Genomic DNA, 72089 nt, shown 5'->3' on the forward strand with positions numbered 1-72089 from the left:
AGAACAAATTAGATCTCTGTAAAACTCTCAAAGAATATAGTAATCGATTTTATGGTCAAAAGGATTTTAATCGAATAGAGATTCGATTAGAATAGACTTGGGTCTAAGGATTTTTTACCAAGGACAAAGTAATAGAATTGACTTTTAAATGGAATCCTAATCGAATTCAGAATCTGTTTTAATCGAACTGCGATTCGATTATACTAGTCTCTGATTCGATTATACTAGAATCATAAATTCGATTAGATTAGATAAAACTTAAAAGAAATTTTTAGTGAATTTGATTCTAATCTAATCAATTCATAAATCATTCTAATCGAATAGACATTCAGTTAGATTAGTTTATGATTCGATTAGAATGAACTCAAATCCGATTAGATTGATTGTTACTCAAAAGATTTCTAATATTTCTGATCCTAGTCTAATCCACTTGTAAACCTTTTAATTGAATCATCATTCGATTAGATCAGTCTACTACTAGATTAGATTACTCTCAGACTCGATTAGGATAGTTCATACTTAACAATTATGGAATATTCTAATTGAATATCCATTTGATTATATTAGTTGGGACTAGAAACTAAAATTTAATTTAAGGCTATTCGATTATATTACTTGAACTTGGCATATTCTTGCCATCTTCAAACAAGTTTGTAAAAATTTTTATGTAAAATTTTTAAGTTTTATTTTTTTTTTCTTTATTTCTATTTTTGTTTTATTTCTATTTCTATTTTCTTTTCCTTTATTTTGTTAATATGTATATTATTTAATCTTATATTTTCTTAAACTAAATGATCAATACTTATGTATCTTTTGTTTCTTATTTACAGCATCATAACATGTTTTGTTCCCTAGAACTTCCAAAGAAGAGGATATACAAGGTGTTTACCTCCATGATCAAGGATTAAAACATGTCCACTAATGTATGCAAATATACCAACTGGAGATTCAGGACCCACAGGTAGAACATTTTTGGAAGAATGCCAGAAGAAAGGGACTGTTATTACATCAAAGGTGGCAGACCAAAGTGTAGTAGTGAATGGAGGTTATTAGAAGAGCCTTGGAGATCAAAGACGGTGCTGGTGATCCGTCTACTAAGTGTTCGAAAGAAGAGATTGTTGGGTATCTTCGGGAGATGGGGTATGGCATAGAGTGGAGCACGTGTGAGAAGAGGCATCTTCCTTCATACTGGAAACTTTTATTTCACGTTGTTGCCAACTTCCTTTTGTCACACCCCAACCTACGGCGGAACATGCCGGCAAATGATGTTCTTGACATAGAGTCAGGTTAATTCGCTTACAGATGCCTTTTCACGGAACGATATGAAATGAGCTGACTTGGTCAATTACCCAAATACTATCATTGAGGCTTTGAGTATTGGTGAGTTTAGTAACGGAGATCGGTGGCTGCTCGAGCAATCCAAACGACTTTTGATGCTCGGCTTTAACCTTGGAACAAGTGAGACATTTAGATAGATACACCGCGATATCTTTCTTCATTCCCGGCCACCAAAACGAAGATCGGCATACATTTTATCTGTACCGGGATGGATAGAGTATTGTGACTTATGAGCTTCATCGAGGATGAATAAGCGAAGATCGTCACGATCAAGAACCTATAAACTGTTCGAGTAATAGAGTAAACCGTTACGTTTGGTTTCAAGTTGAAGTTCGGCGCCACACGACATCTCGTCGTATAAGTTACCTTCGGTAACGGAGACGTGTTGTGCGTTGCGGTATTGAAGGTCGGATTGGATGGTGACACAATTTGAGCAAAATGGGTTTAATGTGACTTTTACGACTAGTCCCGAAATTAAGGAATACTATATCTACACCGTAAAAGAATTCTTTTTATTTATTTATTTATTTATTATTATTATTTTTTTACTTATGATTTAAAATAATTTAGAACTAATCGTAATACGGAAGGAAAAACTTTAAAATCTAATATTTATCATATCCCGGAACTTAAAGTAATAGAAATAACGCTACCAATGACAATCCGATAAGAACACTTATATATAAGATGTACCAGCGGCGTATCCACCATGTTCTCATCATCTTAACATTGTACTGTTATCCCAAACTACCATCGGTTCTAGGATTATGACACACGATTGTACGTAGTATGATTTCCATGTGAGGACTAGGATTATGACACACTATTGTGCGTAGTATGACACACGATTGTACATTGGATGGTCCGCATAATTCTCTCCATCGTGTGGGTTACCAAGCATTGGAAAACATTATTTTGTGAAGGAACATAAATTTTAAAATGTTTATTTATAAACTAGGAAAAAGTACAGAAGTTTCTAAGACATTATTTAAATATAAGTCCTTAAAGTTGAAAAGGAATAACTTATTAGTAGTCCAGATTAATAAAAAGGGTTGTGATGATTGAGGATGATAAAATAAGGCAAACGCAGGCTTTAATAAGCAATATACTTAAATAAAAGGAACTTTATTTATAAGATACGCGAAGGTTCATTAGTCATAAACAGGCAGTTTTAATTCATAACTGAGAAAAGACCAAAATGACTAAGATCGACTAAGCGACACAACACAAGTCTTCGGATTTGTTGAGTAGCTTAGCTGATGTGACGTGAAGCATCATGAGAAATTGAATTCATAAAAGTTTGAGCAGTCGGGGTGGGTTATCTCGGAATAGCTTAAGTAGGTTGGAATCGAAGGGGTTGTGCAATTTGGGTCTCCAATAGAGTATAATCGGTGAACTTGAGCTTGTGGGTATGGAATTTGGTAGGGGTGGGTTAGGTAATGAGGATCTTGATTGACTAAAGAAACTTGAAAGATGTGGGGTAGATACGTTTGAACTTAATGAGCAAGAGCAAGTTGGGGACACATATTACAGAGTTGATTTGGGTCTCCACAATGGTAACAAGTGCGGGTGTCAAGAACACCGGTTTGAGTATGAGTGGTAAGCTGTTGTGGGATGGCTCGTGCACTAGGCGGGGTACGTAAAAAGCTAGCAAAGTGGCCATAGCTATTGAAATTTGTGCATAGCTGGCACAGGGATTGAGCAGGGTGATGACGGGTGAGTACCGATTTATGGTTTCCTTTTTGAATGCGATTTGGTTGTTGTCAAGGTTGAGGGTTGGTTTGATTAACAACATGATTTTGGCGACTGACTTTATGCTTGTTGTTATGGTTGTTGTGAATTGAAGCAGATTTTGGTTCAGCTTTAGCGTCAGCGGATGAGTCGGTTTTGGTCTTTTCGGGAACAAATGTTTTAGCAGCACAATTAGAGTTGAGGCTCTGAACTCGTGTCATGATTTCTTGTATAGTAGCTGCAAGCTCTTTGGTGATCATAGCAGCCATAAGGGGGTCGCGCGAATCTGATTAACGACGATGAAACGTTGGTTTTCTTAGTGAAGGTATCTTATAAGAACATAAGATGAAATGGGATGATGGTAGATACAACAGGAGAATATCGATGAATCTGACATAAAATCTTCTCGTTTAAGACACTAAGATTGGGGTGGGTTGTCGATGAATAGTATAGCTTAACGATGTTAGCCAATGTTGGTGGTGAGGATAAGTAGAGGGTAAATGAGTCAATATTTTCAAAAATTAGCTTAACGCACAAGATTGGGTTTGATTGCTTTCAACATTTTGAATTGAAGTTACTATGCGAGTGACCATAGAGGAACTGTTGATTATTTTTTGTACAAGGATTTCTTGCTTAAAACCTTTTATGATTAATAATGACACGATTTTTAAGAAATGAGTTGATGAGTTGGGTAAACCAGAAATGAACTATTAAGAAAAATTGAATTTTGAAATGTGTTGAGCTAGCGTTTACTCTTAACTTAAGGACAAGTTAGAGTCTATATTGAGAATTAATCGGATGATTTTTGGATGAATGAGTTTTATCCAAATTTGATAAATTGATAAGTTTTAACAAATTTAAAAAAAAAATCTCTGGTTGAATACTTGAAAATAGTTTATGTGTGTGATACCATGAGTATGAGGGAGCCATTCGATTATTAAATTATGCAATAATGTTGTTGATTTTTTAGTAATGTGATAAAATAAATAGATGTAAATCAACACAATAATAGAGTGTAAATTGTTTGGTTGACTCGTGATAGTCAAGTCTCAATAAATGCGGAATTTGTATCTAATTATGTGGATGAAAAATATTTCTAAGTGTAAGAATAGATCGAATCAATAAATCTTGATTCAAAAGTGATTCAGTAAATAAGTATTGGATGTAAATTGGTACTCGTGTATTATAATAGTAGTTTGAGGTTGGGATTGTGTTTGAGGTTAAGAATTTCCAACACCTGTGAATATTTGATTATAGAAGTGTTATCATTTTAAACATTGAGAAAACATAACATAAAATATAAATGGGTTCATTCGTTGGTTAGGGCTTCATGAATCACTATGGATCCTCCCAACAAAATGAAAAACATTGAAAACCTAAATAAAATCATTTAAAATCAAATTGAGGGGGTGTTGAGGTAGACGGTCGAAGTAATTCGGGAATCACCCCGTATTTACATACTTCATCCATCAGTTCAATAAAACACAATACGGGAAAAACCGAGTTTAGCCACGAATCACTGTGAATTCGGTTATAAATTTAAGAGTGTGATCGTCACAAGACCACATTTGATACAATGAGGGTAGTAGATTCGATTTCATTTGGTGTGATATGCTTTGGCTTAATAAGTTTCACACCCTTACCGAACACTCCAGGAAGGCAACCGGGTCTCGCGGTTGATTGAGATTTATACGCATTACACTTCCTTAGGCTCGCAAGCCTTGGTGTCAAGGGTTCGGTAAACAAGTGCGTCCCTCTTACAGTTACTACATATCCGTCCCACGAATCATCCTCAAGGAGAGGGGAGTGAAAAGGCGGGATTTCTTAAGGAATTTTCCATTTTTTAAAAAAAGTCATAAAGATTTGAAAACAATTTTGAGAGTGAGGTATAGCCTCGGATTAGGTGTGTGATTTTGTGTACAATTGTATATGGTGAACAATATAAATATTCTAAGCTATGTACAAAAATTTAAACAAGTAGGGTGCACGTATAGGAACATGTATAGGGACCCTAAGCATGCTACTAGGTCATTACGTCTAACCATCTATCTTATAGCCTTCGGCTGTGATACCAATCTGTCACACCCCAACCTACGGTGGAACATGCTGGGGCGCGACATTGATGGTATCATAGCTTAGAAGACACTAAGTAAAATACAAGTGTCAATATCTAAATTATTCACTCATATATATTAAGATTCAAAAGCAAAAACATTACCTCAAGAGAAATACAGTTACATTTAAATATTCAAAACATAAATAACTTAAAATAAAAGTGTTCTTCATTAATCAAGCAGCCTAAGGTCTCATCTAACTTCCAATACTTGATTCATCGATAAAGCTACCCGCGTCATACGTGAAAATATATATTTTTGTCAACATAAAGTTGAGCAAGTAAACCACAGTTTTTGAGTATATATAATAATAAAAAGGACAATTCCATGTAACAATCGTACATTACTACAACTAGTTAACAATAAATAAAAGTTGTCTTTTCAACCGAATCACATAGATAAGGGTTTACTTCGACGGCGTATGATCATACTAATGAGGATGAGGATGAGGTACCAACCAACATAAAATAAACACATAGTCATATTCGCACATAACAAATAATCGAGCAATTTCAATTATGCATATAGCGGAATTGCTAGTGAAAACAATAAGTTGATTTTGAATGCATAACGCCCCCAAAATTGTAAAGCGGTAAAAAGGGGGATGTGAATTTACTTACCTTAACAAGTGATTAAGTGAGGACGAGATAATAAAAGAAAAGGCTAGGATGGAAAACGATCAGGCTCCTCGAGATTTGCCGACAATTAATCCTAGTTGTTAACAATAAAATGAGTTAAATTTAGTCATAACGAAATATTAAGATTTATGGTTATGGTGGTTTACGATGTGGTTAAAAATATTGAAAGTTACATTATCGTTAAAGGTTATTATTATATGTGTAAATGTTCTTCTTCTTCTTATTATTATGTGTGTGTGTTATCACACACACACACGCACGCGCGCACGCACACACACACACACATATATATATGTGTGTATGTGTGTGTGCGTGATGACAACTCGTTTAATAAATTTTTCTGTTCATTATAAAGACTCCCTTTTCGTCTTAGCTTTTACAACTTCAATATCACTTTATAAAATACCTATTTTTATAAGGGAAGCAAAAATAAATAAATAATAATAATAATAATAATAATAACATTTACATATATAATAATAACCTTTAACGATAATGTAACTTTCAATATTTTTAACCACATCGGAACCCGCCATAAATCTTAATATTTCGTTATGACTAAATTTAACTCACTTTATCGTTAACAACTAGGATTAATTGTCGGCAAATCTCGAGGAGCTTGACCGTTTTCATCATAGCCTTTTCTTTTATTATCTCGTCCTCACTTAATCACTTGTTAAGGTAAGTAAATTCATATCCCCTTTTTTACCGCTTTACAATTTTGGGGGCGTTATGCATTCAAAATCAACTTATTGTTTTCACTAGCAATTCCTCTATATGCATAATTTAGATTGCTCGATTAGTTTTTATGTGCGAATATGACTATGTGTTTATTTTATGTTGGTTGGTACCTCATCCTCATCCTCATCCTCATTAGTATGACCATACGCCGTCGAAGTAAACCCTTATCTATGTGATTCGGTTGAAGAGACAACTTTTATTTATTGTTAACCAGTTGTAGTAATGTACGATTATTGCATGGAATTGTCCTTTTTATTATTATATATACTCAAAAACTGTGGTTTACTACTTTATGTTGACAAAAATATATATTTTCACGCATGACGCAGGTAGCTTTATCGGATGAATAAAGTATTGGAAGTTAGATGAGACCTTAGGTTGCTTGATGAATGAAGAATACTTTTATTTTAAGTTATCTATGTTTCGAATATTTAAATGTAATGGTATTTCTCTTGAGACAATGTTTTTGCTTTTGAATCTTAATATATATGAATGAATAATTTAGATATTGACACGTGTATTTTACTTAGTATCTTCTAAGCTATGATACAATCAATGTCGCGCCCCGGCATGTTCCGCCGTAGGTTGGGTGTGACACCTTTTATCACAAAAGGGATGGTTCGACAAGTTGAGTGTAGATTGGGTGGGTATTATGCTATGCTTGACACACCAAAGGAAGTAAAACTACTCTATGTTGTTCTTCAAGCACATGAAATCCAATGTGCTTGCCAAGAAGCCAAGGATGATGTATCCTCGCTTCATGCAACTGATTCTGGATGATCTATTACCCAGCAATCCAAGACCTGTATATCCAGAAGAAGGAGAAGTTTTTGAACCATCTGAGCCTCATCATGCAAAGATGGTAAGACAGACTGCATTCAAAGCTACGGTTGAACCGACGGGGGAGGAGTGTGTACAAATACAAGGGTCCGTATCCTGGGGTTAAGTTCAGTCAATTTTTTGAGATCTAACCTAAGAGTGACGAGACTGAGGTTGAGGAAGAAAAATATAGTGTGGATGATGACGACGATGATGGTCATGATATTGATAACGTTGAGGAGGAGGAAGAACATGAGGAACCTGAGGCTACTGAGGTAGAGCCTGACATTGAAGGTGAGCACCAGACGAAGAAGTTGCATGACAAAAGGAAACATAAGACCGGTGAATCATCAAAGACACACGCTGAGGAGCATGCTGCTGACGTAGAGGAGCCCGAGCGCCCTCTAAAACGTTTGAAGCGGGTGAAGGGCTCCAAGAAGTTAGCTCCTGCAAAGATGTCAATCGTAAAGGTAATATTTCCTTCTATTTCCTCTATGTTATCTGAATCCTTAGCTGCCACACAACCACCACCCATTACACTACCTATTACATCACCAACCACCACCTTAGCTGACCCTCACATTGCATCACCCACCAAACTAGCCCAAACATTAGAAAGACTTAAAGATAAACAAATTAAGTTCACCAAAGCCCAAACCAAATAACAACCACAATCTCAACCACAATCCCAACCCAAACCCAAATCTAAATCCAAATCAAAATCAAAGTCTACTAAACCTAGAAGCCTTAGAGACGAACCAGTTACACCACCGGAAACCTCACCTTCTAGGTTAGATGAACCCATGCCCTCCTTTCTAGAAAACCTTCCCACAACCACCCAAGCTTAAACGAACCTATCCAACAAACCCTATCACCACCTTGTATTACCTCACTTTTAACCTCACCCACATACAAATTCACCTCACCGATTAGGGGTTCATTCTTTTGGACTTCTACCTTTACATCATCCATTCACTCATAAACCACCACATAAACCTTAGAAACCACTACCAAACCTATAAGCCTACCCTTAGACATTAATACATCCGTTCCAACCCAAACCACAATCATACCCATCCAAACATCTCCACAATCAACCTTCTCAACTAAACCTCCCTCCACCATCAAAAGCCCAATCATAGCAGTCGTACCCCTGTCTAGCGACAAATTTCGGGATCCTATTCTCGATAGGATTAGAGCACTTGAGGAAGAAAATGAGAACCGTGCAAAATGAGAGCTTCTGTTGATCAAGTTCGTCAAATATCAACAAGCTATCAATGAGCATGTGACAAGACAGCAGGATGCTCTTTCTTTAAAAATGGTTTAATTGGAGGAGAACCGAGAGCTGGATAGAGCTTTGATTGTGTGCCAACGAGAGTGTAATGATACCTTACAGAAAAGAGTCACAAGTCAACAATAGTTAATCAATCAAAACTCATTGAGGAACGCTGAACAACACGATGAGATTGAGCGGCTCAATCAAGAGTTTATGGTCTAGAAACTTATCTACCTTCCTCCTCCAACTTTGCAAACAATCTGAGGAGGGAGTTAGACCCAGCTATTGACAAGGCGATGATCAAGTTTGAAGGCCTTAGTTCAAGAGTCAACTGTTTGAAGGGTGGGTCCATTTCTTCTAGGGACGTGGACACACTGATGGGTGAGAGTGTGAGGCTGTGTCCAATGATTGAGCAGCTAGGGGATTCCTACAACCATTACATTGTTATTTTGGAGGTAATGCGGTTGACTAATGAAGATGTTGAAAATCTGAGGACTCACCTGACGGACACTTATAGGGGATTCCTAAAAGGTAATAAGCAAATGACTGAGCCTAACATAAGAATAAGATCTGCTCTTGCCAGACTTGTTGCTGATGTCGAGAGGGTAAAAGCTCAAGGCAGATTTCATGGAATCATCCCAAGTGTTCTGATCAAGGAAGCTGGTAGAAGTGGTGCTGGTGTGAGTACGACTATGGGGGAGCCATTGGTTGTTGGAATACTCACAAGCACTGAAATTATTGCTACTACTGCCACTACTACTAGGCAGGTGAGTGCAATGACTTCTGCACTTGTTGCAACTACACCAGTTGCACAAGTGAGTGCTCCTGCTACTTCTGTGATTACTCCAGATGTACAACGACCTTTGATTCAAGAAGGTGATGGTGATGACGGGGATAATGAGGATGACGATGAGTCGGATGATGGTGACTCTGATGATGATGATGATGATGTGGAGGACAAGGATGATGACAATGATGATGAAGATCCATTTGATAGCTTCGATGAACCATGTGATGATAGCGGTAATGATGATGATGACAGTGGCGGTAATGATGCCGCTGGTAAAAGTAAGGCAAGTCAACAAGGACCGCCAGATGAGGCTCAACGAAAGAGGGACGCTGACGCTGCTGTTGAGGCTGAAATAGCCTCCATCTTTAATATTTCTTCTTTTGCAAATACCAGCCCACTTGTTCAAGAAGCTGTGGAATATTAAAATAATGATGACGGTGATGATGGAATCAACTATTTTCCGAACCCGAATACTATGGTTCGTGATGAATCTGCGGTGGCATCTTCTATTCAAACTCAAGCTTCAAGGCGTAAAAGGAAGAAACTGCACACTGTCGTTAACTGAGCTAGCGTGAGAAATCGACTGTATCCATACTTGGATGACTCACTGATCGTGTTCCGCAAATGGAATCCAAGCATAGCGACGTGGGTTGTCCGTCGAGCTAATGGAGATCTCACATATATGCATATCACAAACATGCATAAACTCTTTCATATCGACATGAATTTTTTCAGGAAGATTGTGGGCCATTATGTGACAGAGAAGCAGCTCAAGGGTTGGTTTAACAATGTAACACCCTGGCGAAAGAGGAATAAGCCCGGTGTGACGTACAGATTGCTCAAAACACATGTGACACTATTTCGTGACAAAAATATCATTAATTCATTCAAATCTCAAGTTCACAAGTTGTTCAATAAAGAAAATACAAAGGAAAGAAATAAACACATGTCTTCTTTGTTTGTTATTGAAGTAACCTAAATTCTAATATCTTCATCATTTCATCCTCTAATGAAGGTACCTGTAATATATATATATATATATAAAATAAAGTCAACTAATTGAATAGTTGGTGAGTTCACACAAGTTTGATACAAATACATAAAAACCATACAATTCCATGAGACTTAGTGTAGTAATAGCGCAAGCAATGTCTTTTCCATTTGGTAACAGCCAAATGTACTCGGATCGGGGGTCCCTATTCCACTTATAACATCGAGGTCCTGAGTGCATAGGGGGGCGTATGATCATACTTAACGAGGAAACCATGAGCACGTAATCCTTGAGCAAGTAAGCAAATAAACACATAAGTCCATGTAACGAATTATAGTTTGTAATAATGAATAAACGAAATTGTAAAGTTGATAGGATATATATGCTACTATGCTACCCCCAAAATAGTTAAAAAGGTAAAAATGGGGTGTGAGAAACTCAACTTTGAGGTTGGATGTTAACTTGGAAGTAATATAATAAGCGCGTTATATGAAACGAACGATCGAATCTCACAAGTTAAAATAATAAAAACAAGAGAATTACGAACTAGTTTTATGGAATAATATGTCAGTTTTAATGTTCATACGTTTTCTTATATATATATATATTGTTATTGTTACATATTTTAAAGTATATTAATACTTAATTTTAATGGATTTAAACGATTTATTATTATAATATTACTAATAAGATTAATGTTAATGTTTACGGGATTTGTCGTTACCGGTATTTATTATTTTAGTATAAGCGTTTGTCGGTTTAGAGTTTATGAAGTTACAACGACATTATATATATCATTTTATATAATTATTTAACGAGTTTTAACGAGCGGTTCGGGTTTGTAAAAGTTGATTCTTGAACGAAAACGCTAACGGAAAATAAAACAGCTTTTATTTAACTATAAACTAATTTTTATTTATTTTGTATGATTTATAAATATATATTTAATTTATTTATAACTAATAAAAATAGTTTTTAAAAAATAAAAAGTTGGATCCGCAGTGACCCGCGTTCGAACCCAGGTCTCCATGACCATACAAAGCATACACAATCACTGGACCAAACAACTTTTATAGTTTAAGATGGAAATCAATTAATTATAAACAGAAACCCAACTTCATCTTCTTCACCCTAACCCTAGGGTTTCAATTATCTTAATCCATTCCAGATTTGATTGATTTAGGTTAGGGTTTTATTAGACGGATCAAAACAATAGAAATCCATCAAACAATTACCTTGTACGATGTCGGGAAGTGGATGAACGGTGAGTTGTCCAGAACGTAATTTGGATGAACAATTAGTGATATTAGGTAGTTTGTGGTTACAATTCTATGTTTGTAGCACATTTAGAAAGAGATTAGGGTGTTATTTATAGTTGAAATTGGACCGTTTGAAGGTTAATTCGAGTTATTGATATTTTAATATGATCCCGCGGTTCCGGGTTGGAATCCGGCCGTTGGGGTGTTATTACGCGTAATTGGTCTTGATTAATCATTAAAGTTATGGTGCAACGGGTTTATATCATTAAAATTTGATTAAGGGTGGCGTTTTGGATGTTTTTAATGTTCGCCGGAAAAGTTTCTTCGTTGCCAGAGGGACCCGCCGGAAAATCGAGGAAGAGAAGGGGGTGGGGGCGGCTGGGATGGTTATAATTAATATTATATTATAATTTAAATCCAATTTACACTTTAAACCTTTCATCCTTGGATATTCTTATGTTTTATTTTTTTAAACTTTATTTGCATATTAAACCTTGAACTTTATAACTATATATAACTTAAACAAAACTTGGTATATTATATTATCTTGGGATTGTTTACGTTTTATACCTGTATAGTTTGGAGATTGTTTATTTAATAAACTTGTATAGCTCGGAGATTCGTTATTTAAACTACACAGATAGACAATAAACGAATAGTAACTATAAATCATCGTAATTAATATTAAATGATAAACGGCAAATATGAATTTATTGAAATGACACAACGGGTTGGTTTAACGAATACAAATACGAATACGAATACGAATAAGAATTGACAAATGTCACAAAGAGGTTTATGAGCAAGCAGTGGAAGAAGGATTACCCTAACTTCAAGCTCAACAAGGGTAAGGCCTTTTGTCATCCAACAAAGATCGATCCCGCCACCGGCAAGAAGAAAAGGATGTGACGGTACAAGACTCACAAGGAGGGGAGACCAATCTACCATGGCGAACAATTTCTCCCCAACTTGTTCAAGAACTTTATTTATTGGGAGTTTAGCAGTGAAACTAGCGAAGCGGTGATACACTGCAAGGAGATACACTATCTCCGATTCTTTGATGAGCATGAGCCCGTTGCTCTCAGCAAATAAGACTTGTTAAAGCTTACAACTCACCACTGTGAACTATTGATGACGTCCATCGCGACAACACAAATCACACAGTTGAGAAGTTCAACAAGTTCGTACGCTATCTTATTGACAATCAACTATACGACTGTCAAGAAGGCTTCGACTAAAGAAGAGAGCTAACGGAGTAAATACTAAAGACTATATGGAGATTGTAGGGTCCCGTTTTGTATATTAGTCTTTTGTATTTACTGATACTGTAAACGTATATATTAGTTAGCTTGTCGGTTTATTTCTTTTGTATGTTTGGGCCCGAGGCCATGTAAACAAAGCCCATTGGGCCGTTATAATGGTAGAATGGTGTGTGAGAATATACACTATAAATAGTGTATATCTCTCATGCAAACATAACCTTTTTGCAAGTATTATCTTATCCATCTACCAACTCTCTCCCTCTCCTACTCTTCCTTTCCCTTTCGGGTAAATAAACAACCAAACAAGATTTGAGATCTTGGTTCCTCACTAGTGATTTCCGTTAGCTAGTGTTGAGATTGATCCAAGTAGACTAGTTGTTGTTGTTGTTTGATCCGTCTATAGGACCTACATCATATTTTTTATACTACGTGATTAATCGGATTAAATTTATCATGGTATAGTTAGAATGTTTTTTAAAGAAACTGAAACAAGCATAGACTTATAATTTATATTTGGGGTATATATTCTTTTAAAGTTGACATCTTTCATAAGTTAGAAAATTGTATTCGATTCGCTTTTTTTTTGGTTCTCGTGATCATGTGGCATAAGTTAGACAATGTCAATCATGTGGCATATATTTAATCTATGAAATTAGGGGGTGTTTGGGTTTTAAGATTGAATTTGAGCATAATCTAATGTCGTAAAAGTAGGTCTACAAGGACGAGTATTCCCCAAATACTCACTACCAAGGTATGACGTTGAGACGAGTTTCTTTAGTGTTCTCTAGTTACTAAGAATCAATTAACTTGTGCTGATTTTAACTTATATAAGGTATAAAAAGTGTAAATAAGGAATCTCAAACATGCCCTTTGACAATGCCATATATTTAATCTTTCATAAGTTAGACAATGCCAATCATGTGGCATATATTTAATCTATGCCAGACGATTTTATATACTTATATTTTACTAAAATTGTCTTATGTTATATTTATCGTTTTTTAATTGGTTTCATTGTAATTATTAATTAACCTTCCTGGAAGTTTCCTTGTATTTCTTTCCACCCGACAAACAACCATGTGGCATATATTTTATCAATTTATCTCACAAATTCTATCAAAACATTTAGTAAACACGATGTAATTTGTACCTTGTGTCAAATCGCCATTTTTGTTCTCGTTGATTAAGACGAACCCAGAGCTTACACCGCCATGCCGGAGTATTTGAATTCGTAGATGCTTTGTTTGGTTTCGCTGGGAATATGACGCCATAGGCTAGTAAATTGTTGTAGTTAAAATCAGAGTATGTTTGTAGGAGTTGAAGATGGATTGAATTTTAATATTGAATTTGAACATGATGCGATGTCGTAAAAGTAGGTCTACAAGGCCGAGTACTCCCCGAATACTCGCTACAAGGTATGGCGTTGAGGCGACTTTCTTTAGCGTCCGCCTAGTTACTAAGAATCGATCAAAATTGATCAACCACAACAATAATAACATCTAGTCGGTCTTGGGCTGATTTTAACTTAAAAACAAAATATAATTCATAGTTCTATAATATTAAAAAAATAATATCACTTTTTTTAATTAATAATTAGAAAATTTTTGAATAATTTAGTATTTTAAAATATATTTCTCTTATTTATATGGATACTCACTTATTTTTAATAAATATTAGTAAAAATTATGATATTTAACATATATAATATCCAAAAATTAATTTCTTTATGTATATTTAGCATTTCCGAGTAATCCCTGAGTACATCCAACTTCTCAATTCAGCACTTAAGGTCCGCCTAACAACTTTTAAAACCTTGACATAAAGTGAAAAAATGAGTGTAGCACATGTTTAGACGGGGTGGTGTTTTCGACAGTTCCAAGACCAACACGGGGTGGTGTTCCCGGCGGTTCCAAGATCAACCTGAACCCACCCCGAAGGTACTCCACATACCCTTATCGAGGTTTGTTTTGGTTGGTGTTATAAGAAAACTGCGCTTGGGTTGGGGTGACATGGGAATACTAAATTAATCCTTTTAGAAGAAAATTATCATGAATATAGTCTTGATTTATTGTATTAATAATGAAGTTAAGTATAAAAAACCGAGAATCAGAAATGGTGAATCAAATAAAATAATAAAAGATAAAGATTAGATAATAAACTAGTATTTCGCCCCCCCCCCCCCGTTGCGAGGGTTGTGAAACCATAGATGCTATCAAGACCCAAGAGTCAAACGTATCAATTTTCATCATCATGGCTTTCTCAATCTGGAACATCATAGCTTTGAAAAATGAAAGCAGTTTAAAGTTAAACAGTGAAAAAGGAAGGCGAAGATCTTCGTTATGGTCGCAACACATGTTACCGTTGCAAATAACGGAGCGTCATAGCGAAACACAACGTACAAACATAAGCAAATAACGGAGCGTCATGGTGAAACACAATGTACAAACATAAGCAGACCAATTATAACCACTAAAGGACAACCAAGCTTCCAATTATAACCATTTGGGCTCCAAGAATGGAGCAGCAACGAACCACATCAAATGTGCTTAGATCGGTTTGAAACCACATAAACATCCGAAAACCGCCACAAAAAAAGTACAGTCTCATCATTTCAACACGTAATCAAAGCACCGCATCAAAGATGTAAAAACGATCAATCTATCTGAAGAGGTTCAGACCTCGACAATCATCATAACCTCAAACCCCACTGTTGCAAATCCGGATTTTTTTTATCATCATAGCACAAAGAAAAGTGAATCTAGACAACTTTGAAGGCTAGATGAAGCCAAGTTCATTAACCTAGCCTTTATAACAAACAATCGAAGTAAAAAAAGGGCAGAATTAAGGACACCAATGACCATCCCAATCAACCGCTTACCCGAGACCACTACCAACGTCATTTGGGCTCCCAAATGGAACCCGAAGACAGTAAAAAAAACCATCTTTGTTCCGCCACCTAGGCTTCCAAAATGGAAGCTTTTGGAAGCCGGCAACGACGACATCGAAAGAGATGAAGATAGAGATCGGAAGAGATGGAAGATGGAGAGAGAAACCCTTCAATTGCTGAAAGTAATAAATATACACAGAGAGGGGTTTGCCTGCATACGTGTGTGTCGGAAAGAATATGTGGCAGACCACGTGTGTAACATGCTGAAGACATACAAATTTAGTAGCAACCTGTACAGCTCTTTAAACTCCCTTTACAACCAAGAAAACAGAAAGTACAACCAACAATGCACGTTTTTGATTGACAATGTTCTCTTTTAATATATATATATATATATATAATTACGTTATTAATTTATTGTTAGGATATAATTATTAGAGTTAAGAGATTAAGTTTAATGTTTGACTATTGTTAATAATTAGAGCTGGAGTATGAAACGGTTTAAAGTTAGTATAAAGAGAGAGGTAAGGTTTATTCAATATGATGTTATTTTCGCTCTTAATAATATTGAAAATTTCGTGATAAACTAACACAAATTTATGTGTTTTTTTCGTGTTGTTCGATCCAATTAAGTCTAACAGATTAAAGTAGATATAATAAATGGGTATCACTTGCATATTTGTTTCTTTTTAATACACGTATTTGTTTCACTTGAAGGAAGTTCTATATTGCGACCAATCGATGTTCTTATTTTTGGGTGGGTAAAAGGGAAACATGCTTGTGTGGACTCACGGGGGTGCCCCCCTCTTGTTGGGCTTAGGGACACCGGGTTCGTGGCAGGTCAGGTTGTGGTGAGGGCGGCATCAGGTAAGGTTGCTAAACACGAGTAAACTTGTTTAGATAATCAACATGTGTTTATCCCTTTTGCTTTTAATACATTTGGTTTCTTAGCCCCAAAGGCCGTGGACTTTCTGAACATGGTTCAACGGGTTGTGCGTAGTAATTCTTCGCATCCTAAGAATCAAAACTTTGTTTTTAGTAAGATTAGGTTTGCTATATCCAAAAGAGGGTTGCAACGTAACTTGTTGCCCGTTTACTTGTCATTACATTGTAATCGTTTGAATGTTTTTTTATTACCGGAAAACAAGGATATGCTATTTAAAAAAAATAAAAATACACGTATTATTTGCTCATACAGAAACAACACATACAAAGAAGCTTATTGAACTTTCAGTCGCCATTGGAAGACGATAATCAGTAGTGAAAGACGTAAGCATTGAACTCAAAGGTTCCATCACCATTGCTAGCATTGTAGAAATGAGTCTTTACGAGTGCGTAACCACGTAACCACGCGCAAACCGGAAAAGCCCGGTCCCTCCCACGATTGGCATCTCTCACACCACCAAATTCCCTTGAAACCTCCCTAAGACACTCAAACTACTACCATTGTATTTACCGTCGGTAAAAATATAATTAAAGACCATTAAAAACCCTGAGACATTCAAGTCATCAGATGCAGCTATCCCTTGTTGTCTTCCCACGATTTTGGAGGTTAGCTCAGGGCCCGTTGTCAACGGGTCATCGACTATAGCCGTCGCTCCAAACGCGGTCTTGGAGGTGTTGGTCACAGCGGCCTGTGCCACTCGGACGACAGTAGGTTGACTGCTGCTCATTATGTCATGAAAGTAAAAGTGAAGGTGAGTTAGTTTTTCTTTCTTTAAACCCAATGATTTTGCTGAAAGCTTTTTTGAAAATTGATGGGATTGTGTTTGCACTACAAGTGTCAATAAGAAAATGGTAACAAAGGTATTCATTTGGGTCATGGTGGATATTAGAGAGAGAAGCGAGAGTTGACATCGAATGATCGATGATGGTGTTTCCTCTTTATAAGGTTTTCAAACGTGGTAGGTTCCTTGAAAGAACTGCATCAACAAATTACAAGTACTTAATTTAAAACAATTCCTCTAGATCATTGACTTTTTTCATATTATTCCAAAACTGGTGTTCATGTGAGCATTTCCCCATTTCACCAAGTCAAGCCTTTTAGAACGTGTGTTGTGTATGAGAGATTGATTGAATGATTAAGAGTATATTGTATTCACGATTTACAATAGCTTAAATAAGCCAAATTACAACAACCTTGACCGATGATTGAGAGAGTCAAGGCAAATAATACGGTGGTCAATAATCATCACAAATCCTATCTAAAAATACACATAATATAAGAAAGGAAACTGCTAATTTACATGCATATTATTTTCAATAATATTCTCTTTAATATGCCCTCGCAAGATGGAGGAGCCATCGGATACTCCAATCTTGGATCTTAAACGAAGAAACGGGCCACGACCTAGAGGTTTTGTTAGGACATCGGCTAGTTGATCTTCAGAGTGGATGTGTTGGACACGTAATGATCCATTTGCAATTTTCTCGCGAACAAAATGATAGTCTAGTGCCACATGTTTCATACGCGAATGGTAGACCGGATTTGCACACAAATATGTAGCCCCCGCATTGTCACAAAAAAGTGTAGGTGATTAGGCATAGAGAAACCAAGTTCCAACAGTAGGTTTTGGACCCAAGATAGTTCAGCCGCACCATTTGCTAATGCCTTATACTCGGCTTCGGTGGAGGAACGAGAGACAGACTTTTGGCGTGATGAACGCCATGAGATGATGTTTGACCCTAGATAGATGATGTATGCAGTAGTGGATCTCCCCCCATCTGCGATACCACCCCAATCAGAGTCGGTGAAGGCCTGAAGATCAAGCCGAGAGCCACGGTTCAGAAACAAGCCATGATGGATTGTACCTTTGAGATACCGAAGGACTCGTTTTAATGCTTGCCAATGAAGTTCGGTGGGAGCATGCATGTATTGTGATAGCCTGTTAACAGCGAAAGACACGTCGGGTCTTGTAAACGCAAGGTATTGAAGAGAACCTACAAGTTGTCGATATGGTGTAGGATCAATTTTTGACGAGCCGTCTACAAGAGCTAGTGTCTCGGTGGAGCTAAGTGGTGTGGCCACGGATTTCGCACCATTCATTCGGAACTTTGTTAGCAAATTCTGAATATGAGCATGTTGAGATAAAAAGAGGCCATTAACAGTGGGAATGACTTCTATCCCAAGAAAGTGATGCAACATACCAAGATCTTTGATGGAGAACTTGTTAGATAATGCACTAATGACTTGGGTGACAAAAGAATTTGTATTTCCAGTGATGACAATATCATCAACATAGACTAGGAAATAGCAAACAATGCCCCCGTGATTATAGATGAACAAGGATGGATCGGCCAAAGACTTTTTAAACCCAATTTGTAAAAGGAACTTAGTAAGTTCCAAATACCAAGCACGAGGTGCTTGTTTGAGACCATAAAGAGACTTTCTAAGACGACAAATATAGTTGGGAAATCCGGGTGGACATATCCGGGTGGTTGGGACATGTACACCTCTTCATCCAAAGTGCCATGTAAAAAGGCATTATTGACATCGAGTTGTCGTAAAGTCCAATTTTGGGATAATGCAATGGTAAGAACTGTACGAATTGTTACGGGTTTAGTCACCGGACTAAAAGTTTCAAAATAATCTCTACCATATTCTTGGAGAAATCCCTTAGCAACGAGACGAGCTTTATATTTGTCGATACATCCATCCGGGCGTCTCTTTACATGAAACACCCACTTGCATCCAATTGGACTGTGATGCGAAGGAGGAACAAGTTCCCACGTAGCGTTTTTAAGAAGAGCATTGAATTCAATGTCCATTGCTTTACGCCATTCAGGATCTTTCATGGCCTGGGTGTGGGTGGTGGGTTCAACTGATGGTGGAATCGAATGAAGTGTGGTGGTATTAACAAACTTGGAGTTAAAATATTTTGGGTTTGGTTTGCGTTGACGAGAACGACCTGAAGGGATGGTGTTTGAGTGATTTGGTGAGGGAGAAACAGACGAGGTGTTGGTTGATGATTGGTCCGTTGGGGGAGATGATGGAGTGGATGGCTGAGATGATTGAGGGGAAATAGGTGCGGCAGTAGGGTCGGTTTGTGAAATGGGAGTGTGTTGTGGACTGGAGGTTTGTGATAATGGGCTGGAGTAAGAGGAGGAGGATGGTGAAGGTGATTGGGCCATGGGAGGGTGAGTGGGAGGGTGAGTGGGTATGGCATCAAGTGAGCTAATGGGCTTAGATGTAGTAATGGGCTGGATAGGATGACGGGAATGGGGTCTTTGGTGTGGGAAAGTAGTATGGCAGAGAGTTGTGGGAGTAGATGTAGAGGAAGGGATGGTTAAAAACTGATCCACAGAAGGGAGATTGAAGTCTTGTTGGTTATGAAGTGGAAACTGGGTCTCCACAAACTCAACATGGCGTGAATGATATACACGGTGGGTTGTAGCATCATAACATTTGTAGGCCGATTTGGAGGGTGAGTAGCCCAAAAAAATGCATCGTTCGGAACGAGGGTGAAGTTTGGATTTTGCGTATGGCCGAAGCCATGGGTAGCATAGACATCCAAAAGGTTTGAGTTTGGTGTAAGTTGGATTTTTATGGTAAAGAAGAGTGTACGGAGTATTGAAATCAAGAATTGGGGTAGGTAAACGATTGATTAGGTAAACTGCGGTTTGGAACGCATGCGTCCAAAATGTAAGTGGAAGCCTTGCAAAGTGAAGTAGAGATAAGCCGGTCTCTACAATGTGTCGGTGACGGCGTTCGGCAACACCATTTTGTTCCGGTGTATGAGGTGGGGTGGTGAAGTGAGAAATTCGTTGGGATTGAAGATACTTGGTCAACCTAATATATTCGCCACCATTATCACTAAAAAGTGAGATCAAGGGTGTTCGAAAATATTTTTCAACAAGCACTTTGAATTGAGGAAATAAAATGGACACATCGGATTTATGCTTCATTAGATATAACCAAGTGTACTTAGTATGAAAATCGACAAAGATCACGTAATAAGTGAAACCATCAATGGATTTTTCCACCGGTCCCCAAACATCTGAATATATTAATTGCAATGGTTTGGTGGTGGTAAACGAATTCGAGCCAAATGGAGTTTTATGACTTTTATTGATGGAACACGAATTACAATGGAAGTTGAAAAAATTAAAGTTTAAACTAAGAATTTGGTTATTTTCTTGAAAATCCGAGTAGACGGGTGTCCAAGTTTGTGGTGCCAATCAAGAGGTGATTTGGTGGACACCGCATTTATTTGAGGCGATGAAGGAATATTTGCATAGTAGACGTCAAGGTGGTTCTCTCCCCGCATTAGGCGTGCCCCTATGCGAAGATCCTTGACAAAAAAATGGGTGGGAAAAAATTCCACCGAAACATGGTTAGTCTTACATAACTTAGCAACGGATATGAGTTTATTTTTGAAATGTGGAACACATAAAACGTCTTTTAACGAAAGGGAACCATTTGACATTGGAAGATAAGATTGACCAATGTGAGTGATGGTTAGAGTATTACCATTGCCAAGGACAATTTCATCGGGTCCGGCATATTCGGAGACGGAGTGGAAAGACGTTCGATCCGGATCAACATGATTTGAGGCACCGGTATCGAACATGTAAGATGAGGTTGCAACATTAGCAGTAGGTGAGGCCTTGTTCGGGTTCATGGAACTTCCTGTTTGAACTTGATTTTCGCGAAAAAAACTTAGCAAGCTTCCTACACTCTTTTGCCTCATGACATGAAAAATGGCAAAACTGACAATAAACATTAGTGCGAGTCTCGCGAGTACCACTATTAGAACTGTTGGACCACTGAAGCCGAGAGGTTTGTTGTGGAAGTTTCCTTGATTATTACGACGATCGGGTGTAGATCTGAAATTGGAACGGGATTGACGGTGAGTGTAGTTGGCAGTAGTGATGGTAGGCGGTTGTGGAACGAGTTCTCGTTCATAATCTACCAGCTTCTCAAACAATTCCGGGAAGGTAATTTTTGAGTGGAGTAGGCGAAGTGAGGTTGCCATGTTTTTAAATTCATCACCCAGTTGACATAAAATGTGGACCATTAGATCCTCATCCTTGACCGGTTCTTGCACCAAAGCGAGTTCATCGGCAATCGATTTCATGTCACGTAGATAGTCGGTGACATTGCGGTTTCCTTTCGGGTTCGAAGCTAGTTTGGATTTTAAGGAAATAACTTTGGATCGAGATGTATTTGCATAGCTCGTAAGGAGCAGTTCCCAAGCCTGTTGGGAGGTTTCAGCAGAAGCGATCATGGTCTGAATGGTCGGTGAGCAGCTGCCAAGTAGGGCGGCCAGATGGCCTGATCTTGTCGGAACCATGTATGAAAATCAGGGTTGGGCTTTTTTTGTTCTGTATCAAGAAACTTTGCAGGAGCCGGTATGTCTCTAGTAAGAAAGTGAACCAGATCTAGGCCGATGAGTGTGGAGAAGACATGTTTACGCCAAACTGAGAAGTTATCATTTGTGAGAGTAACATCGAAGTGGGTAGAGGCAGTGATTTGTACAACTGTGGATGGAACCATGGTAATTGGAAGAAAAGAAAAAAAAGATTGGAAGACAAGGATCGGGATTACTCTTTTGAGTGTTTAGGCTGTGATACCATATGAGAGATTGATTGAATGATTAAGAGTATATTGTATTCACAATTTACAATAGCTTAATAAGCCAAATTACAACAACCTTGAACGATGATTGAGAGAGTCAAGGCAAATAATACGGTGGTCAATAATCATCACAAATCCTATCTAAAAATACACATAATATAAGAAAGGAAACTGCTAATTTACATGCATATTATTTTCAATAATATTCTCTTTAATATTGTGATCGCCACGTCACCGCATATAGACCAGTGTGTTATGGATTAAGTTGGTTTAACTAATATTTAAATAAATGATAAAGAAATATAAAGGAAATACATGTGTGATTTGTGTTGCATATGATCGGTGAGTTTGAAGTGGGCCCTACCTGTCAAGAGGGGGGCATGGTGGAAGCTCGTCATGAGAATTGACGCCTGAGAGGAAAAGCACGTTGGCTACCGGAATGATATTTGGCATGTTGTGGTTTGGCATCCCTTTAATAGGCAAGTTGGTTAGATGATGCCTCCTATAGCTAACCAAAACAAAGTCATATAATTAAAAAGGAAAAAAAAAAGGTGTTCAATCATTAATTGTTATATAAAAAACTATAAAACAATTATGTAATCATTCGTTAATTTTCATAGTTACCACAGCCAGGATTTTTAATTGTCATTGTATGCGTCAAAGATAACCTTAGAAAAATATGTAATTGTCATTTTAATTTGAGTTATATATATTTTGTTATGTTGAACTCCTCCCTAAATTTAAAAATTTATTTGAATAGTAGGTGGTAACCCTAAGAACAGTCAACGTCTATTATTATAATTAAGACCCTTACATTACTAATCAGGTCCCTTTTTTAAGTTGGCAAATCATGTGACATAGTTCTAATCTAGGCATCGATTGAATTGAGATGTTATGTATACGTTTTTATGCGTAAACTCATAAGCATGTTTCATGTGGGACTTAAACTTAACCAAGACCTCAGCCAAATGCAACGCATAGGGGCGTCAGCCATTCCATGTCTGGATTTCCTTGGTTTGGTGTTTCATAAATGGGTTTGGTTCCGTCACCCAATACATATAATTTACCATGATGTAATTATAGTAAATTAAACATTATACATCACAATTTACTTTATAATAATATTCAAATTTTTGGCTTTATTATAAAAGTGGTTTGTGAAGTTGGTTGTCAGTTTGTTAATCTCGTATGGATCCAAGAACACAAGACCGCAGCTTTAAAGTAACCATCTATCAGTAACGGCTCCAGGATTTTTTTCATTGGGGGCAAAATATGATAAAATTAATCGCAACCTAAAACGATAAAGCTAACACACCCTAAACATATATATCAAGCAACTTAACTGAAACATATTAAAGAATGTTAAGAACTAACTCGGTTTGCTAACCTTTTAGACTCACATGACAAATCCTCAAAGACTCGGGTGGGTAATTGGAGATTTGTGATATAACACTCCAAAATGTCTAAATTAAATCTATCTTATGTCAATTTAGTAATACTAAACTAATAGACAACTCTCTTATATAAGCCATGAAGTAAAATAAACTATACACTCAAAAAGTTTCATCCTTAATTTGTACATTATTTGCGCGACATTTACAGTTTGATTCTTGAAATCTTCCGACAACAATTTATTAGTTTGACCTCTAGGTAGATAAATAACAGTTCTCTTTTATATTCAACAAGATGCAAATATCAAAATAAGTTTAACTGTTTCTTCAAGAATGTTTGGGCTTGAAATATACAGGGTTTATAAAAATATCCAGTGAATGCATATTAGTTCTTAACTCATATTTAGAAAAAAAAACAAATCCATTATAAATGAAAAATCAGTTATCCTCATGCTAACTAACAAGCCAGATTAACATACAAGACTACAAGACTTTTAAACCAACTTAATCCTATCGACTCCTTGAACTTTGTGTAAATCATATGTTAAACAAAACTTCACATATTATCTTTTATGTATTTATTTATGTATTCTCGTGAGACACTGTTAGAATGTATTATTATATAATTATTTGGTTGCATCTTTATATTAGTTAAGGTGATATAGGTTTACGATCATGATCACTTTCATGGTATATATCGAGCCTCATCTAATCCTAGCCACCATATTTTTCTTTTCTGTCATTTTTGTTTATCGCCACTGATTCGTCATGCCCGGCGACATCGAAGATACCCCACCAAAACCTGATCCCAAGACTCTTCAGCCTATTTATTCTGTTACAAATATACAACAAAAAATCCGGATCATGGATGACGAAGAAATCACTTAGTCACCATGCCAAGGGTTACAAAATCACAAATCACATCAATGAGACCCCGCCTCCGGCCCAAAACCGATGAGACTTACAAATTTTGGGCCGAGATCGATGCCATTATTCTACAATTAATGGATTTTCCGGAACATCTCTATGAAAATCTTGCTCCAGGTTCTTGAAGCCGATTCAATCGCTCAAAAGGCATGGAATAAATTCCCTAGGACATATTTCTCACCAATAGGGCAGGCCGGGCACAACTCCTTGAACACAAGTTCACCAATTTCACTCTCGACGTGTGTTCGTCATTGGAAGATTATTTCCAGCAGCTGAAAGATTTGGCTAAAACCACCCGTAGCGGTGGCGTGATGTGGGCGTTTTGGCCCATAACGCCCAGGGGCACCCCCCCCCCCCCCTCAAGGCATTTTGGGGTGTTTGATTTGGTTTAGCGTTTTGTGTACAACGCTAGAATGGATGAAATTTAAAAAAAAACCGTTGTTCCATGTAACGGTCATATATTCGTTGTTAACAAATTGTTTTATTTATAAACAACTTCATCCCCAATCAACACTAACCAAATTTATAAATCTTTCTTTCTACTCTATATTTACTCACACCAAATTCCCTATAAACCCTAAATGAATTCTCCTACTTCTATATATAATCAATTTTTCGGGGCCGACCGACAAGCCGAAGACGACACGGGGGAAGAGGCGGTTACGAGTGCAATTGTGCTTGCGGAAACTTATATGAATTCTATTAGCTCTCCTCCACACCCCCCCCCCCCCCCGTTTCAAAAAGAGCATATATCGAACGAGACCGTATCAAAGCCAACAACTGGTTGATGGCGGATTACTTCAATGACTCGCCGAGATACAAGAACTTGAAGTCTTTTAGGCGTCGCTTTCGGATGTCTAAAATTTATTAATGCGCATCACCAATGATTCGGAGCGTGAGCTTTATTACTTTAAGCAAAAACCGGACGATCGAGGGACTCTAGGATTCACGGCTATTTAGAAGGTTACGTCGGCCATACGCGTGCTCGCCTATGGAAACACAGCCGACATCAATGACGAGTATTTAAGATGACCGATAAAATAACTCGGGACACCTTGGAGAATTAGTAATTAGATGCTATCTGATGGCTCAGATATTTTATATTAAAATATGATAAAGAATTATGTTTTCTAAGGAAATGTATTTGAAATATCAAACAGGTATTTAAACCCGAGTTTTCAATTATAATAATATTATATTTAAGACTTCTGTTGAAAAGAATTTATTTTCTCAAAAATGTTTTGTAAACATTTAAAGGATATTTTAATCCAACATTTTATAAATGAATATTTTATATTAAAAGACTTCTGCTAAATCAAACCGCAACTCTGATATATTTACAAAACAGGTACCAACTATTGGTCATACGCCTATGCCCTAAGTCGGGGTGTGAGAAAGAACAACTACACCACGTGGTAGATTCAGATCAAAGTCGATTTCCCAACCCGTAACCTATGGTTTGGGCAATTCGTTGAGCAAGCATCTAGAGTTGATGTAGATGAAGTGCAGAATAGAGATGCGATTGCATATTTGTTGCAATCTATTCCCGAAGAACAAATCATCCAAGTATCCCTGTACGATACTGTTAAGGAAATTTGGAGAGCGCCAACACCCTTACACCCGTAATGTAGGAGTGGAGAGGGTTAAGGATGCTCTCCTACAAACCATGATTACCGAGTTTGAGGCTATTAAGATGGACACCAATTTGATTGATGATTTTTGTAGAGAGACAATCTGGTATAATCCCAAAGTTCGGCTCAGTTGGTGCGACAATCAAAGAATCCCGACAAGTGAAATTTTTTTTACTAACATGGCTAAGAGTTCTAAAAATATAGTTGTCTTTTTAGAAAGAGTTATTGACTTGAAAACCCTCAATTTCGAATAAGCCTTAGGAAGACTCAATGCCAACGAGGATCGTGTTAAACATGTTAATGACAAGTCGAATAATCACGGAAAACTCCTATTTGACAAAACAGTTATTTCAAATAATTCCAAAGGTGGAAAGTTCATAGGGAAAGGAAAGAGTGGAACGAATACTCAAGATCGTGAACAGATATGGTGATTCATGTAAAAAGAGACTATTTTCGAGTTCAATGTTTTCGGTGTGACAAGATGGGTCACTACACTTTGATATGTCTAGAGAAAAAAAAATGGCCGGACTATACTAAATCTTACCAAGGAGGATGAACTTGTACCTAATAAATTATTTTAAAAATATAAAAGAAAAGAGGCATTCAAAGTGGTATTGGAAGATGGCATGTGGTACCTCGAAAACGAGGCGAGAAATCACATCATATGACATATTTGAAATCTTATTTTGCTTAATTAGATGAAACTGTATGTCGTTGTAGAGCATGTTTTGTAACATTCCGTTGTTTTTCGTTCTTTTTTATTCTAATCGTGACCCAACTCGATCCACACCCGGGTTCGTATTCGAAAAATTTTCAATAAAAAATCGCATTTTGTTTGATATTTAATCTTTATTTATTTATGTATTTATTTAATTATCTTTTTAATTATATACAACTATTACTAATGTGCACAACAAGTCCATTAACTTAGCTTTAACCATTTTTGCACCCACATCCATAGAACAGGGACCTAATTGCAAAATTATTCAATCTTCCCTCCTCTCTTCCCTTCCCCGTTGACCCGCCACCGACACCCCTTCTTTCCTGAGTTGCAACCCCTAATTCTCGGATTAATTGACGAAATGATGTAACCAATCAATTCCTAACTAAAAAACGTGTTCACCGACACCCTAAACATGGTTAATGATTACCAATTGACAGCTAATCACAGCCTAATCAAGCTGCGGCCAAACCCTCTCTAAATCCCTATATATACATGTCTAGGATACAATTAAAACTGCACACACACTCACCTCAACCTCGCGAATCAAAACCCTAACCTAATTACAATATACAAGTTTGTTAATATCAATTTTGATATAAATCTTGAGCCTCGGAACCATCTCATCGTACACCCTCAATTCGTCATCTATTACGGTAATCAAACATTGTTATACTCATTTTTAAGCAACAATCCTTAACCCTAACTTAATTGGAATCAACAACAAACAATTGAATGGATTTGATTTCTAGCACTACAAGAAAATTGTCATTTAGTGGCACACACTTTTAATGACATTTTGCTTTTGTGTCACTAATTTAGTTTTTAATGGCACTTTTTGTATGCCATCTTTTCTATTAACACATTGTTTAGTGACAATTAGTTTTAATGCCACTAATCTATGATTTTAGTGGCACTTTGCATATGTCACTAAAAATCTAATGTCACTCGTTTTTAATAACATTTAGTTTTTGTGTCACTTATTTAGATTTTTAATGACACTTTGTGTATGCCATCTTTGGTTAACACAAGTTTTTAGTGGCACATAGTTTTAATGTCACTAATTTTGCTGAAACAAAAATAATAAAAAAAATCGTAAACATTACTTGTTGCTTTTATCTTTTTAATACATATAAAAAATAAAAAAGTATAGAAAAAGTTGATACACGCATATAGAAAAAATTAATCCTATGCATCATGTATTCATGTAGCCTTGGTTCATCCGTTTCACCCGGCACAAAAGTCTGGAAATCTCGTAATCTTGTTACAAATTAGTAATCGATAGGTCCAAATTGCATCACTGTTCGCCGTAGTAGCATGTGTTTTCCGGCCACTTCTGTTGCTGGAACTCTGCCACCTGACCACCACATCTCCGGCGACGGTAAATTTCGACTCAGTAATTGACTCATTTAATCGATTAGTTGCTTAATTTCATCGATTCTCGCCATTATACTATGTATTTGATGATTAATTACAATTATGAAACCCTAGGTTTGTGATTTTGGACTAGAAACCAAAATAGAACACAAAATTTCTCATAGTTGAACCTAATTTGCATGAATCACTGTTTGAATACATCAATTGAAGCATATGTCAATGTAGATAACTGATTCATGAATCATGATGTATACTCATGCAAAAAATGTTTCATTGCATCTATAACTAATTTTGTATGAACAAATTGAATTCCACACTAGTTGTTTTTAAATTTCATTGTTTCAAGCCTTTGATTGCCTCAAGTATTCGTCTAGGTAGTTGAAGAATTAGCTTTAAATAGAAATTGAAAACTATTTGTTATTTTGTTTAAACTGTTGTTTGGGTTGTTTGTGTTTAGGTAGTTGAAAGCTCAAGGCGCACATCTGGCCCAAGCCATTTTAGGGCGTTTTTGGCTGGTTTAGCAGGTTTGTGGCTTGTTTAAACTGATTTTTGGTCTTTGATTTATGTGAAAGTATAACATTTTGGCAGTCCGTAAGTTCAACTAATGTTTTCATCCTTTAGTTTTAATGTATGGATGTAATTAAGTGTGCTTCTGTTGACTTTGTTAATTTGCGATAGCGCGTGCAGACTGTTTTTGTAATCTGTGTTATTGATGGCTTCTATGATTGATTCTTCTTAGAGGTACTATTCTTGATTTGTTTAAGTTTGTTTGTTTACTTTCTTTAATATATAAATTTTAGTCCAGTTAGACGTAGGCGATATAAACTTCTGCTTGCCATTCAGTGTTAGGAATTTTCTCTATAAAAGCCCAGTTAGACGTAGTCGATATAAACTAGGACCATATTTTTTGTGTATTTGAGTTGTCTTGGTAGCACTTGACACCAATAGAACAATTACTATTCACTTTGTATTCCCTAGGTAAATACTATGTACACCCAAACTCTACATCCGAAAACAATAGTTATTGACTACGAATCCATAAGCATACAAACACCAGCACATGCCGCAACGTGCGGGTCCAAAACTAGCTATTATTAAAATTATTTCATTTAAAGCATTGTTGAGTTTACATATAATATCATTTAACTTTGGTTCTGGTGATGTTGTTTTGTCACAGGGCTGCAGATGCTGTAATGGGCCCTTGTTCTTTTTGGCAAGAAATTGTTCTTGCTGCTGTTCGAAACAACCAGCTCTTATTATGATGTGTGTGTGCTTCTTTATCTTCATTTTTAAATCAGAATATTAATAAACAGTTTTTATATTTGTTGTTGTAGCACATCCTTGTAGACAAAAAGAGCATTATGGAACTTGCAGGTCCCCTTGCTCTTGCTATGCCAGAAGCATAATGTAAATACTATAATCTTATGGATATGAAGAAGCTTAGCTGGTTAGTTATAAATTTATTGAAGGCTAGGGGTGCAAACGAGGCAAGCCCGAGCTCGACCCGTTTAACTTGCACAGAGCTCAAGCTCGAGCTTAGCTTGTGAATAGTTTTTCAAGCTCGAGCTCAGCTCATGCTTGGCTCGTTTACTGTTTATTAATTAATTTTTATATATTCATAACTATATTTATATTTTTTTTCAATTATAATTTTATATATAACATATTATTTAGTTATTATTTCACAACATTATATATATATATATATATATATATATTATAAAAATGCTAGGCCCGCTCATTTATTAAACGGGCTTACTTTTAGGATGGGGCTCAGGCTCGCCTCGATCGTGTTTTTTCACGAGCTGATCTCAAGTAGCTTGTGAGTGGTTCGGCTCAACTGTTTGCATACCTAAACAAGGCTAGTGTTGATATGGTTGATTTCAATAGGCTATTATTGGCTTTAGGTTAATAATTAAGTTGGTTACACAAGTTAGTGTCCTTTTTGTTTTCATATTGATAAGTCTTTTATTTTTCTTATTAGGTACCTCACATAAAGATTGATGATGGTGAAAGAGGTTAATGAGCAAGATGAAGTTTTTAGTTTTTATTCAAATATTTGTTACTTTCATTTTATATGTTTGATATTTTGACTTGATTTGAGAGTTATTAGACATTTGGTATGTGTTTGAATGTGATTGTTAACTTTAGTTGTGGGTAAGAAATTGTGTTTATGTATGTAAGAGTTTTATTTTTTAATTTATATATATATTGTTAAAAGGTATCACTAAGCCCTAAACCTTTGTAGTGGAAAAAAAAAGTGCCACTAAAAGTCTGAAAGTAGTGGCAGCACAAAAAGTGTCACTAATGTCAAAAGTTGTAGTGACAGAAGAAAAAGGGTCACTAAAGTCTAAAGGATTGTAGTGGCATATGAAAAAAGCGCCACTAAAGTCTAAATTTTTTTAATGGCAGATGAAAAAAATGCCACTAAAAGTCCAAAAGTTTGTAGTGGCAGACGAAAAAAGTGTCACTAAAAGTCTTTAGTGGTAGCGCTTCTAGTGACACTTTTTTGTGTGCCACTCATTCCATTATGGTTCTTTAGTGGCACTTCTTTAGTTTATTGTGGCACTTTTTGTGTGCCATTAAATGGCTTTTTATTTGTAGTGTAGGGTTTCAAAGTGAATTTGGAAAGAACAAGAACATATGTGTGTATAAATTTCGTTTTCATTTATCATGCAAGTCAAGGCGCTGGCCTGATGGCCAGCGCGTGTTACTTAGAGCTTGAGAACCGGCCTGGGGCGCGGGTTCGAATCCACCATGCCCGGTTTTGTGTTTTATTTTTTAAAACTTCATTTTTAAAAGGTTTTACTATTATTATACGTACATAACATCTAAATAAATATTGTTTTGATAAACCGAACCTCGAAACAACTCTTTCCTTTACGTATTCATGTTATATATAAATATATAACTTTATGTATTATACGCATACACTTATTAACGAAGACAAAAAGAAGATGTATAATAGTCCTTTTACGACTCTCGTTAACGAACCAAATTATGTTAGATATTCAAAATATTTCATTTAACTTTTTCAATAATATATGCATATATTATTTATGTCTACCTTATTTATGTAAAAATTAAACATAATAATAATAATAATAATAATAACATTAACAGTAATAGTTTAAATCCTAAATGACTCCAAAATCCTTTTAAACCAATTTGTAACCGTTATATCGTGTCATTTTATTTTATTGGTATACCCTCTAATTTATATTATTTACAAATTTAATAACAACTTTTGTTTTTATTAAATAATGTACTTAAACCATATCGATTCCCAAATCCGTCATACGCCATGTTATTATTTCACTAATCTTATTTAGTTAATATTAATATCAACTAGGAACTTTTGTTACCGTAACCCGAGGAGCTCGCCGCTTTTACCTTAAATTTTCTTTTATCGCCATCTCGTTCCCGTTAATCCACTCGTTAAGGTGAGTTTACATTTCCCCATTTTTCATCTTTTAAATTTTGGGGGTGGCATGTATACCCTATTTAAATTATCATTTTTATTTTCACATCTATTTAAAACACAATTCAATATATGTTTAGTGTGATTATTGCATGCTCTATGATAATGCTCTATGTGCTTAATTATTTATATTATGCTTGGTGGTTGGTATCTCATCCTCATCTATCCTCATCTAGTATCATCATACATTTACCCAAGTACTTTGATTTCGTATCAATAAGAATGAGTCAACATCTATTTAGTTGTTTACATTTTCATAAGAATTGTAATACTCTTCATTTACATATGAATTGTGATTTATCTATCTATCTATAACTAAAACTTATGTATTCTCACCAACATTCGTGTTGACAAACTCTATTTTCATACATGTTATAGGTACAAGTAGTTGATATTATTCAAGATTGAAGACAGTAGTTTGACCTTAGGATATCAACTCATATTACACAAAAGAACGATTTATTTGATTTAATTATTGTAATTGTGTACTTAATTTAATGTTAATGAAATTAAATAATAATTGTCACATTAATTAGTGTCTTCTTGAGCTACTGTCCAATCAATACGTTACACCCCGGCATGTTCCGCCGCCTTTGGTCGGGGTGTGACATGTTTCGGTGATAGCTTGTATGTTGACATAAAGGGGAAAAACTTGATTACTAATATTTGTGATGATGGTGTTGATAGGCTAATCTTCTACATTAATTATATCCGAAGCTTAATAAGAATTATTTTAAGTTTAGGACAAGAACCAAAAATGGGTGCAAGGTGATTATGAAGGGTAAACTTCTTTTAGTTCTTGAAAAAGTGAGAATAGTGATAATGAAACATTTAGATCGAAGATCCGATTATACAAGGTAAGGTTACTTGTTGGAACATCACTGTATTTACTATGAAACATTGTAGATTCGGATTGGAAACCATTTCTTGATCGGGAAAGTTTTCATGCCATGCAACCATTCAACATCATTCTTGGAAACCTATGTAATCCAATCTCACTTTGTACCCCATTAATTAATGAATGTATTTTTCTTATTGTTAATGATCACACATGTTTTATGTAAGGTGTTTTCCTTAAATCCAATGATGAAAAATTTGATTATATATATATATATATAGGGGTGGGTTATTGTACAATAATCAGTTATCATATGTTAGGTACGCGAACGTTGATTTAATTTTTACGCGGTGGCATAATCGTAAATAATCTAAATCTAATTCTACAATCTAATTCATCAATTGATTCATCAGACGTCCATCCATATCAATATAATTCAATCGTCGATCCATAACAAACTAATCTACAGATTGACATCAAACTAAATTGAGTTATCTAAACCTAAAAAATGTTCGTTACCTGCGAATAACTTCAAACACAATGGGTCAATTTTTTTTTGCAATTAAACAAACGATTGTTGTTTGTTCTTCAATTTTTCGCCTAATCATACAAATTTGAGCCTTCAATTTTACAGTTGCAACTTATTTTGGATGTTAAACAAAAACTGAAGACACTGTACATTTAAACGTTCTGACAAAAAACGAACACTTTTAAACGTTCAAGTTTAGAAGTTCTGTACCAAAACTTTAGAAGTTCTAACATTAAGTTTCTACTTTCTAATTATACGTTCTGTTTAAACGTATTATACGTTCTGTTTAAACGTTCAGAACAAAATCAATTAGACTTTAAAAAGTTCAGTACAAAAAGTTTATACGTTCTGTTTATACGTTTTTAAATAATGTTGTTTATAAGTTCAGTACAAATATTATGTTTAAACGTTCTGAAACAAAACTGAAGACCTTTAAACGTTCTGGCCAAAAAAGAACATCTTTAAACGTTCTAATATGTTCACAGATGTTCTGGGTGTTCAAAAAAAATGAACATCTTTAACATTCTAATACGTTCTAAGAAGTTCAGGTTGTTTAAAAAAGTTTAGAAGTTCTGATATAGTTTAGAAGTTCTAAGAAGTTCTGGGTGTTTAAAATGGTTTAGAAGTTCTGATAAAAAGTTTAGAAGTTCTAAGAAGTTCTGGGTGTTCAGAACTTCTAAAACTAACATTAAAAAAAAATTAAACACATGTAAACATGAAACTGAACACTGAAATCACTTCATATAATCTCTTAATCATCAAACAAACGTCAATCGACCGTTAATTTGATCATTGATTCGATCATATGAACACAATATGGAACGTTTGCAACTGGGTTTATGCAAAACTCAAAATTGATCAATTGAAACTTCAAATTGATGATTAATTGGACCAATTTCAAAGTTTAATTGATCAATTAGTGTAACAATTTCAATTTCAATTGGTCACTTTTATAAACTGACCTGTGAAAAAGGCGTGACGAGGAAGATGGTGTTGACGATGGTACCTCGACGGTCGCGGCGGTGGATGCAATCATTGGACGGTGACGGTGACGGTGACGGTGACGGTGAACGTGTACGGAATCGATGGAGGAGTGGATTAGAGTTGATGGGAGCAGAGGATTAAAGCACTGGAGCAGGGGAAGGTCGCGTGTTTTTTTTGAAATCGATGGTGTACAAACTTGCGTACATATTGTATGATAAGGGATTATTGTATTTGATCATTTATCTATCTATCTATATATATATATATATATATTGGAGAGTTATCCTAAAAACAAGTAGTTTTCTAGGAAGACTAGGAATAAATCATAGCCATTGGATCATGTTAATTAATGGTTGAGATTTAAAATTATCAATAACCGTCATAGTTTCCTAAACTTACTCTTTTACCATTATAACCGACATAGTTTCCTAGATTTGTTCTTTCACCATATGTTGTAATTTCATATGTCAAAAATCTATTGTTTCTTACCATTCCTAGAAACTCTTTCTTTTTATTTGAACCCTTATATATATATATGTATATATATATGCAGTGGCGAATCTAGACATAAATCTCTGGGGGTAACATTCAAAATTTTTTTTTACCAATGAAACAAAAATAGAAACACGATACACTGGGTGCAAATTTCTTCTATTTGGTTTTTGAAAGCTTGATAATCGAGCCATTACACTATGTTCTTTTACTTTATGGAACGTTTCTATTTCGACTGCAAAAATTAAAGTGTTGTTCAAATACTCATCATCCATTCTCTTATGCAAACCAGTATTGATAAGTTTTATTTTATAAAACCATATTTCAACGGTTGCGGTTGTAATCAGTAAAATCAACGTTAGCTTCAATATTTGATAAACATTAGAAAAGGTTGTGTGCTTTCCGGTTTCAACCATTACACAAGCAATGTCACACATTCACCCAATTTTGAAAATATATAATTTTCTTTTAAAGTGTGATAAAAGGCCATAAAATCATCCGAAATACACCATCTTTCTTTCTTACTAAAATCATTCGGGTACTTTTCCAAAAATGCCACTATCTTAGATATGTCAAACTCGAAAAATGAATCTCAAGATTTAAACCAAACATATTTTCTAACTGGAAAATGAATCTCAAGATTTAAACGAGACATATTTTCTAACAAACTAATTAAGATCTCGCTAAATCTATTTTCAAGTTCTTGAATTTGCATATCCAAACCGTATTAAAAATTTCAACCTCAAAATGATGATTATGTTGAACTATTTTTTGTTTGATGTTTCTCGTTTAAGAAAAAGAAAAAAAAGGTTAATGGTTTCTATTTGATTTAGACTATAAGCTTTGTTTGGACTTTATTTGATTTGAACTTTTAATAATTGATGATTCCGTTAAGCCTTTTTCTGTTTGAGTCTCTTTATGTTTAATGTTTCTCGTTCAAACAAAGAAAAAAAAATTAGTTGTTTTTATTTGCTTTGGGCTATAAATTTGTTCGGGCTTCATTTAATCTGAACTTTTAAATTTGTTGGAAACAAATAGAGGTAACGTAATACTTTTTCAGGGGTAACGAAATATGTAAACCAACCCAAAATGAAGAAAATTTACATTGCCGACGAAAAGTTTAGGCATAACGGATGCTACCCCGCTAATGAAGTACATCCCAGCCATTGTATGCGTGTGTGTGTGAAAGTTTGGTTGAAAGTAAAAGCTAGTACAAAATTGAAATTTCTCCAAACAACAACGAAGGAGAATTCATGTCTTGTGAATTTTCAAAATTCTGCACTCAAAGGAGAAATCACAAGAAACTACTATGCCCATACACACCACTACAAAAAGGTGTGGTGCAGCGACACATTATTATTCCCGTGAATATTTATGGCTTAGTAATGGGTTGTTAGTTTGTTGGTTCAGTAAGATCAACTATCACCCATATTGTTCCTGCAAATACCTGTGCCAACCTTATATTTTTTGTTAGCCCGTTATTTGTGGTTTGGGCTAGCCCACTCGAGCCAATAAGTGGTTGGCATATTGGTTGCCAAATCATATGTCTCATGTGCAAATTATATCCTTTCCTAATTAATTGGTAGTTTTATGTGATAGGGACTCTTTATTGGTGATTTTAGTGTTATCAGCATGATTTTGATGTTATTAGATTAACTTGTTGATCTAAAAAATATCATTAGTTATGAACGAGTTAGGAGATGCGAGAGTGAAAGCTCGTTTAATTATAATAATATGTTTCGGGTTTTGTCGGTTCAAGTAAACTTGTAATGTTGGGCCATACATTAATTGAATTGTTATTATATTAACCATTTGAAGTGGACTTCTGATGTATTATATGGGCTTGAAGTAGTCCATGTGGGATTAAAAATCCAATTATAATCAGTTAATAAACTAATTTGAAAATCTGTATTTTAGGTCAAGGTTCAGATATCGAACATAGGGCAATGTAAGGTACAAGTTTTACTCACACCAATCAATATCAAAATTCTGGTTTTCAAGTAGATCATGGTCTAATCCCATTAAGTGAGTGTATCCTCAAATAGTTCTGATAGTGCCATCATGATTCCAAGATTAATCCAAGTTGCTATATTCAATTCATCATTATGGTATTCAATCACCCATCATATACGGGTGATGGTCGGGCAAAAGTCGTGTATATTATTATAGTATTTGTTTACTTTTAGTTTAAATATTATGTGAACTTTGGTACTTCAAGCGTGTTTATCTGTTTCAGGATACTTGACGTTAAGGACGCTTATCGGGATGAATTACGGGCTTGGAACGAGGATGTAGAAGACTCATAATGATTGGCAAGCTTTCCGATGCAAAATAAATGAAGAAAATGAAGAAAATTCTGTCAGACACCCTTAGAGCGGCGCTAAGGGAGTTTAGAGATACTCTAAAGACTAACATCAGGAAAGTAGACTTTAGAGACGCGCTAAAGTCTCACCCACTGGACTTTAGAGATGCTCTAAAGTTCTCCAGACGGGAAATTAAAACCTAATGCTTATTATATTGAGTTTTCTGCCCCCATTCGACCTATCCTTCATTCCTTAACCAAATACAAGCCCTAGGTAGATTTTGCATCATCCCGAAGCCTCCGGTTCGTCTGGTCATCGCATGCTTTCATCCTCTCATCAGATAAGCGAATCATTCGTTATGCCGATGTCAGGCTAAAACCATTGTATTAACTTTAGGCTAGGGTTTTGTGTAAACTAACTTTGATCAGATTCTATGTTTTGAATGAGTATGAACTTGATTGATTGTTTTTAATCTTGTTTTACATTACGAATTGATTGTTTAAACAGTTTATGATTTTGATTGTCAAACTTTGCATCACTTTTCTGGTTGTGTTCATCACATGTAGGGTTAGCTCTTATGTCATTGAACCAATAATCGTTAGTCATTGCTTATAACTGATTTTCATGTTTTAAACTGGTAATTAGGTAAACCGGAGTTCAGTTGTGTCAACAACTCGGTTAGGGTATCGTTTGTCCTCACAACCCAACTGTTAGGTTTAGTAATTACTGCGCAATTAATCTTAAAGAATCTGTGATTAGTCGGTTATCACTTTACCTGAACCTGAAGTGAATCTTTCTCTCATAATTGTTACAGTTCGTTTAAAGTAATCGTGTGTTATTATAATCATCTTTATAAACCGCTTGACATCGTCTGTCCACCTTAGAATAATATTTAATAATAATGAACTTTACTTGCACTTTCCACTGATTCCCTGTGGAGACGACATTACTTACCCGTACTAGTTATAGGTATTTAAGCTTCATAAATACTTGTTTTTGATTAGAGCACGACATCTACATCATCGGGTACGTTAATTCTGTTTATACAACACTCTTAATACAAATCTAATTAGGTTTTCAAATATTGTAACTCTATATATAAAGCCTGAGCCTGTGGGTAATAGAGGAGTTTGTAATCTTTCTAGCTTTAATAATAATGAGATAAGATTGAGTTTATGATTTAAAATTTGTATTTGTTTTTGTTTACACCCGGTCATTGTATTAGAAACAAATACCCGATTTGCTTAAATAAGCATCACATAATCACATAGAAAAAGAAATATATAATCAAACAAACATGTATAGCAGCCTACAATAAAGTCGGCTAACTAAGTGACTAACTCCAACATTTACTATTTGGATTTGCTTCAACTATAAAACCAACAAAAGGCCGGAATACTCGATCAAGTTTCACCATTTTTAATCTTCATTTTCTCTAGAAATGCCTTGCCATTGAGCTTGCGCGAGAAGAAGTCTTTGAGGTACTGTTCCATTACAAGTGTCTTATACAAGGGTGGGTTTCCTGTGTTTGTTAGGAGACTCTTTGCAGAACCAACATCTGCTTCGAGCTTTGGGTTGAAAAACATGGCTAATGAAATCCTCTCTTTCACTGAATTAACTGTCGCTCTATGCTCGATGCTGTTGTAGACGCCATTGCTCATTATCTGCAACCCTCGTAAAACAAATTATATATACATACTACCACTTTGATCAAGTACTAGCAAGCATACATGGGAATACATACATAAACAAGTACACATTTATCTATATTGAAAGAAGATAGATGAGTGCTTTTGACTTGGATGAAATTAAAGCTTACACATTTTCGTATGAGGCCTCACATACACACGCCACTTACAAATTACAATCTAGTCTCACCCTGTTTTTAAAGGCCGTTTGAGGTTGCACCGAACAACTATTTGAGGATTCTTCGAGCGGCCGTTTGAAGGCTGGGCTCAAGGTCAAAGATAAACGAACGAACTCGTTTGGCTGCACGGCTTGTTTATCTTAACGAGTTAAGGCTAGTAAAAGGCTCGAGTTGCTCATTTAGTTTTCAAAAGGAAATAAGCGAGACACTAATCACCGACTTATTTTGGCACAGGCTCGGACTTGTTTGCAGAAAAGTCAATTTCAAACGAGTCTCGAAGCATGAGCTTTTTAAACAACTCTATTTTCATATTCTTGACAAATTTTCAAATATAAAACTGAGTTTTGGACACACATTAAAGAAAAATAATTTAGTATATGTTTATTTTTATACTATTAAGTACTATTTAATTCTGATCAGCGACCATTATAAAATAATTAATTAAAAACAAAGAATGACATGTGATGCATGTGGCGGTTAATCCTATATTTTTTTTATCTTCCTTTTCTTGGGGTTGGTTTAAACTTTGTTTCATGTTTTTTAATACCTAGTTCATTTTTTTTTTCAAATCCAAAATTTTGAAATATCTTAGTACATTCTAAATATAATCTAGTCTCTTGATTTAATTATTTATTATTTTGTTTAAACTCACTAACTTTTAATCGCCTTAATTTTGTTAGATATATACACTACAAGAAATCGGACCTTTAACTCTTTAACTGCGACAACCGCCGCTCTTGCCCAGCATCGACGCTAAAGTTCAGATTAGAGTGCCGCGGCAATAGCGGCTCCTGACCGTTGATAGAAAGATAATCCAAGGGCTCTCTTCTTTTCATTCACAAACAAACGCACTAGTCTTCTCTAAAACCCAACATTCAACCTTCAAAACCATACACACCATCTTCACCATTTGCTCCACCAACAACTTAATAGTACTACACCACCGAAACCGTCACACCATCTGCAACTTCAGCCATCACCCACCACTGTCAACCACCACCGTACCGATGAAAGCTCAAGCCTCGAAGAGTCATGCTTGATCAAATTCTGGCAAGTCGTGTTTCTATGCTCCAGCAAGCAGTGCTTGTAAGCTCTGGCCACCACCGTCAACTACCAGTCGTTCTATATCTTGTAATTTTATGTACAAATTATGTATAGCGTTTGTTTATAGGTCTGCTCACTTTTACATCTCGTGTTTGTAGAAATTATGTATAATGTAAGACCTATTGTAATTGATCATGTTTTTTTTTTCATTTTTAAGTTCAAACTCTTATGAAAATTGCATTAATGGTTTTATGTTCCATAAAATCTGAAAATCCATCTGATAAAAGCTATTAGGAAAATTAGGAAGAATCTTTGGCGTAGGCATTAACGGCAACATGTCACCGCTAAATATAATAGCGTTGGCTGCTATTGCTACTTTTCTTAGTCATTATTTAGATTACAAAATATTGTAATTATTAATAATATTATGATTTTATAAATATTTGAAATTTTGAATTAGTTGATGATTTCGTACGAAGTTTTATATTATTTACCTATGTTTTACATATACACTTTCTTATCACTTTTAATATGACTCTATGAGAAAAAAAAGAGAGAGGGAGAGAAAAGAAACAAATAACCAAATAAATACATTAATTGTCCAAAAAACATTATAAAATTAGAAGCTAAAGTTTTTTTAGTAAACCAGCGGGGCTTGTCCAAGTGGCCAAGAACATGATGGATGACCCGGATGTCCCGGGTTCGAATCTGATTCCGATCGGATTTTACCAGAGCATTAAAACATGTCGTGCCATCAGGCGAGGTGAGCCAACTGGGTTTTACCGTGAACGCCAAGCCAAACTCGGATGCCAGCGTGGATCCTGATCATGTCAACATAGTTGACCTGTGTGGGGTGGTGGGGCGCGACGTGTTCGCGCAGTGAGATAGCTTAACCGTGAAAGTCACCGTTCGAAAAAAGTTTTTTGAGTAGCCACAATCATGGAAATATTGGTTAGATTGAATTTGAATTACCCTAGCTAGGTTTCGAGTTTTAAAATAATCTAACAAACCTGATCTGACTTGAACCGACCCAAAAAGTATGTGAACATGTTGATAGATATCCTAGTACTGGAAATTAGCGTAACCGTATCCATGAAAGAATTTCTGGGTCCGCAACTGGTCTCTGACAATTTCTCTTTCTACCACGTTGAACGGGTATGGAACTAAGGACGGCCTCTTTCTTACGCGATGGATTGATAATTCCCACGTTTTAAAATTGCATATAATGATAATTTATGCATTCCTTTTAATCAAATCATTTTGCAGGCCCTATCTAGAAACTACTGCGTCGTTTTCTTGAATTTAAATAGTAGAGAGGTAAAGGTCTAACCTCAAGAATGTCTCCAACATTTATCACAAAAGCATCCGGATGAAAATTCACAGGTATCCAGACGCGATGTTTCTTAACTTGCAAACCTTCAACCTCATTAACTTGGAGAAGAATGGTAATTCCAGCAGCATCAGAGTGTGGGGTCAGGCCAATAACTCGCTCCGGTTGGGGACAAGGAGGATAGTAAGTCATCCTTATCGATTGCATACCGTCATCAAAGACGTCCATCATCTCTTGGTTGTCTATATCTACTGCTTGCCCGATTAAACCAAACAAAGTCATGGCAAGTTTTTGCAGTTCTTGCAAGTACTTCTCCATGGTATCTCTGTTGACATTTGATTAATCACAAATAAAAATAAATAAACAAATAATATTAATCCATGTATTAGCTATATTAGAATAAAGTTATTTGTTATACAATATTATAATAAGTTGGTTAACTTTATAAATAGCTAATTAATTGTGTCATTATCTTGTTTCATTGAAATCTCTTTATATAAAAAGTTTGTGTTTTCAGTTATTTAATTCTCGGTTTCAATCTTTTAGTATATAATAAGTATTAGAATATAATCTAGACTTGTATTATTGTTATATTTATAGTTTAGCTATAAGGTTGGATTACGTACACCGGTTATTCATAACCATCGCACCCCCTTTGCCAAGGGTACGAAGTTTCAAGATTAGCGTTATATATTCGTGTACGAAAAAGAATAATAGAATAATGACCTTAATGTTGTTGGGAACTCTGGAAGTAGGTTAGATTTTCTTCTGTGAACAGGATTAGTGATCATATAGAAGCGATCAGCCCAGTCAATTTTCTGATGTTGAGAATGGACTGGGGTTTGACCGTACCCTTGATAGTCACCTGGCACCAGCTTGTACTTAAGCTTCTGTTCCATTGGCATGTTGAAAAACTTTATCACCTCTTCTTTCATTTTCTTCACCAACATTTTGTCAACTCCATGGTTCACCAACTACATGTAATTAGTAAGTTGATCAATATGTTGTCATGCATTATATAGAACTAATATGTAGACTTAACCTAAGTTTTGAATTTTTTTAATTAGTAATTTAGTGTAGGGTTTAGGATTCGGCATGCGAACTCCATTGAGTACATGGTGAAATATTTTGAGATCATTTATGTTGGGTAGAAAATGTTTGTAGAGTTAGCTTATCACACAAGCGAACCAACGGCCAAAACAATTGCCTAGACTTGCACTTGCATGGGAAGCTAACTGTCTAGAAGTCTATAAATTTAAAAAAATAAAAAAAAAATAAAAAAAAAAATAAACCTCAAAGTACTTGGTTGAATCCTAAACCGCCAGTAAACTAAAAACAAATGGTTAATTACTTAAGTTAGCTGCATAAAGATACCTAACCTGAAAGATTCCCCATTCTTGGCATATAGTACATAGGTGTTTCAATTGATCCTTATCATTGGATTCTAGTATCTTGATGATATCATTCATGTCGACGAGTGGGATAGAAAACAAAGGCGAAGAGCTGTTAGAGACAACGGTGGGTTCTCGATGATCTTGAATGTAGCAATGAGGCACCTCCTGTTTGAGTTCTTTTGCAAGCTCTTGAACATTCTCATGGCTTTGTGAAAACACCATTTTAATTAGAATATGTGTATGCTACAAATGAGAATCTTGTGAAAGGACAAATTATGGTTTGTTCCACAACCTATAAAAAAAGTCTCTTCTGAGTGTGCTTTAAATAGAGAAAAATAATCCTGAATGAATATAATGAAACCACATTTCACATGTGAGTATAGTTGCATGGGACATGCTCAATCTGTCACGTTATGAAAAATTAATTATTTTTATGAGAACTTTAAAATTAAAAGTTAACTCATTGCCGGATTTCAATAAAATACATATATTTTCAAATATTCATTCACGCCATTTGCTTTTGTCCACAAAAGCTAGCAGTGAGTACAAAGGTACAATATAGGGTATTCAATTTGGATAGCCTAAATTGGTAAAAAAGACATTTACACTACCCAAAAAATGCAAATGTTTGTCCCTTGTTTTCTGAAAGAACAGGTTATATAATGTTACTGCATTATAGAACCGGATTAGAAGTATGGTAGTTCAAAACCATATGATTACATAAACACACCCACTATTTACGCGTAATGGGCAGTATGGTAGTTCAAAACCATCTGGTTACATAAACTCATGTACCATTTACGTACGTGTCAAGATAGGCAGTATTTTAGTTTAAAACATCTGATTACATAAACTCATGTACTACTTAGACCATGCGTAGCCATAACTAATCACACCCGGGCATTTTACGTCATGTGACGCCTAGTCAGCTTTTAGACATTTTGCAAAAATTTAACGTAGTGGGAAAAATACCCCAAAACGCCTCTCTCACCCCCCCCCCCCCCTCTACCTCTCACTCAAAAACCCTTAAAACTTGTGTCACACTAGCATTATGCTTACCACCATAATGTCTGGGGGAGGTGTTCCTAGGCATTATGGCTCCAAAATGCCACATAATGTCATCCACTACGGTGTAGTCATAATGCCTCATCTCTGGGCGTTATGCGACACGTGGCGCCCAGTCACATTTACACTTTTTTGCGCCCAACACCGGATTCAATCATTCCGGCCACCATAAAACCCACCGGATCCAATTATTCCGGCCACCATGAAAATCCACCACCGGATTCAATTGTTCCGGCCACCATGAAACCCACCGGATCCATTATTCCGGCCACCATGAAAACCCACCACTGGATTCAATCATTCCGGCCACCATGAAACCCACCGGATTCAATTATTCTGGCCACCATAAAAACCCTCGGGTCTATTATTCCCAACACCGGATCCATCATTCCGGCCACCAACGAAGAAGAATTTGTTTTTTTTTTATTTTCGTGCTTTCTACTGCGTTATCTACAAAACGCCGAAAAAAAAACCAAAACACCCCGGGGGGGGGGGGGGGGGGGGAAGGGGTGCCCCCGGCGTTATAACCCAAAACGCCGGCCATAAAGCTCGACGACGACGCACGGTCTTATTTTTGTTTCCGAGATTTACTCCATCTCTAGTTAACGCACTCTTCATTAATTTGAAAACCGTTGTATAGCATTTACATCCTTTTTTTATGATTGATAACCATGTTTAATATACTATAACGACTCTTATAAAACAATAATATTATAAGAAAATGTTCTTTCTTGCGACATACATATCGATCTTACAAAATTGATTGTTTTTCATGTTAGTGTTTAATTTTGCGACATGTATACACAGCGTTGGCAACACATAAAAAATATAATGTTGTTGGCCAGTGGGGTTGTAAATAATATTATGTCTGATATAGATTGTCACAAACGATTTTGCATGTTATGTTTGAGCATTTCAAATAATTGTTGAAATTCAAAAATTAACCATGAATCATGTTTGCTATAAACTAAAAAGAAAATATAATTTAAAATGTTATCATTAACATTTTTTTCAATGTATATTGTTGAATATTATAAAGAAAAACAAAACTCGAACATTATTTCATTTTACAAAGTAATTTTTTTAATTATTAAATCATAAATCTATGCTAGTTGATCCATTTTTTAAAAATCAATCCATTTATCTATTGTCATTTAAATTTATAAATTATAAATAAACGTTTTGAATCTATCAATTAATTTTTTCGGTTAATGTTTAAATACTATTAAAGCAATACAATGTGGACACATGGCCTTCTTCTAGGCTGTCCACATGTGTAATCCAGTCAGCATGTTTCCATTCTCATGTGCTCTAATATTCTGTCACGTGTCATCTCACACACTATATTTAAACCTTAGAGCTTTCCACCCTAATCATTTTAATCTCTCTCTCTCTCTCGGCTTACTAACTTCAACATCCACCATCTTCTATATTCCGGTAATGTAGATCGAGATTAATCATTTTCCGGTAAAGTTATATATTATACTCTAATGACCAACAATGTTATATGATTTTCCGACAATGTTATATCTTTTTCCGGCAACATCATATTTTCTTCCGGTTATTGTAGATCTAACCTTTTTATCTTTATTATCATTGTTAACTGATTTTTTTAAAATCAGTTTAGGTATGAAGCTAATATTTCTACGTATTTACGTTTTTCCGGTAAGTTTTTCCGTTCATGTGTTATACCTATAACAATGGTTGTTTTATATTTATTTGTAGTTTTATATTTTTCATGTTTTTTTACATGTTCATCTAGGTTCTAAATAAAAATCAGTTTCACCCATGGACATTATCATTATTCTTTTTCCGGTAAGGCCAATTTAAATTTTCCGGTTATAAATTATAATTAAAATCTTCCATAATATTAATGTTATAACAAAACTTAATTATTTCAGGTTATTGTACCGATTGATGTACGGAATATTTCATTTTACCTTCTAAATAAAAATCAGAGATACCATCGTCATTCTCACTATTTTGTTTTTCCAGTAAGACAATTAAATTTCCCTGTTATAAAATTATAATTAAAATCTTCCATAATATGACTATTAATATTTGACTTTATCATTTCAGGTTATTGTTCCGACTCATATAAGCTAATTGCATGGATTGAACATTAGTTAATAAGATGTATTTTTAAATTTTTTTTAATATTGATGTATATATATTTTTAAATATTCATGTATATTCCTTATTTATAAGATTATAATTTTATAAAGTTTGACATTCCTTATTTTTTTTTAAAAACCGAATGAACAACCCTTTTTTATGTTTTTAATTTTTTTCATTTTTATAAACTCATTCCTTAATTTGTGGTTTGACCGAAATAATAACATAATTATCCCATTATTACAATTTATATTTTTTGACTTTCTTTATTTGTTAAAAAAACCAAATGAATAAGTTATAACTTAAATAAATTTCCGACCGATTTAAGTATTTGACCATTCATATTAAATCGTTTTTGACCATTCATATTAGTTTACATTTTTAGAGTTATACACATTTAAGATTCCAATTATGACACTTTATAAAGTTTGACATTTCTTATTTTTTTTTAAAAACCGAATGAACAACCCTTTTTTATGTTTTTAAATTTGGAATTTGACCAACCTTTTAAAGGTTTTAATACTCTCCATAATTTTAAACTCATTTCAAAATCTTTTCGTAATTTTTTGAAGTTTTCAAATTAACCAATTTGATTTTCATTTTTGTAATTATTTCTAAATTAGTTAGTCATATTTTTTCTGCTTTAATTATTTTCAAAGTCAACATAAAATTTTTTAATCTTTCTAGAGTTATTTGAGAATTCATTTATTGTAAAACGTTTTTAAGTTTTGCAAATTTAACAAAATATTAATGTCAGTGATTTAAAAGTTTGTTGCAAGATTGGTCAAAAATAAAAAAAAATTCATAATTTTTTAAAGTTGACTAGTTCCAATTTTTTTATATTTTGTAACTTTTTTGAAAATATTTCAAAACAGGTTGTTTTGAAATAGTATCAAATTTGTTAGTTATAAAATCACGGCCAAAAAAAAGTTTTATATATCTTTTTGGTTTAATGGTTTAAGTTTGAAAGATGTTTTATGTTGTCATTTTACTTTGTTTGTTATTATATGTTATTTTGTTTTAATAAAAACAACAATTTAATAAAAATAACTTTATTAATGTTCAAATGTTACTTATTATTAAATATGTTATTATGGTATATTTAATTTAAATGCTATTGTTTTATTATATTTTTAGGTGGTGAAGTAAAATGAGTTTCTTTTGATAGAATGTTTGAAGAAGTTGATGGTGGTTTAATATGAAAGAACATGTTTATGTCTTTTGTTGATATTTTTTGGTTGTTCGATGTACATTAACTTATTATAACTTTTAACATTTAATATCTAGACAATGTAAATGGTTAACGTTTTGGTCCGAAAGTTTGAAGAAGTTTTGTGTTGCATGAATTTGTTGTTTGAATTTATTATGTTTGATGACATGTTTTCCACCCGTGTATAACACGGGCTATACCCTAGTTTAGTAAATATATACCAATCACTTTCATATATAACAAAGTTTATCATATTTAATTTCTTGGTTTATTTTATTAAATATTATTTCGGGTTTTGTGGAACTTAAATTTGGTTTTTACAGTAAAAAATTGATAAATAGATTGTTTGGTACAAGTTAAATACATTTCAGTCAAGTTATGGGTCAAAAATGAGAAATCTTAGTATTTTTAAAAGTTTGAAAATGCAAATAGATTTCTCGTCAAATTTGTTACGAGTTCAAAGTGTTGACTTGAAATGTCAAACAGTTGAAAGTTAGAAGTTTAAACATGATTTGGGTTTCAAATTTATTTTCAAGGACATTTGTGGAAAATATCAAAAGGGTTCGAAATTTGGTAAATTACCTATTTTCCCCTCAATATTAAAATTTAAGAATAAATAGTGAACACTTACGACACGCCACCCGCCTATCAATTCTTCTAGCTTATATCAATTTTGAAACATTTATGTCAGCATTAACTTTCCCTTCAATGGTGATCAGAACATTGGAAGAATGTCATGCAAAACTATGCTCAAATGAAGCAAAATATTCACAAAATTTAATGGGTTAATATGTTACTTTTTTTTATTGTCAAACTTATCAAAATCTTTTTATTGGTTTATCTCAGAAAAACATACTTTTTAAAAACATTTGTCGTTATAATTTAATGTTTTTCTTTCCTTCTATGGGTTGTAAATTACATCAATAAAGGTAAAGCTCCTTCATTATTGAGGTTGAGTGGTTAGAACTCCTATTGTATGAGAAATCTTCTTCCTGAATTCTTTCAATTATACATATTTGATACTGACAACGAAAGTTTCAATAAAAAACGTTATCGGGTACGTTTTTGCACGTGTATTATTTTATTAAGTTCATTTTAAAAAAATAATTTGTTATATAAATAAAATCAATTTATATACACATAGTATAGATACAAGCATAGATGTAATATATTTTTTCATCTACGTTAATTATGCAATTATTTCTTTACTTGTAATTTTATAATTTGGATAATCCCGTGTGTTACATGGACTCTAAAACTAGTTAAATATAAGTGTTCTATAAGTCTTTTTTTGGCTTGACTGATGATACAATGTTTGTTTTGGTACTAACGATCGTGTTTAAGTTCACGGTGTATCATTAAACATAAATCTTTTCGTTTAAGTGGTTTTGCACATAATAGGGCTATAATATCAATATCTTAGTTGTTATAATACATATATCGCTTGTATATGGCCCCCGGATATTTTCGGGTCATACTCAGTATCGTTCGGTTAATCATTTACTCGATACGAAATAACCGGTTAACTGTTTACTCGTTATGTTGCAAATAAGGTGTACCTCGTTTTTTCACGAATGTCACAGTAAGTGTATGTGAACCGTCAAAAAAATATTATTTCTTTAACAAATGAATATGAAAAAGACATTGTTTGTATTTATTTTGGTTAATTTGTAGCATTATTCATTTGGTTAATTTATAGCCCTAGTTGGAATCTTACTATTTAAATAGTTACGGATATAGATAAGAACATGGTAAATTAATAAATGAATAACCTTGCAACTGATAGATCCATCAAATCATTTTCATGCATAGTCACATGAAATATTAGAATTTTATATTTTGTGGAATCCAATTTGACATGTTTTTTAATTCTTTCTCGTACAAAATTATTATACTAGCAAAATATGGCATATAGTTTTTGACTTTACCATCTGAACATAAATATATATGTTAAGCACTCGATCTTCTTCCTAATTAAAATAAATTATTTGATACAACAAAATCAAATATCAACATCTAAACCTTAAAAAAATCGTATTGAATAGTATAGACGGAAAATATTAAAACACAAAGTAGACAAAAATGAGAAATGCAAGAAGAATTTGTGGTAAAAGATGAAAAAAATCCATTATAAAAATCAAGAAAAATAATAAAAATCGTAAACCAAAATATAAATAAAAATAAAAACTAAAATGTTTCTCTCGTCTTTCTCATTTCAAAAAAAAGACAAGAAAGACAATGTCAAAAAAAGGCATAATGACGAAAATAGACAAAAAAAAACACAACGATAAATACAAAAAAAGGCATAATAGGTAGCAAAATATAATACAATGCCGCGGAAAATACAACACAACATTGAGTAATATAACACAATATAAAAAAAAGACACAATGTCAAGGAAAAAAATGCACAATCAATAATGAAAATGAATAAATTAACACATTAATAAGTAAAAAGCCAAAACGATATTTTTTTCTTCAACATTATGTCTTATATTTTTTATCGAGGAAGATAGAGAAAATATTATAGTTTTTTACTTTTTTCTTTTTTTATTAATTTTAAATTATATTTTTGATTGTTTTTTTTTTGCCACAAATCCTTCTCATTCTTCTCATTTCTGTCCCCCCCCCCCCCCCCCGCCCCGGATAACTTGACCTTAGTATATAACAAAGGAAGGAGAAAGCATAACTTTGAAATTGACTTATCGATTATATCTCTTGTATTTTCACTGTTTATATTTTCGTTGTTATTTGATTGTTTGTAATTATGGTAAGTCAATCATGCTTATGTTTCCAAGTTCTAGCACGTTAAAGACATAATTGGAGCATGCGATCGAGTGGTATGAAGTCTCAGGAATATTGGTCATGGTTTTGTGGAAGCAAAGTGGAAGAAAATGGGGTTTGGCGTCTATGATGCCACTTGTGGCATCGTTGAAGCCAATGGGGGTAATGACCCACACATTTTCGGCGTTGGATAGAGCAAACGAGCATATCATCATGGACATGGCGTCCCCAAGGCCAAAATTAGCGTCATCGATGCTAAATGTCGGTTTCGCGTGTGGATTTTGTGGAAACTTATTATTTGACTAAGTCTAATTGGAGGTTTCAACTCCTGTTCGAGAATATTTAGTTCCCATGTCGTTTGGGAGCTTACACATCATTGAAAGGGATTATTGAAGTCTAATTGAACATCCTAAACCGAAATATAAGGAACTAAAGATGATTTCCACAAACATAAGCGGCTAATCCAACCATAACCATTCCTTGGTGCAAAGTTTTGTTAGTTCTATTATTTATTTCATGCTTATGAATTGAGATGCAATTAATGTAAACATTTGGTTTGAAAAAGAAAAATCGTGTAATCTTATATTGTTAAGAACTTGTGTTGTTTAGATCTTGTTGCGTTATTTTTGTAACATCATACTCTGGATAATATTAAATAAAATAATTTTTGTCTATTTAATGGTGTGTTATTATTTAGTTAAGTTAAATAATAATAAATTGAGTTATGGGATTGGAAATAAAGGATGGATTAAGGGAATGGTTATGGGCCTTAAGGTCCATGGACATATATTATATAAACCCGTTAAACCTCTCAAAAACCCTAAACCCTCATTTTCACATTTGCCTCCACACAATCAAAAAACACAAACAAACACTTCTTCTTCGTTCAAGTTCCAAATTCAAATCCGGACAAGATACAGGGTGGTTTGCAGCTAATTTCCGTAGTCAAGCATAGAACACGTATAGATTCACATGTTGAATCATATCCGAAGCAAAATCGAAACCCAAAAAGGTACATTTTTAATGTAAAGGTTAGGTTATAGATGTCGGTTTGTCTTAAGATTTGATAAGAAGGCAAATCAGACCTTAACTAGTAAGAAAAACGTAAAGTTAGTAAAGAACAAGTTAACGGATGCGTCACGGAGTCAACCGGGTACCATTCAGATCATTTAAAAGAAAGAAAATGGAGTCGTTATGGCCATGAATCGTTCCAGTAGTAGAAAGGGCCTTGGTGGGTTAGAGGAAAGTAATGATAGAAAAAAGGGTAAAAAAATTGGTCTGAATCGAATTCCTGGGTTGCTTGAATCGAATAAAGTAGACTCGACTCAACGCGATTAGACTTGATTCGTTCAGACTCGACTCATAATCATAAAATCCATTTTTCTAATTGGATTAACCCCAGCCAGGGGCGCTGCCCCTGGACTCCCGTTGGTTAGTGGATTCACTAACTTAGAAATATGATCTGTTTAAGAGTAGTTAGGTGATGTTTATAATTGTTAAATAGTTAGCCGTGCGCAACTAAGGAGAGATGTTACAGTTAACTCCAAAAGAAACAGGATTCATGTGAGTTTCTAGCCCCTTTCTCTGTTATATTTTTCATGGATGTGTGCATACTCCTATGTGATTAGTTAATACACTTATCTTAAGTGGTAAGTGAATGCTATGTGAAGGACTTATGCATGATATATGAATTATGTACGAATGTAGCAAAGGTTAGGAGTATGTATGTGTGTTTGTGTGTGTGTGTGGGGGGGGGGGGGGGTTGTGTGTGTATGTGTTTGTATAATAAGAAATGTATGTATGGTTGCATGGAAGCAGGACCATACCATTATAATATCTGAGAGGATGGTTGTATGGTTAAGTGGGTGGCAGACCCTAATAATATATGTGAGAGTATGGTGGTAGACCCTAATAATATCTATGAAATGATGGTGACATAGCCTAATAATATCTGTGTAAGTAGGGTGGTAGACCCTAATAATATATGCGAAAGAAGGGTGGCAGACCCTAATAACATCTGTGAGGTTATAGGGTGAAAAGCTCTTTAAAATGTAGAGATAATAATGTATGTATAGTAAGATAAAATAAGAAAGAATGAAAGAATGTATATATGTGAATAATGAAAAGTAAGTAGATTAAGTATTAAAGATGTGCCTTCATGTATGTATATATATATATATAAGTGTGTGTGTGTGTGTGTGTGTATGTGTGTGTGTGTGTGAATGTAATGTGTGTTGCCTGATTAACTAGAACTCACTCAGCGTAGCTGACTTTTAGTATGCACGCATGTAAATAGGTTAAAACAGCTGGTTTGAGGGAGACTTTGAGGGAGACATGTGGCATTGGACTTAAGAGGCTAGCATCTTAAGAAGAATGTTATGATGTTATGTTTTGTTATGTTTTTATTTTGAAAGACAAATTTGAATGATGTTAAGACAAGATTTGGATGTTATGTAATATATGGTTGACTTTTAATTATTCCGTGAAAAGTTTTAATTTACTCTGATAATTAGAACTGTGTTTATGAGTAAATCCAACGCTAAAGTAAGGCATCGGGACCAGGGCCTTACAATTTTCCTCATAAGATGATAATTGCTTTAATTTTATTTGTGTTAAGATGATAATTGTCATAATTCATATTTTGAAGGTTCTCTTGCACCATTTACTTGTGATTGACGAATATTGATGTCTTTCGTTATGAATTTGTTTTGATCAACCTAAATGACCATTGTTATTGCATAAACTCGAGTCCATAGAGTACTACTATCGAAACTTCTTATGGAGCTTGAAAGTTTTGGGTGATTCGCTTCATTATAATTGCTTACAACCTATATTTACTTCTTGTAATCACTTTACCAAACCAACTAATTTTCATTCATAATTTGTTTTGTAACAACTCGGGTTTTCTAATTTATATAAATACCCAACTCGTTCGATGTTCGGGTTATTAAATATATTGCGATTATCGAGTCTAAAAATTTTTAATTATTAATATATTCTTATTATCAAATTTTTTTAATTATTTATAACTAACCTTTATTGTTTTTACGCTTTTAACCCAAATTAGATAGTTTTAACCTTCTTGTATCCAACTTCAAACTTCAAGGTCCAAACTGTAAATATATTATAACCCATTTCGTTATCTGGATATCCTTTTACCCATATCATTATCTAAGTGGGTTTTCTTGAACCCGAATCCAATTAACAAATACTTGGACAATAATTTCCGTTTAATTGTAGAAATTGATCTTGCATATCTTTTGTAATTATCAATTTCGGCCTAGACCGACATCCTATACGAGTTAACAATATCAATTCGGATCCATTCTTCCATATTTAACTAAACCGTTCGAAACCCTAACCCTAATATCGTTTTCTATATAAACGAACATATAAACGTAATTAAACTCGCACCAATTATACTCAACTCGTCGCCGTCCTTAGCCCCCTAATCAATTAAATTTTTAACTCAGTTTAGTAGCTCGTTCATACACCTTCAGCGGCGGCTTCTGTTCTGTTTCGTTAGCCCCTCTCCGGCCATCATACGAGGTAATTAAACACATGGTTAGAGTCGCGATATCACACTGATCAAAAGCCCCAATATCAATTTGATTAATTTCGAGGGGAATGATCAAATTGATTTGTTAGGGTTTATGCTCAACTGATCGTTTACTGTTTCTGTATACATTTAATGGGAATCATTTTTGGTTTCAAGTCACATGCATTCAAGTTGGTTAAACGTATGAATTGTGGGGCGGAGGTCACGGGTTCGACCCCCCTGCCACCCCCGATTTTTCTGGTTATTTTTGATTTTTACTTTTAAAAACACTTAATTAAGCTGGTTAGCCCAGCTGGTTGAAACATATGAGTCACTGGGGGCAGGTCGCGGGTTTGGCCCCTGTCAACCCCAGATTTTTAGTGTTTTGTTTATTTTTTATTTTTAAACCAATTACTTAATATATTATTGATAATAATAATTAAATAAAACTATTTTATTAAAAACCGACTATATAACACTTGTTTTCTCACATCTTTTGTCCGTGTATGAACGTATATGTAAACATATATGTATATAAACATATATATATATAATAACATGTAAACTATTATTTATGTTTTAATATATATATATATATATATTATAAGCAAATTTTATTTATAAATATTTTATTATTTAACAAACTAACAAAAGTAAAACAATATTTACTTTTGAAGATGTATTTTTTTTCATAGACTTATATGCAATTAACAATATATAATACCATTATATATAATATTATATTATGATTAAAAAAGGGGTATAATATTAACTATAATTATTGAGCTTTCATAATCGATCTAGTTCATTAACTTTGTGTATCCGTATTTGTCACACCCCGACTAAATAATTGCTGAAGCGTAATACGGGAATGTAACAGATACCTCTGGTATCAACCACATTGTATAAAAAAAATTTACAAACTAATTTACATCATGTTAAATTGTTTTGTACTAAGCTTACAAACTAGGTGAAATACACATAACCAATTCTTCTACCAGTTTATTCTTTATTAGTATACTTGCGTCTATCTACAATGTGTCAGTCTCATTCTTAGCACAAAGCAGATAAGCAATTTATTCCAACTTCTGCTCACCTGAAAAGCATGTTAAAACGTGTCAACTACAAAAAGTTGGTGAGTTTCACAAGTTAGAACAAAACTAGTATACGTAATCATAGTATTCATGTTAAGTATGCGATGTAATTATACAAAGCCACGAGTGAATCTTTGACCAGCTTCTATAACGTGGCCTACACTGCCCGCGCACTTCCTATGCCCACATTGGCTCTATTTGCCTAAAGTATGTACTATGTCTAACACCACATAGCATGTTACAAAAGGTTTTCATGGTCATGTGCAATTGTAAAAACATTTTAAGGCATACCCCTTCGGCCCTGTCAATTGGGTTTGTCATACCAATAGTACAATTCACATGCCTTCGGCTCGTAGTTAATCACTCGTGTGGGAGGCCTTTCAAGTGTTAGCACTTATATAATTCACATTATAAAAAGTTTTCAAGTACATACGTATATGTAAACATGATTTCAACCCCAAAAGTTTGTAAAACAGTTTAGAAAGTTGGGTCATGAAACTCACCTTATTGTAGTTCGAACTGGTAATATGTATCGGTAGCAAGTGTGCTTCCATTATAGCTTGATTCCTATAATCGGTATAATATTGTTAATACTAGTACATTGTTTAAATTAAATCGGGTTGTATAACTAGTCTAGGTATGGCTGTTAAGGCCAGACCGAGTCAGTAGTCTTAGATTGTGACGCTGTACATTATGAAATGTTTAAAACTAGATTGACTCAGTTTCACCGTTTTCTGTGTCTGGCCAAGTTGATCCTTTACGCGCTTCAAAAATAGGTAAGATAACACAAACTTAAGTAAACATTCTATTTGATATAATGATTTGATTTATAAAAGAAATCTAGGGTTTCAGTATCTAGATTGGTCGCAGGGTTCGTTTCCGTTTTCATACGGATTTGATCGTACAAAACGTGTACAATCCACCCAAACTGTCCGGCGTAGAAAGTTTGTTTTTATCAAATTCCTTCAAAACTATGATATTTGACCACTTTTGACGTTTTAACATACCGGTCAGTTCGTTAAACGTAATGTTGTCGGTTTTGCTAAAACATACATAATTTAAATCTTTAAATAATCATAACTATTTATATAATTTTATATAAATTATGAGAATTTTTGTAAAAATAAATTAAAATTTTTAGAGTTTAATAAAAGTATTTTCATAATTTTTGTACTTGGTTATTTATTTATAAAAATTCATTTTATGTGTTATAATTAACTGATAATTAACCTGTTTATATCAAATGATTCCCAAAAAATCCGATAATTTTTCAGAGTGATCAAAATACCATAAAATAACCCTTGAAAAATTTTCAAAACCTAATTCTTTGTCCAAAATACCGTTTTGTGTATTATTGGGCTGTTAAAATCCGATAAAAACTCAATTACATAAACTGTCCTTAATTATCTCCAAATGATCCCAAATTTTTCCAAAGATCATACCATAACATTTCTGAGTTCTAAACAAAATTTCATAATTGTTCAAGAATATTAACTATTTTTCACAAATAAACGCTAATAAACAATAATAAATTCGCCAAATATTCTCCATTTATCGAAAAATTACCAAATTTGAACAGGCACTCATTTATATGATCCATAATGTGTCTAAAAAGTTATATAGTCTAAAACAAATAACGTCACAATTGAAGCACAAACAGCTCCTAAACGAGTAAACTTGTAATACCTTGTCGATTTTCGAGTGTTTTCGGTTGTTTTATCGACTCTCCGGGTCTTTGGCCACAAAGTTAGTATATATACATGTCATATAACACAAAACCAAGCATAAATCATTCATAATTAAGACTTGATAATTAGGGTTTCGGTTAGGGTTTTTAAACCGAACTTTTAAACCATAAAAACGTTATATCAAAGTTCTAATCCGTTTTTTTGGTCAAAAATCCATATGCTCTTGGTTTGTAATCATGTTTAAAACCAAAACATGTTTTTAGGTGATTTTAGGGTTTTTGGATGGTTAAACATGATTATCACTAATAAAGACATGTTTATAAGATTATAACTTGATTAAAACATGATCAAAAACTCATAAAATTTGAGTTTTACCTTGAAGTTTTTGCAAGGTTTTGATGAACAAGAGGTCTGGCCAGATGTTGGTGTGAAAATGAATTAGGAAAATTCAAGAAACAACAAGATATACTAGGGGGTGGGACCCCATAGTTTGTGGTCACCACTAAGAGAGGGCCCAATGGGCCTCTCTTGTGGCCCATTTTCCTCGTTTTGCATGTCAAAAGTTCTTTATCCTTCTAAAATATAGTTCGGGTCCGGGTTTTCTAAAGAAAACTAATTCGGTTGCGAAAAATAGCGCGAAAACGAGTGTTTTCAGCTCATTTTTGCAAAATAAGAAAAACGTACAGACTCGTTGTAAAAATAAAAAATAATTTTATGGATTGCTTAAAACATGTCATATAAGTGTTCCATAAATCTTTTTCGGCTTGATAGATGCTACAATGCTCGTTTTGATGTTAACGATTGCATTAAAACTCATAGTGTATAGTTAAACGAAACCTTTTTCGTTTAAATGGTTATATACGTACAGAGGTCTAAATATCAACTTGTTAGCCACTATAATGTATATATCACTCATATATGACCCCTCGGTATATATACGAGTCATAATCAGTATCGGTCGGCTACTCGTTTAATCGCTACGAATTAACCGATTTATCGTTACTCGCTACGTAATGAATAAGGTATACCTCGTTTTGTCATGAATGTCACATTCTCCCCCCGTTAAAAAATTTCGTCCCCGAAATTTAGTGTGTCAGCGGTTTTCTTTTTGGAAACAAGTGTGGGTATTTCTTTCGGGATTCGTTCTTTCGTTCCCAAGTAAATTCGGGTCCTTGTTATGAGTTCCATCGAACTTTTACCAGTGAGATTTTGTCGTGCCGTAACTGTTTGGTTTTTCCGTCCATAATTTCTACTGGTTCCTCTACAAAATTTGGCATTTCATTCACCTGGACATCTTCCAGTGGTACTATGCTCGTTTCATCAGTAAGAGACTTTTTCAGGTTCGACACATGAAACACATCGTGAATAGTGCTCAGTTCTATAGGTAATTTCCGTCGGTAGGCTACGGGACTAATTTTTGCAATAATCTCGAAAGGTCCAATATATCTCGGGGCTAATATACCGGTCTTTCCAAATCTTATAACAACTCTCCAGGGGGAAACCTTAAGAAACAGTTTGTCTCCAATTTCAGAAGATAACGGTTTTCTACGAACATCGACATAACTCTTTTGTTGGTCATGGGCAGTTTTCAGTTTCCATTTAATATTATGAATCTTATTGGTTGTTTATTGAATCAAATCGGATCTTGTAATTCGAGTATCACCCACTTCTATCCAACAAAGTGGCGACCTACATTTTCGCCCGTATAATGCTTCAAATGGTGTTGCTTGTATATTACTATGGTAATTTTAATTGTATGAGAATTCAATAAGTGAGAGGTGATGATCCCAATTCCCTTTGAAATCAAGTACACAAGCACGAATAAAATCTTCTAATGTTTGAATTGTTCTTTTGGATTGGTCATCAGTTCGAGGGTGGTAAGCGGTACTTAAATCTATTCGGTTTACAATTTCCCAAATTTCATTTTCCCTCGGGTGGTTTTGGGAAGGTGTATAACGAAACCCATTGTAATTTGTTCCCATTTCCATTGTGGTATTTCATGTTGTTGTAACATTCCTGAAGCTTTATGATATTTTTCCTTAACATGAGTACAAGTCACACATTTACTAACATAAGTGGTTATATCTTTATTCATACCAGGCCGTCTATAAAATTGTTTCACGTTGTTATACATATTGTCAGTACCTAAACATATAGAATTTTCATGAATTTACTCGGTAAGACTATTCTATTGGCTTTTCCTGGATGGTATTTAATTTGATAATCATTATTGTCTAACAGTTCTACCTATCTTATTTGCCTCATATTCGATTCCTTTCTATCAAATATGTGTTGTAAGCTTTTGTGGTTCGTGTAAATTGTACACTTGGTACCATACAAGTAATGTCTCTAGACCTTAAGTGCAAACATAACTGCTCCCAATTACAAGTCATGAGTGATATAATTCTTTTCGTGTACTTTTAACCGTCGGGATATCTTGTTTCTTTGCATCAGTACACACCCTAAACCTTTATGAGATGTGTCACATTAGACAACCAAGTCATCAGTTCCTTCTGGACGACCTAATATTGGAGATTCACACAACTTTTGTTTTAATGTTTGGAAGGCCATTTGTTGTTCTTCTTCCCAGTCATACACTAGGTGTTTCTAAGTTAAGAAGGTTAAAGGTTGGGCAATAGTAGAAAAGTTTTAATAAAACGCCGGTAATACCCAGCTGATCCCAAAGATTGGCGGATTTCTCTCGGTGACTTAAGTGCTTGCCAATTCTAAATAGCTTCTATTTTACTGGGATCTACTTGAATTCCTTGTTGGTTTACATTGTGTTCTAAGAATTGCACCTCTTGTAGCCAAAATTCACACTTGGACAACTTTGCATACAGTTTCTCTTGTCTTAACAACTCCAGAATTACCCATAATTTTTGCTCATGTTCCTCCTTACTCTTCGAGGTTATCAGAATGTCATCAATGAATACTATTACGAACTTGTCAAGGTAGGGTTTACAGACTTGGTTCATAAGTCCCATAACTACTATCGGCACGTTGGTTAACCCGGAAAGTATAACTAAGAAATCGTAGTGACCATATCGAGTTCGAGAGGCTGCTTTTGGAATATCTTCTTCTAAGTTTTCACTTGGTGATTCTCACATCGATCTTTAGAAAGATATTTTTCTCCCTAAAGTTGGTAAAAAAAAGTTTTCAATTCGAGGTAAAGGGTAGCTATTCTTGATAGTCACTTTGTTTGATTCTCGATAACCAATACACATTTGAAAACTTCTGTCCTTGTTTTTCACAAACACCACCGGCGCTCCCCAAGGCGAATAACTAGGTCGTATAAAACTCTTATCCAATAGTTCTTGTAATTGATTGGATAGTTCTTGCATTTCAGAAGGTGCAAACAAGTAAGGTGCCTTAGCAATTGGAGCTTCTCTTGGTATTAGGCCAATACGAAATTCACCTTGTTGGGTCAGTGGCAAACCAGGTAATTCATCAGGGAACACATCTGAATATTCTCATACCACTGTGATGTCTTTCAAATGCTTTTCATCGGTTTCCTTAATTGTTACACTTGTTAAATACGCCATACAACCTTGACGCAAGTATCTTAGTGATCTAAGATAAGAGAGGCAATATTGCACTAGTTTTCTCTCCTTGTACAGTGATCGTTTCATTGTAGGGAATAGGAATTCTAATAGTTTTGTCCTCATAAAAGATTTCTAACTTATACTTAGATAGTTAATCAATACCGACTGTTACATCGAAACTTCCTAATTCTAATGGGAGTTCGTCGATAAGGAAGGATTGGTCGTCTAGGAAAAAAGGGCGGTTACGAACTATTTGGTTACTAATTATATACTTTTTGTTAACAAGTTCTATAGTGTAAGTATCAGTTAGTTCACTGACCGATATATTCCCCAAAGGTAGAGGTTAGCAGATACAGAGCTTCTATCGACGCTCGAATCAAACACAACGGATGTATACTAATCAGTAACTATGAATGTACCTGTTACTACATTGGGATCTCGTTGCGCTTTGTGCGATTCATTTACAAAAGCGCGTACCCTAGCTAGATTAGAAGTTGATTCTTGTCCTTGGTTTTGTAGTCTTACTGAACTGGGATTCAATTTGGGGCATTATTTCTTATGGTGTTCCGTGCTACCACGCTTATAACACGTACAGAGGTTCCTTATAGGTGGGATTTGCTGGATAGATCGTTGTCGAGTTGGTTGGGGATTAGGTGTTTGTGGATGGCAAGGTTGGGTAGTTTGAGGTCGTCGGTTTGGAGTATCCATTATGGTTCTACAATTTTGGGCATAATGCCCAATCTTTCCACACATTTGACAGAGTTGTCCGACATTCATCTATATGATGTAGATTACATTTTTTGCATTTCGGTAACGACCCTTTGTACGTATCTTGTTTCATGTCGGAACTGGTTATAGCATAATTTTGATTTGTAGGTCGATGTCGTGTATTCAGAGGTTTCACTTGTGTTCTTGAGGTATAATCAATTCGTTTCAGACCAGACGATTCCCCTGGAACTCTTAATACACTATTTCTTGTAAGGTCAAAAGTAACAACGTTGGCTTGTGACACGGAACTTTCTATAGTTGGGTGGGCCATGGAATTGACTATACTTCTCACGGTTGGGGTTAGTCCCCAAATGTAGCGCTCAATGCGCTTTACTTCCGGAATAATTGACCATGGTGCTAAACGAGTCAATTCCTTAAAACGGTTTGTGTAACTTAAATGATCAGCGCCTCTCATTTCCAAATTCCAAAGTTCGTGTTCTAATTTCTGGATTTCATTCTTAGGAAAAAAAATGTTCAAATACGAGGGTTTAAGTTCAGGACATGTCATACTGTTAATCGCTTCTCGTCCCCGAGTTTGTACAATCATATTCCACCTTATTAAGGAATGGTCAATAAACGTGCTAGTAATATACTTAATTACACCGTCTGGTGGGAAATTGCTGATACCAATTATAGATTCAGTCTTTTCAATCCATTTGGTTCCTCAGTACCACTGAAACTTATATGTCGTCATGACATAAACTGTTCATACGAACATTCCTGATGCGGGGGATTCGCGTTACCAGAAGTATTAGTATTTGGTGGGGGAGTTATATTCGTGACATTATTAGTATTCAAAGGGGAAGTAGTACTAGTAGCCATACAGGTGCTTGAAATTTGGTTAACAGTTGTATTTGACGTATACCAGAAGTGACTTACGCTCCTATTGTTGGAATCACTACTTGTAATTGTTGGGCAATCATTTCGGCCATTTATGCCTTAGATATAGTATCATTTTTCTTCGGGGCCATTCTATAACAATAATCAATTATACAGTAATTAATACTACTTCCAACATAGCAAACACATTACAAGATAATCATAATCATAAACACACAACTATGCCAAAGAACACATTTGTATTACACTTAACTGTTGCTATACGTATGTATTCCAAAATCAGCGCATAGTCTTAACCTGGTATAGGCCATCATTTAAATATACATACTAAAATTTGTCACTATATAGAGACTTAACCCGGTAAGGGTCAGTTCTTGTAATAATAGTAAATTAAAAACATCATCCATGTCAGCGCAATATGCTACTACCAGCGCTGCATGGATATCAAAAGACTGTGTACAACAAACCATACTACTTCTGTTTCTATCTATCCATATGGATATAATACAACAATCACACACAAACATCCACTAAGGCTGTATTAACTACCTTACAACTCCATAATTGGGTTGTCACCTTGTCTAGACACTGCCGAGAATAATCATCGGATCGCTGTAAGTTCATCACAACCTGTTGTATATTCAGTACATAATTATATAACTCACGCCTTCATTGGATGTTGGTGGTTATAGCTATTGAGTGTTCTACTACTTGATCAGTTAATACTCCTAACCAGGTTGGGTTGACTAAATGGAGAGGTTCTTGATGGTTACATGCATACCCCGTGTAGGGAGAGGTATCTCGGAAATTTGAATATGTGAGGTTTTTCCCTATGATAACTCAGTATGGGTGGGGAAGGCATACTATCAGGTGGTGGTACACTCGTACGGTCAATTTGAGTGGCTCTATGAGTGGGTGCGGTCACTGGGGAATGGTGTGATGATTAGGGGTGTTCAAAACCGGATATCCGGAGTTTCGGATATCCGAACATTTCGGATACTGGATTTCACTATCAGAATACGTATCCAAAATTTTGGATATCCGAAGTTCGGATATCCGAAATTTCGGATATCCATTCGGATAGTGAAACGGATATCCGAATCTGGAAAAAAAAATCTGTTTCAAAAACAAAATTACAACATGTCACAAATCCATACTAAATCCATTGCTCCAAATTAAGCATATTGGTGCTAACCAGTAACGATCTTTCAAATTATTCTTCCATAACCTATTTGTTTAACAAATTTGTAAAAGATCTGCCCATATATTAAAGATTTCAAGAAACATATATCAAACTTAAAATACATTATTTTGGTACTGGATCCATCAGTCCACCATCGTCGGAAACTCGAACCACTACCACCTTCGGAAGGAGGAGCGGAGAGGGCTGGAGGCTGGATCTGGAGGTGAGGAGAAGAGCATAGGTGAAAGACTGCCGACGTTCATTAGTGGAGGAGGAGACAACCGACGTTCATTGGAGGAGGAGAGCCGGAAAAGTGACGAAGAGGAAGAGGCGGCGTTCATTTGTGAAGTGATTAGATTAGGGTTTCAGATATCTTTCAGATATATATTGAATATAAAATATAATTAAATATATTAAATTTACTAGTTCGGATAGTTCGGATAATTCGGATATCCGAAAAATCCCAGAATTACTATCCGAATCCGAATCCGAAATTTCGGATATCCGGGATTCGGATATCCGAAATTTCGGATAGTTCGGATTCGGATTTTCGGATAATTCGGATACAGATTCGGATTCGGATATTTTTGAACACCCCTAGTGATGATGGTGTAGAAGATCTAGGAGTTCTAGCAAGTGAGTGATAAGTACTAGTGGCTCAAGTCTCATTCTTAGGTGATGCCCTAGGGGGATAACTATCACACCTACAACCTGATAAGTCAGGCTCATCAATGGGGCCGCATAGGGAATCACGTCATTTCTCTCATTTTCATCTATTTCAACATATTTGTTCTCCTGTGGGTCTTTTTCTTGTTCTTCCTTCTCAAGAGATAGTGTTGGTACTTGATCAATTGCATCATCTCTCGTTGTCGACATCCCTATATACAAAGGTTAGTATAATAATAATTCTTGACACTATTAATTATAATAATGCATAATATTAATTACAGTTTAGTACCTACATGTATTCGTACACATTAGCACAGATAATCTTTTATATAGATATAATTAATATTATATTTTATACACATATGTTGCAGTTTTTACCTATTTGAATGTTCAGCGATTTCATCCCGAATTCCCCCGTACGATCAAGTCCGTTACTACGTTCCAGACCATAATAACCCACTTGTCCATTCGATTTTATCTCGAGAATCATTAATATATATTGTTAAATATTATTTATTCCCAGAGCTAATCGAGCCTACGGCTATATTAGGGTATCCTAAGGGACTTCCTAATTCTTTATAACCAATGGCTCTGATACCAACTTCTGTCACACCCCGACTAAGTAATTGCGGAAGCGTAATACAAGAATTTAACATACACCTCTAGCATCAACCACATTGTATAAAGAAAATTAACAAACTAATTTACATCATGTTAGATTGTTTTTACTAAGCTTACAAACTAGATGAAATACACATAACCGATTCTTCTGCCCGTTTATTCTTTATTAGTATACTTGTGTCTATCTACACCGTGTCAGTCTCATTCTTAGCACAAAGCAGATAAGAAAATTATTCCAACTTCGGCTAACCTGAAAAGCATGTTAAAACGTGTCAACTATAAAGAGTTGGTAAGTTTCACAAGTTTGAACAAAACCAGTATACGTAATCATAGTATTCATGTTATGTATGCGATGTAATTATACTAAGCCACGAGTGAATCCTCGACCAGCTTCTATTACGTGGCCCCCACTACCCACGCACTTCCTATGCCTATATCGGCTCTATTTTCCTCAAGTATGTACTATGTCTAACACCACAAAGCATGTTACAAAAGGTTCGCATGGTCATGTGCAATTGTAAAAACATGTTCCGGCATACCCCTCCGGCCATGTCAATTGGGTTTGTCAAACCAATAGTACTATTCACATTCCTTTGGCTCGTAGTTAATCACTCGTGTGGGAGGCCATTCAAGTGTTAGCACTTATATAATTCACATCATAAAAAGTTTTCAAGAACATAAGTATATGTAAACATGCTTTCCACCCCAAAAGTTCGTAAAACAGTTTAGAAAGTGGGGTCATGAAACTCACCTTATTGTAGTTCGAACTGGTAATATGTATCGGTAGCTAGTGTGCTTCGATTATAGCTTGAATCCTATAACCGGTATAGTACTGTTAATACTAGTACAGTGTTTAAATTAAATCGGGTTGTATAACTAGTCTGGGTATGGTTGTTAGGCCCAGAACGTGTCAGTCGTCTTAGACTGTGACGTTGTACATTATGAAATGTATAAAATCATATTTGGCTCAGTTTCACCGTTTTCCGTGTCTGGCTAAATTGATCGTTTACGCGTTTCGGAAATAGGTAAGATAACACAAACTTAAGTAAACATACTGTTTGATAAAATGATTTGATTTATAAAATAAATCTAGGGTATCAGAAACTAGATTGGTCGCATGGTTCATTTCCGTTTTCATACGGGTTTGATCGTATAAAATGTCTACAATCCAACCAAACTGTCCGAAAATCTCGTAAAAAGTTTGTTATTATCAAATTCCTTCAAAACTATGATATTTGACCACTTTTGACATAAAAAGTTTGTTTTTATCATAACTATTTATATCATTTTATATAAGTTATGAGAATTTTTGTAAAACTAAACTAAAATACGTAGAGTTTTATAAAAGTATTTTCAGAATTTTTATACTTAGTTATTTATTTATAAAAATTCATTTTATGTGTTATAATTAACTGATAATTAACTCGTTTATACCAAATGATTCTCGAAAAATCCGATAATTTTAATGAGTGGTAACAATACCATAACATAACCCTTGTAAAATTTTCAGATCCTAATTCTTTTTCCAAAATACCCTTTTGTACATTTTTGGGCTGTTAAAATCCGATAAAAAACGCAATTGCATAAACTGTCCTTAAGTATCTCCAAATGATCCCAAATTTTTCCAAAGATCTTACCATAACATTTCTGAGTTCTAAACAAAATTTCATAATTGTTCAAGAATATTAACTATTTTTCACAAATAAACGCTAACAAACAGTAATAAATTCGCCAAATATTCTCCGTTTATCGAAAAATTACCAAATTTGAACAGGGACTCATTTATACGATCCCTAATGTTACTAAAAGTTTTATAGTCTAAAAAAAGCACGTCACAATCGAAGCACAAACAACCCCTAAACGAGTAAACCGGTAATACCTTGTCGGTTTTCGAGTGTTTTCGGTTGTTTATCGACTCTTTGAGTCTTTGGTCACAAAGTTAGTATATCTATATGTCATATAACACTAAACCAAGCATAAATAATCCATAATTAAGCCTTGTTAATTAAGGTTTCGGTTAGGGTTTACGAACCGAACTTTTAAACCGTAAAAACGTTATATCATGTTCTAATCCGTGTTTTTGGTCAAAAATCCACATGTTCATGGTTTGTAATCATGTTTAAAACCAAAACATGTTTTTAGGTGATTTTTAAGGTTTTTGGGTGGTTAAACATGATTATAACTAATGAAGACATGTTTATAAGATTATAACTTGATTAAAACATGATCAAAAACTCAAAAAATTTGAGTTTTACCTTGAAGTTTTTGCAAGCTTTTGATGAACAAGAGGTCTGGCCAGATGTTGTTGTGAAAATGACTTAGGGAAATTCAAGAAACAACAAGATATACTAGGGGGCGGGACCCCCTAGTTTGTGGTCACCACTAAGAGAGGGCCCAATGGGCCTCTCTTGTGGCCCATTTCATCGTTTTGCATGTCAAAAGTTCGTTCTCCTTCTAAAATATAGTTCGGTCCCGGTCTTTTGCAAGAAAATTAGTTCGGCTGCGAAAAACAGTTCGAAAACGAGTGTTTCCAGCCCATTTTTGTAAAATAAGAAAAATTAGTTCGGCTGAAACGAACTGAAAAATCGCTTTAAACGAGTTGTTAGGTGCTGAAACAAACTGAATAATAGCTTAAGCGAGCTGTTGGGTGCTGAAACGAACTGAAAAATCGCTTTAAACGAGCCGTTAAGTGTTGAAACGAACTGAAAAATCGCTTAAACGAGCTGTTTGGTGCCGAAACAAACTGAAAAATCACTTAAACGAGCTGTTAAGTGTTGAAACAAACTGAAAAATCGCTTAAATGAGTTGTTAGGTGCTGAAATGAACTGAAAACTCGCTTAAACGACCTATTAGGTGTTGAAACGAACTGAAAAATCGCTTAAACGAGCTGTTGGGTGCTTAGACGAACTGAAAAATCACTTAAACGAGCTTTTGCTGTTAAAACGAGCTGTAATGTATTGAAAACGCGCTGATTCGTTGGTCAAAAAAAACTGACCCGGATTCCGTTTTGACCTGTTTCGACCTTGACCCGTTCTAACCCGAACCTGTTGACCCTAACCCGTTCCGACCCGAACCAAAACAACCATTTTTTTAAGTGACCCGTTTTGACCCTAACCCGTTCAACCCTAACCCGTTCCGACCCATGACCCGTTTCGACTCAACCCAACTCATTTTCCATCTCTAATAACATTATAACTAAATGGATTGTAATTTATTGCAATTTTTCAAAAAAAAAATTGAACATTTTTGCATTTTCTTTTTTCAATTTTTGCAATTTATTGCAATTGTCCGAACTTTTTTTTGCAAATTTTCATAATTTTAAAATTATATTTCATATTTTTATTAATTTTTGTACCTTTAAAAGTTATTATGTAAAGTAAAAATATTGAAAAATTAAAAAAAAACTAGATTACCTGCTATCTAGGTAAAAAATATCTAGGATTAGAACAAAAATAAAAGTTCAATGATCTAATTGAAACAAAAGTTTTTATTGATGACCTGATTGAAACAACTTTTAAAATAGATTACTATTTTATAGAGTAATCGCTTTTAATAGTGTGTAAACTTTTAGACTTAAATTTAAATATTATTGTTGTTACATTGAAAATTTTGGCCACTTGGCGTGCTGTCTATCTTTTAATTGGTATTAGTTATATATATTTACGCTCGTTTTTTTTTTTTCATTTGTGTTTGTTTAAAATATTAACAAATATTAAAAACACGAAAACGACTTTTTATTGATAAACAAATACAATAAATAAATATGTTTGTCTGCCTGTCTGGCTGTGTTCATTTAAATATTCATATTAAAAGATACACAAGGATCCACTACTGAAGCTAGTGAGGAAAAGCATACCCTGAAAAAGTTCCCATCTAACTACTCATCAGTGATTTGAAACGCGGCTCGGTCGGACCGGTCCGACCAGAACCAGGTCCCTATACTTAATCGGGTCACTGTATTTGGCCGTTTTCGAAAAACCCGGCCGGTTTTGCGGGTGAGCGGTCGGCCTGGACCGGTTGACTCGGCGGGTGAACCGGGTAAAACCCATTTTTCATTAAATTCAAAATGAAATGTCCATGCCGGGATTCAAAGTTGGGTCATTTTGGAGACAGAAACTTTAATAATTACACCTGAGCCAACTAACCAAGCTTTATTGATGTCTATGTTAATCAAACATAAATCATATATATTTAAAAAGCAATGTATAAAACATAAATAAACATTAAAGTTTGTTATTATTGTTATTATTGGTTATCATTATTTTTTATATAATTATATGAATTATATATATATATATGCAATTATATATTTAAATTATTTATGACGCCATTCGGGTCAAACACCGGTCCGTCCTCCCGGGTTAGTCCGACCTTTGACCAGGTAAGGCGTCCGGGTCGACGTCCGGGCCGGGTCTGAAAACATTGCTACTCATAAACTACATTGTTTTTTTTTCTCTTACAGGTTTCAGTTTTGTCAAGATGATCGTGCTTATAGATGTTCACGGTCCGGTTTTCATTGTTTTTGGGTCAAACCATAAACCGAATCGTTGGTAACGGTTTTTGATTCTTACAAACCAAAAGCAAACCGTTGAACTTTAAAACCGAACCAAACTGTTAGTTACGTTTTGGTTTCACGGTTTAGACATGTTGGGCTTTAAATAATTTGTAAAAGTTTAACTTATTTAATTACAATTTTGTACAAGTTCATAAGATATATTGATTTAGGTTTTAATATTTTATTAAAAAAATTTAAAGGCCGATGTTTTACTAACTTACTGTGTTTGGGATTTGGGCTCGACCCATTTTTTAATTACTATTTAGGTATTAATATTAATAATAATTGAAGATGTATTACACTGCCTAGTATATTTAACACGTATTGATACATATAAAATTAAATATTTATAAAATTTTACGGTCCGGTCCGGTTTTATACAGTTGGTTTTTTATACAAACCGTAAACTAAACTGTTTGCTACGGTTTGAAATTATTGAAACCTACCGACCGAAACTTGAAAAAAAATACTAACCATGAAATCGAACCGATGACCAGTTTAAACAGTTTCACGGTTTCGAACTGAACCGTAAACACCCCTAATCGTGGGTGTATGGTTAAAAAAGGAAAGAAAGAAAGCCTCGATTTATGGAATTTAGTTTGAGAGAGGTGTTGAGAGAATTCATGTATGCGGATCGTAGGTGTATGGTTCAAAAAAACCGTAAATCGTCGGATCGGACGTAATAGTATGCTTCGTGGCGCGTCCCAATAAGGTTATTAATCCGTTGGATTAGAGACTGTTTCCGTTGGGTCCGACGGAATTCTTAGGCTAGTTGTAGAATTTTGGTTGGTTTTGAGATATTTCTAGAAAAGTTTGATCAAAATGTATTACTTTCGGAAATTTCCCAATAAGAAATCAGCTTGGGCTCATATAATATAACTAAATATATCGTATTGGGCTTGTTGGCCCAAATTTGTAGTTAGCGGGGTAAATTGAGTAGATAACTTAGCTAGCACATGCAAATACTTGAAGCTGTTAAAGGCTTAACGCACGTGGATCATAACCTGAATAGAATTTGGTTAAGCTATGAGAGGGATTCGATTTGAAAGTAACAGCTTTGAAATTTCTTCATAAAAACGGGTCGAATTGTCAAAACAAAGGCAAGTCAGCTAGTTTGTAATATATTCGGTTACAATCGGCTAGTCATGGTTCGATTTTACATTTTGACGGTTTACGTTTTTGGTTACGGTTTGGGACTTAAAACCAGCCGTGTAAACTGAGCCAATCGTTTAATATTTGTTATTAATTTGTTTTTCATTTAGAATTATACTCATATGTGTATAGAGTATATTTAAATTATATTAAGGAGTTAAAAGTTAAAACACTTCTTTCCAGTTAAACTAAGCACACAAGATAGAATGCTGATAACAGTTATAATGTTGATGAGATATTATTAGGCGTATATTTGATAATCAATAGATGGATTTGATAAGATTTGTTAATATTGTATAGTTATTCTATTTCCTTATTATTGTGTCAACTCTGGTAACAATACATTATAAATATCAATTACATCCCTCAATACTATTGAGGTTGATTTTACCATATTGTTTACATGGTATCAGCCAAATCTTGATCCTATTTTCTCTTTATCCCTATTCTTGTCCTTAGCCTTTCCTTCTCCCCTTCAATGGCCGCCACCCCTTCTTCCTCCTCATCAGACTCTTTATCCATGAGTACTCTCCTACATCTCGTTACCCTCAAACTCACCCCAACTAATTATCTTGTTTGGAAAAACCATATGTTACCCATCTTTGCCTTTCAAAACTTGCTCAGTCATATTGATGGTTCATCCATCAAGCCGTTGGCCACTATCACCATTGACAACAAAATTGTTCCCAACCCCGATGTCACTACTTGGGCGGCTCAAGATCAAAAGGCCGTCATTATCCTAAATGCTTCCCTAACCGAGGAAGTTGCTTCTGAAGTTCTTGGCATAGCAGGTGCTCGGCAGATCTGGTTAGCTTTGGAATCCGCGTTTAGCAACTCCTCTGTTGAACGCGTATATTCGCTTCGTGACACCCTTCGACAACTTACCAAGGGCACTTCTTCTGTCACGGAGTATAGTCGGAAATTCAAATCTATTTGTGATCAATTAGCAGCCATCGATCACCCGGTTCTTGAAATGGACAAGTTCCATTGGTTTCTCTGTGGCTTAGGACCGGCTTTTGAAAATTTTTCTGTTTCTATACGAACCACTAAACCGGCCCCGTTATTCTGTGATCTTGTTACTCAAGCCGAAAGTCACGAGATCTTTATGCAATCCATTCATGGTACAACTCCTCCTTCTGCTGCCTTCACGGCTCAAAAAACTAGAGGGGGTTACAACAGAGGTCAAAACAATCGGACATACAGGGGCCAAAGTAGCCATGGGGGACACTCTCAAGGTCGGGATCGTTCGTTTGAGAAACATCTCCCTCGTTGCCAAATCTGCAAGACTCATGGCCACTCTGCCACCTCTTGTCCAGATCTGCTTAAATATGCTAAGCAACACGCACCTTCCGATTAGTCCTTGGCAAAGGCGTTTCATGCTCAGTGCCATGTTACTAACTATACCCCAGACTGGAATGTTGACTCGGGAGTAACTGCACACATGACTCCAGACTTTGATTCTCTTCACCAGTCAACTCCTTATCAAGGTAAGCAAAGTGTTCTATTTGGCAATGGTAAGTCACTCCTTATCACTCATACGGGTCATTCAACTATTTCCGATCATATTAAGTTACGGGATGTTTTGGTCATTCCAAATCTGACCAAGAAAGTTTTATCGGTCAGTAAATTAAAATCTGATTACCCGGTTGATGTACTTTTGTCTCAACCGTTCTTTCACATTTAGGATCGGATAACAAAAAAGGTACTAGCTAAAGGGGTGTGTGAAAATGGTCTTTACGTGTTGAAGGAGATTTCTCAAGCCTTGGTTGCTATAGTTTCTAATCGGGCATCTTTTGAACTTTGGCATGCTCGTTTGGGCCATGTTTGTTTTGACACTATTTCTGTTTTAAATAAGTTGGGGGGCGTTGTCTGTTACTTCGGTTTTGCCCAAACCAAACATTTGTGTTTCTTGTCAAATGGCCAAGGGTCAGAGACTTTCATTTGATGTTAATTTAAAACGGTCTTCACACCCATTGGATATTATTCATTGTGATTTATGGGGACCTTCTCCAATCGGGTCTAAAGATGGCTATTTATATTATGTAGTTTTTTATTGATGATCACTCCAGGTTCACATGGTTTTATCCTTTGAAAACCAAGACCGGTTTCTATGCCATTCTACCAATATTTATTAATCTTGTACAAACTCAATGTGGAAGAAAGATCAAGGTCTTTTAAAGTGATGGCGGGACAGAGTTTGTGAATCACACGGTTCGCAAAATTTTACAAGACAATGGCATTTTTCACCGTTTTTCATGTCCATACACGCCCCAACAAAATGGGCGTGCGGAACGTAAACACAGGCATATTGTTGAGACGGACCTTGCCATGCTTTTTAATGCACATGTTCCAGCTCAATTTTGGGTTGAAGCTTTTCAATCGGCAACATATATATAAATCGGCTACCTACTCCTTTATTAGATCAAAGGTCGCCATTTCAAGCTTTATTTGATCATAAGCCTCAATATACAAATTTTCGGGTTTTTGGTTGCCAAGTTTTTCCATATCTACGGGATTACTCAAAACACAAACTT

General features: G+C 34.9%; 1 protein-coding gene, 1 long non-coding RNA gene and 1 pseudogene across 2 annotated transcripts; 1 reads left to right on the plus strand and 2 right to left on the minus strand.

The window, feature by feature from the left end:
• Window positions 1-17028: 17028 nt before the first annotated feature.
• LOC143603833 (dirigent protein 11 pseudogene) lies at window positions 17029-17720 on the minus strand (annotated as a pseudogene).
• A 10628-nt stretch (window positions 17721-28348) lies between these two features.
• LOC143603834 (uncharacterized) lies at window positions 28349-30669 on the plus strand. Its single transcript, XR_013148146.1, has 3 exons — window positions 28349-28474; window positions 29805-29917; window positions 30455-30669. It is a non-coding gene; the product is annotated as an uncharacterized LOC143603834 (long non-coding RNA).
• A 7674-nt stretch (window positions 30670-38343) lies between these two features.
• On the minus strand, window positions 38344-43019 carry LOC143603835 (oxoglutarate-dependent flavonoid 7-O-demethylase 1-like). The gene is made up of 4 exons (XM_077080518.1): window positions 42718-43019; window positions 42065-42312; window positions 41339-41663; window positions 38344-38761 (listed from the first exon to the last, which is right to left on the minus strand). Exons 1-4 carry the CDS (start codon window positions 42952-42954, stop codon window positions 38501-38503), a joined length of 1071 nt encoding a protein of 356 aa, XP_076936633.1. The 5' UTR covers window positions 42955-43019; the 3' UTR covers window positions 38344-38500.
• Between the last annotated feature and the right edge of the window lie 29070 nt (window positions 43020-72089).

This window comes from Bidens hawaiensis, unplaced genomic scaffold (assembly GCF_021521415.1).
Source record: "Bidens hawaiensis isolate Kalapana, Puna unplaced genomic scaffold, B.hawaiensis_p1.1 tig00062975_1, whole genome shotgun sequence".
Taxonomy (NCBI): Eukaryota; Viridiplantae; Streptophyta; class Magnoliopsida; order Asterales; family Asteraceae; genus Bidens; species Bidens hawaiensis.

Excerpts from the sequence above, each read along its gene's own strand:
- LOC143603835 (XM_077080518.1), bottom strand. The coding sequence starts at position 42,954 with ATGGTGTTTTCACAAAGCCATGAGAATGTTCAAGAGCTTGCAAAAGAA. Across the intron at positions 41,664-42,064 it reads GAGTTCCCAACAACATTAAG|AGATACCATGGAGAAGTACT; the intron begins GTCATTATTCTA and ends AAATGTCAACAG. Across the intron at positions 38,762-41,338 it reads ATGTTGGAGACATTCTTGAG|ATAATGAGCAATGGCGTCTA; the intron begins GTTAGACCTTTA and ends CGAGGGTTGCAG.